The sequence below is a fragment of the Rutidosis leptorrhynchoides genome, chromosome 11, assembly GCF_046630445.1.
Source record: "Rutidosis leptorrhynchoides isolate AG116_Rl617_1_P2 chromosome 11, CSIRO_AGI_Rlap_v1, whole genome shotgun sequence".
In the NCBI taxonomy this organism is placed as follows: Eukaryota; Viridiplantae; Streptophyta; class Magnoliopsida; order Asterales; family Asteraceae; genus Rutidosis; species Rutidosis leptorrhynchoides.
Genome location: NC_092343.1, coordinates 308,358,503 through 308,430,591, shown reverse-complemented (window position 1 = coordinate 308,430,591; position 72,089 = coordinate 308,358,503). Strand labels below are relative to the sequence as shown.

The following is a 72,089-nucleotide window of genomic DNA, read 5'->3' as shown; positions in this document are numbered from 1 at the left end:
TTGTTATAGTTATAGAAATTGAATCAAAGTTTGAATATGATTATTACCTTGTATTAGAATGATAACCTACTGTAAGAAACAAAGATTTCTTGAGGTTGGATGATCACCTTACAAGATTGGAAGTGAGCTAGCAAACTTGAAAGTATTCTTGATTTTATGAAACTAGAACTTTTGGAATTTATGAAGAACACTTAGAACTTGAAGATAGAACTTGAGAGAGATCAATTAGATGAAGAAAATTGAAGAATGAAAGTGTTTGTAGGTGTTTTTGGTCGTTGGTGTATGGATTAGATATAAAGAATATGTAATTTTGTTTTCATGTAAATAAGTCATGAATGATTACTCATATTTTTGTAATTTTATGAGATATTTCATGCTAGTTGCCAAATGATGGTTCCCACATGTGTTAGGTGACTCACATGGGCTGCTAAGAGCTGATCATTGGAGTGTATATACAAATAGTACATACATCTAAAAGCTGTGTATTGTACGAGTACGAATACGGGTGCATACGAGTAGAATTGTTGATGAAACTGAACGAGGATGTAATTGTAAGCATTTTTGTTAAGTAGAAGTATTTTGATAAGTGTATTGAAGACTTTCAAAAGTGTATAAATACATATTAAAACACTACATGTATATACATTTTAACTGAGTCGTTAAGTCATCGTTAGTCGTTACATGTAAGTGTTGTTTTGAAACCTTTAGGTTAACGATCTTGTTAAATGTTGTTAACCCAATGTTTATAATATGAAATGAGATTTTAAATTATTATATTATCATGATATTATCATGTATGAATATCTCTTAATATGATATATATATATACATTAAATGTCTTTACAACGATAATCGTTACATATATGTCTCGTTTAAAAATCATTAAGTTAGTAGTCTTGTTTTTACATATGTAGTTCATTGTTAATATACTTAATGATATGTTTACTTATCATAGTATCATGTTAACTATATATATATCCATATATATGTCATCATATAGTTTTTACAAGTTTTAACGTTCGTGAATCACCGGTCAACTTGGGTGGTCAATTGTCTATATGAAACATATTTCAATTAATCAAGTCTTAACAAGTTTGATTGCTTAACATGTTGGAAACATTTAATCATGTAAATATCAATCTCAATTAATATATATAAACATGGAAAAGTTCGGGTCACTACAGTACCTACCCGTTAAATAAATTTCGTCCCGAAATTTTAAGCTGTTGAAGGTGTTGACGAATCTTCTGGAAATAGATGCGGGTATTTCTTCTTCATCTGATCTTCACGCTCCCAGGTGAACTCGGGTCCTCTACGAGCATTCCATCGAACCTTAACAATTGGTATCTTGTTTTGCTTAAGTCTTTTAACCTCACGATCCATTATTTCGACGGGTTCTTCGATGAATTGAAGTTTTTCGTTGATTTGGATTTCATCTAACGGAATAGTGAGATCTTCTTTAGCAAAACATTTCTTCAAATTCGAGACGTGGAAAGTGTTATGTACAGCCGCGAGTTGTTGAGGTAACTCTAGTCGGTAAGCTACTGGTCCGACACGATCAATAATCTTGAATGGTCCAATATACCTTGGATTTAATTTCCCTCGTTTACCAAATCGAACAACGCCTTTCCAAGGTGCAACTTTAAGCATGACCATCTCTCCAATTTCAAATTCTATATCTTTTCTTTTAATGTCAGCGTAGCTCTTTTGTCGACTTTGGGCGATTTTCAACCGTTGTTGAATTTGGATGATCTTCTCGGTAGTTTCTTGTATAATCTCCGGACCCATAATCTGTCTATCCCCCACTTCACTCCAACAAATTGGAGACCTGCACTTTCTACCATAAAGTGCTTCAAACGGCGCCATCTCAATGCTTGAATGGTAGCTGTTGTTGTAGGAAAATTCTGCTAACGGTAGATGTCGATCCCAACTGTTTCCGAAATCAATAACACATGCTCGTAGCATGTCTTCAAGCGTTTGTATCGTCCTTTCGCTCTGCCCATCAGTTTGTGGATGATAGGCAGTACTCATGTCTAGACGAGTTCCTAATGCTTGCTGTAATGTCTGCCAGAATCTTGAAATAAATCTGCCATCCCTATCAGAGATAATAGAGATTGGTATTCCATGTCTGGAGACGACTTCCTTCAAATACAGTCGTGCTAACTTCTCCATCTTGTCATCTTCTCTTATTGGCAGGAAGTGTGCTGATTTGGTGAGACGATCAACTATTACCCAAATAGTATCAAAACCACTTGCAGTCCTTGGCAATTTAGTGATGAAATCCATGGTAATGTTTTCCCATTTCCATTCCGGAATTTCGGGTTGTTGAAGTAGACCTGATGGTTTTTGATGCTCAGCTTTGACCTTAGAACACGTCAAACATTCTCCTACGTATTTAGCAACATCGGCTTTCATACCCGGCCACCAAAAATGTTTCTTGAGATCCTTGTACATCTTCCCCGTTCCAGGATGTATTGAGTATCTGGTTTTATGAGCTTCTCTAAGTACCATTTCTCTCATATCTCCAAATTTTGGTACCCAAATCCTTTCAGCCCTATACCGGGTTCCGTCTTCCCGAATATTAAGATGCTTCTCCGATCCTTTGGGTATTTCATCCTTTAAATTTCCCTCTTTTAAAACTCCTTGTTGCGCCTCCTTTATTTGAGTAGTAATGTTATTATGAATCATTATATTCATAGATTTTACTCGAATGGGTTCTCTGTCCTTCCTGCTCAAGGCATCGGCTACCACATTTGCCTTCCCCGGGTGGTAACGAATCTCAAAGTCGCAATCATTCAATAATTCAATCCACCTACCCTGCCTCATATTCAGTTGTTTCTGATTAAATATGTGTTGAAGACTTTTGTGGTCGGTATATATAATACTTTTGACCCCATATAAGTAGTGCCTCCAAGTCTTTAATGCAAAAACAACCGCGCCTAATTCCAAATCATGCGTCGTATAATTTTGTTCGTGAATCTTCAATTGTCTAGACGCATAAGCAATCACCTTCGTTCGTTGCATTAATACACAACCGAGACCTTGCTTTGATGCATCACAATAAATCACAAAATCATCATTCCCTTCAGGCAATGACAATATAGGTGCCGTAGTTAGCTTTTTCTTCAATAACTGAAACGCTTTCTCTTGTTCATCATTCCATTCAAATTTCTTCCCTTTATGCGTTAATGCAGTCAAGGGTTTTGCTATTCTGGAAAAGTCTTGGATGAACCTTCTGTAGTAACCAGCTAGTCCTAAAAACTGGCGTATGTGTTTCGGAGTTTTCGGGGTTTCCCACTTTTCAACAGTTTCTATCTTTGCCGGATCCACCTTAATACCTTCTTTGTTCACTATGTGACCGAGGAATTGAACTTCTTCCAACCAAAATGCACACTTTGAAAACTTAGCGTACAATTCTTCCTTCCTCAATACTTCTAACACCTTTCTCAAATGTTCACCGTGTTCTTGGTCATTCTTTGAGTAAATAAGTATGTCATCAATGAAAACAATGACAAACTTATCAAGGTATGGTCCACACACTCGGTTCATAAGGTCCATGAACACAGCTGGTGCATTAGTTAAACCAAACGGCATGACCATAAACTCGTAATGACCGTAACGTGTTCTGAAAGCAGTCTTTGGAATATCATCTTCTTTCACCCGCATTTGATGATACCCGGAACGTAAGTCAATCTTTGAATAAACAGACGAGCCTTGTAGTTGATCAAATAAGTCATCGATTCTCGGTAGTGGGTAGCGGTTCTTGATGGTAAGTTTGTTCAACTCTCGGTAGTCGATACACAACCTGAATGTACCATCTTTCTTCTTGACAAACAAAACAGGAGCTCCCCACGGTGATGTGCTTGGTCGAATGAAACCACGCTCTAAAAGTTCTTGTAATTGCCTTTGTAGTTCTTTCATCTCGCTGGGTGCGAGTCTGTAAGGAGCACGAGCTATTGGTGCAGCTCCTGGTACAAGATCTATTTGAAATTCAACGGATCGATGTGGGGGTAATCCCGGTAATTCTTTCGGAAATACATCAGGAAATTCTTTTGCGACGGGAACATCATTGATGCTCTTTTCTTCAGTTTGTACTTTCTCGACGTGTGCTAGAATAGCATAGCAACCTTTTCTTATTAGTTTTTGTGCCTTCAAATTACTAATAAGATGTAGCTTCGTGTTGCCCTTTTCTCCGTACACCATTAAGGGTTTTCCTTTTTCTCGTATAATGCGAATTGCATTTTTGTAACAAACGATCTCCACTTTCACTTCTTTCAACCAGTCCATACCGATTATCACATCAAAACTCCCTAACTCTACTGGTATCAAATCAATCTTAAATGTTTCGCTAACCAGTTTAATTTCTCGATTCCGACATATATTATCTGCTGAAATTAATTTACCATTTGCTAATTCGAGTAAAAATTTACTATCCAAAGGCGTCAATGGACAACTTAATTTAGCACAAAAATCTCTACTCATATAGCTTCTATCCGCACCCGAATCAAATAAAACATAAGCAGATTTATTGTCAATAAGAAACGTACCCTTAACAAGCTCCGGGTCTTCCTGTGCCTCTGCCGCATTAATATTGAAAACTCTTCCACGGCCTTGTCCATTCGTGTTCTCCTGGTTCGGGCAATTTCTAATAATGTGGCCCGATTTTCCACATTTATAACAAACTACATTGGCATAACTTGCTCCGACACTACTTGCTCCGCCATTACTCGTTCCGACACCATTTGTTCCTTTCGTTCTATTAACCCCTGGTCCGTAGACCTCACACTTCGCCGCGCTATGACCATTTCTTTTACACTTGTTGCAAAATTTGGTGCAGAACCCCGAGTGATTCTTTTCACACCTTTGGCATAGCTGCTTCTGATTGTTGTTGTTGTTGCAGTTATTATTGTTGTTGGGATGATTGTTGTAGTAGTTGTTGTTGTTGTTGTTGGGCCGTTTGTTGTAGTTGCGATTGATGTTGCGATTGTTGGGATAATTGTTGCGATTATTGTTGTAATTGCTGTTGTTGTTGTATTGGTGATTCTTATCACCGTTTTCCTCCCACTTTCTTTTGACTTGCTTCACATTGGCCTCTTCAGCAGTCTGTTCTTTAATTCTTTCTTCAATTTGGTTCACGAGTTTGTGAGCCATTCTACATGCCTGTTGTATGGAGGCGGGCTCGTGTGAACTTATATCTTCTTGGATTCTTTCCGGTAATCCTTTCACAAACGCGTCGATCTTCTCTTCCTCATCTTCGAATGCTCCCGGACACAATAGGCATAATTCTGTGAATCGTCTTTCGTACGTGGTAATATCAAATCCTTGGGTTCGTAACCCTCTAAGTTCTGTCTTGAGCTTATTGACCTCGGTTCTGGGACGGTACTTCTCGTTCATCAAGTGCTTGAATGCTGACCACGGTAGTGCGTACGCATCGTCTTGTCCCACTTGCTCTAGATAGGTATTCCACCATGTTAACGCAGAACCTGTGAAGGTATGCGTAGCGTACTTTACTTTGTCCTCTTCAGTACACTTACTTATGGCAAACACCGATTCGACCTTCTCGGTCCACCGTTTCAATCCGATCGGTCCTTCGGTTCCATCAAATTCCAAAGGTTTGCAGGCAGTGAATTCTTTGTAGGTGCATCCTACACGATTTCCTGTACTGCTAGATCCAAGGTTATTGTTGGTATGTAGCGCAGCCTGTACTGCGGCTATGTTTGAAGCTAGAAAAGTACGGAATTCCTCTTCATTCATATTCACGGTGTGTCGAGTAGTCAGTGCCATTTCCTTCAAAATAGTTAAATGGAACAAGTTAATCATACAGAATATTAAGAGTAGTTAATAGTATTTCGTAGCATAATATGAACTCATTTATAAAAGCTTTTTCTTCATATTAGCGTTTTATAAGTTTAAATTCGGGTAGTACCTACCCGTTAAGTTCATACTTAGTAGCTAATATACAATTCAACTACTACAATTCTATATGAAAAACTGATTATAATAATATTTCGCGTTCAAACTTTTATACAATATTTTACAAACTTACAATACCGCTTATTTTACATAAAGCATGAAATATAGCACACAATAACTTTGATACAAGATAGTTGTGAAGATAATTCTAGCTAGTACACAAGTCGTTCAGCAAAGGCAATAAAGACACGTAATTCATACGTCCAGAAACAAGTCATGCATTCTGGTTTTACTAGGACTACTTCCCATCCTTGGTCTTGTGCAACATAACCGTTATGGCCGTTGATAAGACAGCGTGTTGTAACGTCGTCAAAGGGACGAGGGTTACGTAATGTCCAACAGTCCCGTAATAATCTAAAAACCTCATTTCTTACCCCAATTACCGACTCCGTCACTTGTGGAAACGTTTTGTTTAATAGTTGTAGCCCGATGTTCTTGTTCTCACTTTGGTGAGAAGCGAACATTACTAATCCGTAAGCATAACATGCTTCTTTATGTTGCATGTTAGCCGCTTTTTCTAAATCACGAAGTCCAATATTCGGATATATTGAGTCAAAATAATTTCTTAACCCGTTGCGTAAAATAGCATTTGGGTTCCCCGCAATATATGCGTCAAAGTAAACACATCGTAACTTATGGGTTTCCCAATGTGATATCCCCCATCTTTCAAATGAAAGTCTCTTATAAACCAAGACATTCTTGGAACGTTCTTCGAATGTCTTACAAACTGATCTCGCCTTAAATAGTTGTGCAGAGGAATTCTGGCCGACTCTAGACAAGATTTCATCAATCATGTCTCCGGGTAGGTCTCTTAAAATATTGGGTTGTCTATCCATTTTGTGTTTTTAAACTGTAAAATAGACAAGAGTTAGATTCATAAAAAAATACTTATTAATACAAGCAATTTTTACATATATCATAAAGCATAAGAACACTATATTACATATATTACACCACACGAATACAACTATCTTATTCCGACTCGCTCGTTTCTTCTTCTTCGGTTTTGGTTCGTTTTGCCAAGTTTCTAGGGATATATGATGTTCCCCTAATACGAGCCGTCGTTGTCCACATTGGTTTAGAAAAACCTGGTGGTTTAGAGGTTCCCGGGTCATTGTTACAACTTAAGGACTTCGGGCGTTGACGATACATATAAAGTTCATCGGGGTTGGAATTAGATTTCTCTATTTTTATGCCCTTTCCCTTATTATTTTCTTTTGCCTTTTTAAATTCAGTTGGGGTAATTTCTATAACATCATCGGAATTCTCGTCGGAATCCGATTCATCGGAGAATTGGTAATCCTCCCAATATTTTGCTTCCTTGGCGGAAACACCATTGACCATAATTAACCTTGGTCGGTTGGTTGAGGATTTTCTTTTACTTAACCGTTTTATTATTTCCCCCACCGGTTCTATTTCTTCATCCGGTTCCGATTCTTCTTCCGGTTCCGATTCTTCTTCCGGTTCCGACTCTTCTTCCGGTTCCTCTTCGGGAACTTGTGAATCAGTCCACGAATCATTCCAATTTACATTTGACTCTTCATTATTATTAGGTGAGTCAATGGGACTTGTTCTAGAGGTAGACATCTATCACATAATATCAAACGCGTTAAGAGATTAATATATCACATAATATTCACATGTTAAAAATATATAGTTTCCAACAAAATTTGTTAAGCAATCATTTTTCAAGTAAACACGGTCGAAGTCCAGACTCACTAATGCATCCTAACAAACTCGATAAGACACACTAATGAAAAATTCTGGTTCTCTAAGACCAACGCTCGGATACCAACTGAAATGTCCCGTTCTTATTGATTAAAAACGTTCCATATTAATTGATTTCGTTGCGAGGTTTTGACCTCTATATGAGACGTTTTTCAAAGACTGCATTCATTTTTAAAACAAACCATAACCTTTATTTCATAAATAAAGGTTTAAAAAGCTTTACGTAGATTATCAAATAATGATAATCTAAAATATCCTGTTTACACACGACCATTACATAATGGTTTACAATACAAATATGTTACATCGAAATCAGTTTCTTGAATGCAGTTTTTACACAATATCATACAAACATGGACTCCAAATCTTGTCCTTATTTTAGTATGCAACAGCGGAAGCTCTTAATATTCACCTGAGAATAAACATGCTTTAAACGTCAACAAAAATGTTGGTGAGTTATAGGTTTAACCTATATATATATATCAAATCGTAACAATAGACCACAAGATTTCATATTTCAATACACATCCCATACATAGAGATAAAAATCATTCATATGGTGAACACCTGGTAACCGACATTAACAAGATGCATATATAAGAATATCCCCAACATTCCGGGACACCCTTCGGATATGATATAAATTTTGAAGTACTAAAGCATCCGGTACTTTGGATGGGGTTTGTTAGGCCCAATAGATCTATCTTTAGGATTCGCGTCAATTAGGGTGTCTGTTCCCTAATTCTTAGATTACCAGACTTAATAAAAAGGGGCATATTCGATTTCGATAATTCAACCATAGAATGTAGTTTCACGTACTTGTGTCTATTTTGTAAATCATTTATAAAACCTGCATGTATTCTCATCCCAAAAATATTAGATTTTAAAAGTGGGACTATAACTCACTTTCACAGATTTCTACTTCGTCGGGAAGTAAGACTTGGCCACTGGTTGATTCACGAACCTATAACAATATATACATATATATCAAAGTATGTTCAAAATATATTTACAACACTTTTAATATATTTTGATGTTTTAAGTTTATTAAGTCAGCTGTCCTTGTTAGTAACCTACAACTAGTTGTCCACAGTTAGATGTACAGAAATAAATCGATAAATATTATCTTGAATCAATCCACGACCCAGTGTATACGTATCTCAGTATTGATCACAACTCAAACTATATATATTTTGGAATCAACCTCAACCCTGTATAGCTAACTCCAACATTCACATATAGAGTGTCTATGGTTGTTCCGAAATATATATAGATGTGTCGACATGATAGGTCGAAACATTGTATACGTGTCTATGGTATCTCAAGATTACATAATATACAATACAAGTTGATTAAGTTATGGTTGGAATAGATTTGTTACCAATTTTCACGTAGCTAAAATGAGAAAAATTATCCAATCTTGTTTTACCCATAACTTCTTCATTTTAAATCCGTTTTGAGTGAATCAAATTGCTATGGTTTCATATTGAACTCTATTTTATGAATCTACACAGAAAAAGTATAGGTTTATAGTCGGAAAAATAAGTTACAAGTCATTTTTTGTAAAGGTAGTCATTTCAGTCGAAAGAACGACGTCTAGATGACCATTTTAGAAAACATACTTCCACTTTGAGTTTAACCATAATTTTTGGATATAGTTTCATGTTCATAATAAAAATCATTTTCTCAGAATAACAACTTTTAAATCAAAGTTTATCATAGTTTTTAATTAACTAACCCAAAACAGCCCGCGGTGTTACTACGACGGCGTAAATCCGGTTTTACGGTGTTTTTCGTGTTTCCAGGTTTTAAATCATTAAGTTAGCATATCATATAGATATAGAACATGTGTTTAGTTGATTTTAAAAGTCAAGTTAGAAGGATTAACTTTTGTTTGCGAACAAGTTTAGAATTAACTAAACTATGTTCTAGTGATTACAAGTTTAAACCTTCGAATAAGATAGCTTTATATGTATGAATCGAATGATGTTATGAACATCATTACTACCTTAAGTTCCTTGGATAAACCTACTGGAAAAGAGAAAAATGGATCTAGCTTCAATGGATCCTTGGATGGCTCGAAGTTCTTGAAGCAGAATCATGACACGAAAACAAGTTCAAGTAAGATCATCACTTGAAATAAGATTGTTATAGTTATAGAAATTGAACCAAAGTTTGAATATGATTATTACCTTGTATTAGAATGATAACCTACTGTAAGAAACAAAGATTTCTTGAGGTTGGATGATCACCTTACAAGATTGGAAGTGAGCTAGCAAACTTGAAAGTATTCTTGATTTTATGAAACTAGAACTTTTGGAATTTATGAAGAACACTTAGAACTTGAAGATAGAACTTGAGAGAGATCAATTAGATGAAGAAAATTGAAGAATGAAAGTGTTTGTAGGTGTTTTTGGTCGTTGGTGTATGGATTAGATATAAAGAATATGTAATTTTGTTTTCATGTAAATAAGTCATGAATGATTACTCATATTTTTGTAATTTTATGAGATATTTCATGCTAGTTGCCAAATGATGGTTCCCACATGTGTTAGGTGACTCACATGGGCTGCTAAGAGCTGATCATTGGAGTGTATATACAAATAGTACATACATTTAAAAGCTGTGTATTGTACGAGTACGAATACGGGTGCATACGAGTAGAATTGTTGATGAAACTGAACGAGGATGTAATTGTAAGCATTTTTGTTAAGTAGAAGTATTTTGATAAGTGTATTGAAGTCTTTCAAAAGTGTATAAATACATATTAAAACACTACATGTATATACATTTTAACTGAGTCGTTAAGTCATCGTTAGTCGTTACATGTAAGTGTTGTTTTGAAACCTTTAGGTTAACGATCTTGTTAAATGTTGTTAACCCAATGTTTATAATATCAAATGAGATTTTAAATTATTATATTATCATGATATTATCATGTATGAATATCTCTTAATATGATATATATATATACATTAAATGTCTTTACAACGATAATCGTTACATATATGTCTCGTTTAAAAATCATTAAGTTAGTAGTCTTGTTTTTACATATGTAGTTCATTGTTAATATACTTAATGATATGTTTAATTATCATAGTATCATGTTAACTATATATATATTTCCATATATATGTCATCATATAGTTTTTACAAGTTTTAACGTTCGTGAATCACCGGTCAACTTGGGTGGTCAATTGTCTATATGAAACATATTTCAATTAATCAAGTCTTAACAAGTTTGATTGCTTAACATGTTGGAAACATTTAATCATGTAAATATCAATCTCAATTAATATATATAAACATGGAAAAGTTCGGGTCACTACACCACTCACCTTAACGCCTCGATGAAGTGCAATCCAAATTCCGCAACTCGCCAATGGAACGTACCTATTCCATTTATCACATAATCATCAATACAGCCTCATTTGGACTCACGACCCGCCCAAATGAACATCAAGTACAAAATACACTCATTTGCACTTTTAACGCTACCCGAAGGTCCAAAACTAACGAGACTAGTTCCCGTGTTCCCGAAATACCCAAATACATCAACTTTAACCTTTAAATGCATAATAGCTCATATTTTACACAAAAACCATTCCACGGTTGACCAAGTTTGACTTTAGTGCTAAAACACTAATTTTAACCCGAAATCATTTTCAACGATCAAATTTCATCCAAACACGCCCTTTAACACGTATCACTAGTGTTTAAACCATCATTTGACTCAACTTGCGTCATTGTCAATTTTGACCTAAATCAATACATTCATTTTGACATAAGTTCCAAAAACATCTTTAATCACTATTGCCTCGTGACTAACTAACCAAAACACCATTTAGCACTTTAATCAAACCTTTAAACACTTAGTTTATCAAAATGCGATCCCAAAACATCATTTGACAAAAAACAAAGTGAATACTCGTTTTGACTAGCAAGGAAGTTCTCATAAATTCAAAATTACCAATACTCTTCAAATCTAGACTCAAATCACCTCTATATTCTTAAAAGACTTCCATTATTTGCACCAACTAACAAAATCGACTTTAAATGTGTTCTTGCACTTTTTAACACAACCCCACTAAACCCATTCTTGAAAAATCACTACATACAAGCTTGCAAGATCAAATAATAACTAAGAACACAAATTAACAAGTAAACTAGGTTGCGAAATTACCACAACTAGTACAATTCAAAGAGAAAGCAAGAACAAGCGATTACCAACCTGATCTAGTGATTCACCTTTAAAAACCCACTAATCTCATCACTTTCGCACTCTAAACTCTCTACTCTCTTACTAGGGTTTGAGGGTGAAGAGAGAAAGAAGAAATGAAAGGGAAATGAGAAATGGATAGGGTTTGCACCAGTTTTGTGGCTCACAACTCGTCCCTATGTGAAATGACGAACTTGCCCCTCATTAAACCCCTTAAAATGAGCTGAAAATGTCCCTGAAACTGTTCGAACTCGCGCCACGACTCCGGCCATCGCGCCACGACCATGCACATGGTCTGGTGATCTGTTTAGCCCGTCTCTTGATCTTGGTTCATGTGGTTACCCACGCCACAGTTGCCGTTGTTCGCGTCGCGACCTTGGGCGTGTTTCGCCCACTTTCATGCATTTCGAACAATAAGACTCGTACCCGCTTCGAGCTCTTCAGTCGTGCAACGTACATACACTTTATGACATGTATAACAACCCTCGATCAACTCTTGCACTCTTATACATGCATACATACCTTTCATCCAACACTAAGGAGATGATTGGAAACACCAAGTCTTACATCCTTCCACGCCTCGATAAAACCACTACTACAAGGGATATTCCATTTGGAATGTTACCCCATAATCCACAATTTACTAACACAATCATTAGACTTGTCGCATTTCTTCATTATGGAATTCAAGTCTTCGTCGCACACACACTCACTAATCGGCCATCCTAGTTACGATGAGCAACTACAACCAATGACAATCTCAATAGTGCACCCACTACTTAGGGTGACTACGCACGCTCCGAACTCGTGAGTTCGCTCACTCACCTTAGCTAACCGAAACCACCGTAACAATTTCTGACTCATAACGAATCAGATGTGACAACAAGCACAACACCCGAGACCACTATAACCTAGGAATCAATAAAGATTCCTAACTCGTCCCGATTCTACCCCAACCATGCCACGTTTCCTCCGCTCAGTACTCGTCATGTCATGCTTAGTGCCAAGATACACGGTTGTAATAATGGTGATCAGTCACTATTACAATTGCGTACCTTACCATTTTCGCATGGTCACGCAAAGTACTTTACCCGAACTGATGCGACATTCACACAAAATAACACGCGATAACTCCTAGTACCCGAATGACCAAAGTCCTTACCGTGAGCTTGATCACTCAAACCGCCAAACATGTGGATCTCTCCAATAGATACCTGTATATATACACCAATATACAATGAAATTATAAACGTACACAAGTACACCACAACAACAAGTCAACCTACAACCTAGGTGACTATCACTAAAACAACGTCCAAGTTCGCCTACTTACATTAGACACTAGCTATCTAAGGCACTAATTTACATGCAAAATAAGGCCCCACATAATCCTACATTGGACAAACACAAGTCCTAGTTAGTCACCTACTCTAAGGTACTAACAATTCTCAATCTGACCCGTATTCCTACAAGTCCTGCAAATAATGCATAACCGCCAATAAGTCTAAGACTAGGCACCTATCCCAAGGCCACCTAATTCCCTTAGACTATGCTCTGATACCACTTCTAACAAACCCAAATCAGTTTACCATTAAACGAAGCACATTTTTTTTATTTATTTAAGTCTCAATATCCCGTTAATAATACATAACATTTTCATCTCTGTTTTAACCAAAAACATAATATCATAACGTTACGTTTAACAACTTGATATAACCCTTGGTACACAATTGACACATTACAAAATCATTTGTACATTGACCCAATTACACAGAACACGGGTTAATACTCAATAACCCAACCCATTACCAAGAGCATAATCTCGGGGACTACCAAATCCCCAATCCGTGTCCAAATCTCCGAAAGCTACCCCATCGATCCTAAACGCTCCTACGCATCTAGTCTAACGACTAGCTAGCCTTACAATCACAATAACTGTAAAAAGGTAAACAACGAGAGGGGTAAGCTAACACTTAGTGAGTGCAATAAGTATACACATGCATATATAATATACCTACTTGCAACCACCTACTCACATACCGCAAACATGCTAGCAATATAATATTAGCATACGAACTCCAAGTATAAAGCCAATAACCTCCATTACCGCAACTAGCATAAACAATAGCATATACTCTAAAATATAATATGCTACACTTCGGTGTTACCGGTTTCGTGGTTCACACCTCATTTTATAGTGCTACCGGCTCCATGGTTCACACTTCGATGTCACCGACTTCGTGGTTCACATCACAACTCGAGTAATACTCTTGTCGAAGTGATACCGGCTCCGTGTTTCACACCTCAACACTCGTGATATAGTGCCACCGGCCCCATGGTTCACACTACAACACACGTACCATGATGCCACCGGCTTTGTGGTTCTCATCATAGCACACTCCTACACACTATGGCACTTCCGGCTACGTGGATCATGCCATAGCATACAAATAAATATACCATATACATACATGCATAAATATCCCACTCACCTTAACGCCTTGATGAAGTGTAATCCAAATTCTGCAACTCGCCAATGGAACGTACCTATTCCGTTTATCACATAATCATCAATACAACCTCATTTGGACTCTCGACCCGCCCAAATGAACAACAAGGGCAAAATACACTCTTTTGCACTTTTAACGCTACCCGATGGTCCAAAACTAACGATACTAGTTCCCGCGTTCCCGAAATACCCAAGTACATCAACTTTAACCTTTAAACGCATAATAGCTCGTATTTTACACAAAACCCATTCCACGGTTGACCAAGTTTGACTTTAGTGCTAAAACACTAATTTTAACCCGAAATCATTTTCAACGATCAAATTTCATCCAAACATGCCCTTTAACACTTATCACTAGTGTTTAAACCATCGTTTGACTCAACTCGCGTCATTGTCAATTTTAACCTAAATCAATACATTCATTTCAACATAAGTTCCAAAAACATCTTTAATCACTATTGCCTAGTGACTAACTAACCAAAACACCATTTAGCACTTTAATCAAACCTTTAAACACTTAGTTTATCAAAATGCGATCCCAAAACATCATTTGACAATAAACAAAGTCAATACTCGTTTTGACTAGCAAGGAAGTTCTCATAAATTCAAAATTACCAATACTCTTCAAATCTAGACTCAAATCACCTCTATGTTCATAAAAGACTTCCATTATTTGCACCAACTAACAAAATCGACTTTAAATGTGTTCTTGCACTTTTTAACACAACCCCACTAAACCCATTCTTGCAAAATCACTACATACAAGCTTGCAAGATCAAATAATAACTAAGAACACAAATTAACAAGTAAACTAGGTTAGGAACTTACCACAACTAGCACAATTCAAAGAGAAAGCAAAAACAAGCGATTACCAACCTGATCTAGTGTTTCACCTTCAAAAACCCACTAATCTCATCACTTTCTCACTCTAAACACTCTACTCTCTTGCTAGGGTTTGAGGGTGAAGAGAGAAAGAAGAAATGTAAGGGAAATGAGAAATGGATAGGGTTTGCACCAGTTTTGTGGCTCACAACTCGTCCCTATGAGAAATGTCTAACTTGCCCCTCATTAAACCCCTTAAAATGAGCTGAAAATGTCCCTGAAACTGTTCGAACTCGTGCCGCAGCTCCGACCATTGCGCCGCACCATGCACATGGTCTGGTGATCTATTTAGCCCGTCTCCTGATCTTGGTTCATGTGGTTACCCATGCCATGGTTGCCCTTGGTCGCACCTCGACCTTGGGCGTGTTTCACCCACTTTCATGCATTTCGAACAATAAGACTCGTACCCGCTTCGAGCTCTTCATTCGTGCAACGTACATACACTTTATGACATGTATAACAACCCTCGATCAACTCTCGCACTCTTATACATGCATACATATATATATATACATATATACATATATATATATATATACATATATATATATATGTATATATATATATGTATATATATATGTATATATATATACATTCCCATGCACTCATCTATTATCATGCATGCGTGCATATATACACTTCATATCTTCGATACACACCACGTACATACACGTTTTGTCTATCTATCGTACGCTATATATATATATATATATATATATATATATATATATATATATATATATATATATATATATATATATATATATATATATATATATATATATATATATATTATATATAAGTGGTGTTCATGCGACGTATAAATAATACAAGTAAATGTATATATATAACTGGTGTTCATGCGACGTATAAATAATACAAGTAAATGTATATATATATATATATATATATATATATATATATATATATATATATATATATATATATATATATTTATAATACGACGAATCTATAATATAAATTTACGTATGTATATGTATACATATATAAGTCGTACGAATAAACGGGTCTTACATACTATCCTGGTCAATGTGTTGAGTCGTGTCTGCGAAGTATCCATGAAATCCAAAGGGATCATCATCATCATCCTCTAGTCTCGGCAAATACTCAAGCGGTTGCCCTACATCCAACTCAGGGCCTAGTAGTGAATCCAAGCAAAGATTTGATGGCAATTCCAGGTGTGATAGGCTCGGGAAAAGATCCTCATCGGGGATGTTCCCAGTAATCTCAAAGGCCTGGGCCGCGGGTGGCTCAACTGATATGGGAATCGTGACTAGGTGACAACCCTCAGGTAGCTCAGTGATTGGGACTGCCTCGGTGACTGGAGCAGGTGAAACGGCTAAGACAGGCAGCGTGATGGGAGCGGGAGTAGCATGTGCTGGGATGGCAGCTAAAGCGACTGAGTGAACTGAGACCGATGTGGAACGCCTATGGGTAGCTTTTCGTGTCGGCTTAACACGGCGCGCTAGCCTGAATGACGATGGGCCCAGAGTACTGCGTGGCATCCCCTCGCACTGAAGGTATGCTCTAAGAGCTCGATAAAGTCTCTACTAGTCTCTGAGTAATGCCCATGTAACATCTGGGTCATTAAATGTGGCTCCATAGTGTATCACCGTCTGTGGCTTATGTGTCTCTAGTGGCTATGTATGCTCAGCATGTCTCCTAGCTAAACGTCTAGATCATCGAACAGGAGGAGCTGGTGGTGTTGTACCAATATCCTCCTCAACACTCTCCAATATCAATCGCCTTGGGCCTAGTTGCCCTGTTGATGGCCTGTTCTGATCATCGCTGCTTTCTGATAAGTAAACTCTAGGAGTCCTCCTCATACGAACTGGGATGTAAACTGAAGCTCCTTGTAGTGACCCGAACTTTTCCATGTTTATATATATTAATTGAGATTGATATTTACATGATTAAATGTTTCCAACATGTTAAGCAATCAAACTTGTTAAGACTTGATTAATTGAAATATGTTTCATATAGACAATTGACCACCCAAGTTGACCGGTGATTCACGAACGTTAAAACTTGTAAAAACTATATGATGACATATATATGGATATATATATATAGTCAACATGATACTATGATAAGTAAACATATCATTAAGTATATTAACAATGAACTACATATGTAAAAACAAGACTACTAACTTAATAATTTTTAAAAGAGACATATATGTAACGATTATCGTTGTAAAGACATTTAATGTATATATATCATATTAAGAGATATTCATACATGATAATATCATGATAATATAATAATTTAAAATCTCATTTGATATTATAAACATTGGGTTAACAACATTTAACAAGATCGTTAACCTAAAGGTTTCAAAACAACACTTACATGTAACGACTAACGATGACTTAACGACTCAGTTAAAATGTATATACATGTAGTGTTTTAATATGTATTTATACACTTTTGAAAGACTTCAAGACACTTATCAAAATACTTCTACTTAACAAAAATGCTTACAATTATATCCTCGTTCAGTTTTATCAACAATTCTACTCGTATGCACCCGTATTCGTACTCGTACAATACACAGCTTTTAGATGTATGTACTATTGGTATATACACTCCAATGATCAGCTCTTAGCAGCCCATGTGAGTCACCTAACACATATGGGAACCATCATTTGGCAACTAGCATGAAATATCTCATAAAATTACAAAAATATGAGTAATCATTCATGACTTATTTACATGAAAACAAAATTACATATCCTTTATATCTAATCCATACACCAACGACCAAAAACACCTACAAACACTTTCATTCTTCAATTTTCTTCATCTAATTGATCTCTCTCAAGTTCTATCTTCAAGTTCTAAGTGTTCTTCATAAATTCCAAGAGTTCTAGTTTCATAAAATCAAGAATACTTCCAAGATTACAAGTTTACTTCCAAGTTTTCTAAATCCATTCCAAGTAATCATCCAAGATCAAGAAACCTTTGTCACTTACAGTAGGTTATCTTTCTAATACAATGTAATAATCATATTCAAACTTTAATTCAATTTCTATAACTATAACAATCTTATTTCGAGTGGAAATCTTACTTGAAATTGTTTTCGTGTCATGATTCTGCTTCAAGAACTTTCATTCCATCCAAGGATCCTTTGAAGCTAGATCTATTTTTCTCATTTCCAGTAGGTTTATCCAAGGAACTTGAGGTAGTAATGATGTTCATAACATCATTCGATTCATACATATAAAGCTCTCTTATTCGAAGGTTTAAACTTGTAATCACTAGAACATTGTTTAGCTAATTCTAAACTTGTTCGCAAATAAAAGTTAATCCTTCTAACTTGACTTTTAAAATCAAATAAACACATGTTCTATATCTATATGATATGCTAACTTAATGATTTAAAACCTGGAAACACGAAAAATACCGTAAAACCGGATTTACGCCGTCGTAGTAACACCGCGGGCTGTTTTGGGTTAGTTAATTAAAAACTATGATAAACTTTGATTTAAAAGTTGTTATTATGAGAAAATGATTTTTATTATGAATATGAAACTATATCCAAAAATTATGGTTAAACTCAAAGTGGAAGTATGTTTTCTAAAATGGTCATCTAGACGTCGTTCTTTCGACTTAAATGACTACCTTTACAAAAACGAATTGTAACTTATTTTTCCGACTATAAACCTATACCTTTTCTGTTTAGATTCATAAAATAGAGTTCACTATGAAACCATAGCAATTCGATTCACTCAAAACGGATTTAAAATGAAGAAGTTATGGATAAAACAAGATTGGATAATTTTTCTCATTTTAGCTACGTGAAAATTGGTAACAAATCTATTTCAACCATAACTTAATCAACTTGTATTGTATATTATGTAATCTTGAGATACCATAGACACGTATACAATGTTTCGACCTATCATGTCGACACATCTATATATATTTCGGAACAACCATAGACACTCTATATGTGAATGTTGGAGTTAGCTATACAGGGTTGAGGTTGATTCTAAAATATATATAGTTTGAGTTGTGATCAATACTGAGATACGTATACACTGGGTCGTGGATTGATTCAAGATAATATTTATCGATTTATTTCTGTACATCTAACTGTGGACAACTAGTTGTAGGTTACTAACGAGGACAGCTGACTTAATAAACTTAAAACATCAAAATATATTAAAAGTGTTGTAAATATAATTTGAACATACTTTGATATATATGTATATATTGTTATAGGTTCGTGAATCAACCAGTGGCCAAGTCTTACTTCCCGACGAAGTAAAAATCTGTGAAAGTGAGTTATAGTCCCACTTTTAAAATCTAATATTTTGGGATGAGAATACATGCATGTTTTATAAATGATTTACAAAATAGACACAAGTACGTGAAACTACATTCTATGGTTGAATTATCGAAATCGAATATGCCCCTTTTTTTTAAGTCTGGTAATCTAAGAATTAGGGAACAGACACCATAATTGACGCGAATCCTAAAGATAGATCTATTGGGCCTAACAAACCCCATCCAAAGTACCGGATGCTTTAGTACTTCGAAATTTATATCATATCCGAAGGGTGTCCCGGAATGATGGGGATATTCTTATATATGCATCTTGTTAATGTCGGTTACCAGGTGTTCACCATATGAATGATTTTTATTTCTATGTATGGGATGTGTATTGAAATATGAAATCTTGTGGTCTATTATTATGATTTGATATATATAGGTTAAACCTATAACTCACCAACATTTTTGTTGACGTTTTAAGCATGTTTATTCTCAGGTGATTATTAAGAGCTTCCGCTGTCGCATACTTAAATAAGGACGAGATTTGGAGTCCATGCTTGTATGATATTGTGTAAAAACTGCATTCAAGAAACTTATTTTGTTGTAACATATTTGTATTGTAAACCATTATGTAATGGTCGTGTGTAAACAGGATATTTTAGATTATCATTATTTGATAATCTACGTAAAGCTTTTTAAACCTTTATTGATAAAATAAAGGTTATGGTTTGTTTTAAAATGAATGCAGTCTTTGAAAAACGTCTCATATAGAGGTCAAAACCTCGCAATGAAATTAATTAATATGGAACGTTTTTAATCAATAAGAACGGGACATTTCACTCCTGAACTTGGCATTTCGCCTGAACACATTCAACAAACTTGTAAGTACTAAGTGCAAGTATGTCGCTTAGTTGTTAGTACACAGAGATAATATTTTTGTAGAATGAAAATAATTGAAATAAAAATAAATAAAATAAAATAAAAAGGATAAGCAAGGGGTGACTCCCAAGAGCGCTTTGTTTATCAAGTCGTTACAGCTCGACTTTTCTTTGCCAGATCTTTAGAGTGGATCAAAGGAGAAGAGGTGCTCCTCCTTATCGTGGTCTTCTATATAAGCTTTTAGCCGGTGGCCGTTGACTTTGAAGTTGCCAGTAGGTCCTTCTAGTTCCACGGCTCTGTGTGGAAAAGCATGTATAACTTTGTATGGCCCACACCAGCTTGATCTAAATTTTCCAGCGAATTTCCTGAATAGAGAATTAAAGAGCAGAACTTTATCGCCAGGAGTGAACTTTGTAGGAATCAATTTTGCATCATGTGTCAGCTTTGTTCATTCCTTGTAGATGTATGACGTTTTGTACGCTTGATCTCTTAATTCAGCGAGTTCATTCATCTGCATCTTCCGATACTTAGCGGTAACCGAGGGATCGAGGTTGCAGGTCTTCAGTGCCCAGAGAGCTTTATATTCTAGTTCCAGTGGAATGTGACAGGATTTTCCATATATTCTAGTTCCCACAGAGCATCGTCTAGTTTCTCGGCCCATTTATTTCCATGATGGCCGACGGTGCATTCTAGGATTCTCTTTAATGCTCTTTTGGTGACCTCTGCTGGTGCATTAGTCTGCGGATGATAGGCAGTGGACATTTTGTGGGTAACTCCGTATTGTTGCATCACCTCCATAAATTGGGTATTGCAGAAGTGTGTGCCTCTATCACTTATTATAGCGCGGGGAGCTCCAAATCAGCAGAAGAGTCTCTTCAGGAAGTTGGTGACAACCTTGGCATCATTGGTTGGAAATGCTTGGGCTTCGACCCATCTGGAGATGTAATCTACTGCTACGAGGACATATTCTTTTCCATTAGACTTTGGGAATGGTCCCAGGAAGTCTAATCCCCATATATCGAAGATCTCGCAAGCTTGGATATTAGACCGAGGCATCTCATTCTTCATATAGATAATACCTTGCCTTTGACATGCGTCGCAACACTTTACAAGCTCTTGCACATCTCGGAATATAGACGGCCCATAAAAACCTGATTCGTAGACTTTTCTTGCGGTTAAGTTTGCTCCATGATGACCTCAAGTTGGTCCGTGGTGGCATTGGTGAAGAATCCCTGCTGCTTGTTTTTCATCTACGCACGTCCTAATTATCTGATCAGGGCAAATTCTAAACAAGTAAGGGTCTTCCCAGTAGTAGTACTTGGCATCCCTGAAGAACTTCCTTCTTCGGGATGTGCTCATTCCCTTTTGTACTACTCCAGCAACTAGGTAGTTGGCCATGTCGGCATACCAAGGAGTATCAGTGAATTGTGATCCTATGTGAGCTTGTCCTAAATTCATAAGCTATTCTTCCAGAAATTTATCTCTGATATGTTGTTCAGCAAGTTGTTGTATCGTCGGGTTCTCCAAACGACTAAGATGGTCTGCTGTGTTGTTCTCTGCTCCTTTCTTATCTTTAATTTCTATAACGAATTCCTGAAGGAGTAAGATCCATCGTAGGAGTATTTTTTTAGCATCTTGCTTAGTGAATAGATATTTAAGGGCTGAATGATCTGTATAAACCGCAGTTTTGGACTGGATGAGATATGAACGGAATTTGTCGAAGGTGAATACTACAGCTAACAGCTCCTTTTCCGTGGTTGTGTAATTCTCTTGAGCTCTGGTTAAGGTTTTGCTGGCGTAATAGATTGGATGAAAGTGCTTATATGTCCGTTGTCCGAGTACGGATCCAACTGCGAAGTCACTCGCATCACACATGATTTCGAATGGTAAACTCCAATCAGGAGCTATCATGATGGGTGAATGTGTTAGCTGTTCCTTCAGATAGTTGAATGCTTTAATACGTTCTTCATTGAAGACAAACGGAACTTCCTTTCCGAGGAGATGAGTGAGAGGCCATGTGACCTTTGAGAAATCTTTGATGAAGCGTAGGTAAAAATCGGCATGTCCAAGGAAACTCCCTACCGCTTTTACTGTGGTAGGTTCTGGAAGTTTGGTTATGGTCTCAATCTTAGCCTTATCAACTTCTATTCCTGCTTTTGAAATCTTATGTCCTAAAACTATTCCTTCTTTACCCATGAAGTGACATTTTTCCCAATTCAGAACTAAATTTGAATCTTCACACTGGGTAAGCATCTTGTCAAGGTTAGAAAGGCACGAATCAAAGGTACTACCAAAGACTGAGAAGTCGTCCATGAAGACTTCCATACAACGTTCAATCATGTCGTGGAATATTGCTACCATGCATCGCTGAAATGTAGCTGGTGTATTGCATAACCCAAAGGGCATGCGTCGATAGGCAAATGTTCCATAAAGATAGGTGAAGGTTGTCTTTTCTTAGTCCTTTGGATCTAGGAGAATCTGCAAGTAGCCAGAAAAACCGTCAAGGAAACAATAGTATTCATTTCCTGATAGACGTTCCAACATTTGATCGATGAAAGGTAATGGAAAATGATCTTTTCGGGTTGCATCATTTAGTTTATGATAATCTATGCAAACCCTCCAACCGGTGACCTTCGGTGTTGGAATAAGCTCATTATTCTCATTTTGAATTACGGTTGTCTCTCCCTTTTTGGGTACCACTTGAACAGGACGAACCCATGGTGAATCGGAAATGGGATAGATCAGACCGGCGTCCAGAAGTTTGATTACTTCCTTTTTTGACAACTTCTTGAATCATAGGGTTGACCCTTACTTGCCTCTGAACTGATGGTTTGAAATCATCTTCCATGAAGATCTTGTGGGTGCAATAGTTGGGGCTGATTCCTTTTATGTCGGAAATCTTCCAGGCAATTGCCTTCTTATGTGATTTCAAAACTTAAATTAATTTCCCCTTCTCTTGTGGCGTGCGGTCTTTCGAGATGATTACGGGGAGTTGCGTTTCTCCTTCTAAGAATGCATACTCCAGATTGTCAGGTAACTTCTTTAATTCCAATTCCGGGGGTTCCTCGATAGATGGCTTCATTCAAGCTATCTCCTTTCGGTCTAACGAGTCATATCTCTCTTGAAATTATGATTCTTCAGTAGCGGTCACTGATGCTATCTGTTCTTTATTTTTGGAAATTGTCCTTCTTAATGTTTCTTCTTCAGAAACGTCTTCCTTAGTTTCGTAGGTTGGTTCAGGAATTTCAACTCAATCATCTATTGACTGGGATTCCTGATACACTGGAATGAAATCTGTTTCTTCATTCGGTCTTCTCCTTAATAGAGGTAGTGGAATGCCTTTTCCTAGCGATGCTATTCGGATAGTTTTGCTAAAAAAATTACTTTCAGAGAGGGGAGATTTATGTTGACTAAGGTTTATGGCTGAATGGGCGTCGAGATTTTCTTTAGGAGGTTTAAAGAATAGATCCTTGGAAATTTGATCTTGACTACATATAGCCATGGTTTCTTCCAGGTATTCGTTGACGAGTTCTTGAAAAGAATCGGAGAGATTCACATCTTCTTCGCGAGGATGGTTCATGAGATGGTCAACATTGAATGTGATTTCTTCTCCTCCAACCCTTAATTTCAATGATTTCTTGTGCACATCAATTACGGCCTTGGCAGTATTCAGGAATGGTCTGCCAAGAATGAGTGGGACCTTCGTGTCTTCCTCAATATCCATAATGACGAAATAAACGGGAAATGCGAACTTATCCACTCTAACTAGGACATGTTCAGCTATTCCTCGAGGAATCTTAACTGATGTTTTCGCGAGTTGGATAGTCATTCGGGTAGGCCTTAATTCATTTCATCCTAGCCATTTGAATAACGAATAGGGCATTAGGTTTACACAGGCTCCTAAGTCTGCTAATGCATTGCTAATTTGGATGTCTTGCAGGTAGCAAGGTACCGTTGATCAATGAGGGGGTACAATGGATGTCGATTATGGTTTTGGGACCTTATTGTCATATTTCGTTAAGTGCTAAACGATCAACAACCATTTCCCGGTCTTCGTAAATTACCTTAACCAACAAAGATCAAGTCTCGGACAAAGTCACGAGAGAGATCAATATGGCTAGAGCAATTCTTCTAGAATCAACAACCTCAAATGAGAGGCCAAGCTCCCTATTTATAGGTTTGAGACTTACGCGAAAGTAAGATGTGCGAGCACTTAGGCATTCCGCATAAGTACTGCGAGAAACCTACGCACTCTTTAATATTCCGCGTAACCCTACCGCATTCATTAAGATTTACTGCGGTTTAATTGTCTTATATCTTTGCATTTATATGGCTTTTCGCACTAAAAATATACATATACATATGTATGTATACGATCAAGTCCCCCTCCAGTTTATTGTGTTACATTTTTGTAGAAAATGTAATACTATAAACTCTAAAAAATAAAAATTGTAGTTTGCATGAGGTTTAAAAACCATTAGCATATGTATGCAAATTCGTATAGCATCTAAATGAACCGCCCGCGTTGCGTGTTTTATTCTAACAGCTATATTTTAACCGTTGTAATCCTTTCGCATTTTAATAGCCGTTGATTTGTCATGATTACTTGTAAATGGCCCTTTTTCAATCTTATGAGTATAAATAGAGGATATAGCCGCATATTTCCAAGTTTACTTTCTCTTACTAGTTTCTCTCTCTAAAAAAGTGCTTTCCTAATCTTCATCGCATTCATCAACCGCTCTGCGTATTCTTTAAACCTACTTAATCTCTACAAAAAGTTCTACTTTATCATTCGTTATGTCAACATCACGTTCTCCAGCCACTTCTAGTCCGTCTGTGAATGACTTCGATTCACTGATTACAGATGAGACGCTTGCACAAATCAAGCTCAAATATCCGATGCTTGAATTATTCGAGCCCATTGCACCTGCATCAGGTGTTACGGCTAATAATCCACCACAGGATTATACTGCTATACATGAAACCTCTCTATACTTAGGCAATCTCAGATTCCCATTTACTGACTTTTTCCGAAGTGCGTGCCAATTTTACACAGTGAGCCCTGGCCAATTCCACCCTAATACGATTGCGAAACTCATTTTATTTGAGATGTACTGCAACGCAATCAATAGGCCAGCCTCACTAGATGTCTTCTGCAAATTTTCTACTATTCTGACACACGATGCCAGCTGGTTTACGCTGAAATACTGCAATGGTGTAATGGATACACCAAAATAAAATGTTGGCAATTGGCAACAATCTTTTTTCTTTGTGAAAACCACTTCCCTACACGGATATCATAATGTTGACACCTGGGTAACTACATTCTTAGAGAACAGCAAAGATCGTGTTAACCTTGACGAATATCAAACAGAAACGTTTCAACAAATCACCAATGCGCGTCTTCAGATTCATCCCTATGGGATCGTGCCTCTACATGTAGGCAGAGTTTCTACGCATTGGTAATGGTCTAACCAAATTGGAATCTTTAAGGATGCAGATGGTAACGGTATGCATTCATCATTTTAGAATTGTTCATATTATGAACGCGTCGCATATTCATAACTGTTAACCCTTGCATTATTTTCGCAGAGATTTCTCTCGCACAACTTATGAACGAGAAAGATATCAAAGGATTTACTTCATATCGTCGCTCTTTGGAGGGTGACGAAGTTATTGACGTTGAAGAGCCTTTGATTAATGAGAATATCATTGCTGATATTCATGAAAAAGTTAAACGCAAGGGCACCACAACCAACCCAGCCACTACAGGAAAGAAACGCGCTAAACACGTTGTTCAAGAAGAGTCCGAGGAAGGTATACGAAATACTTATTGCAAGTACTCTATTAAATATACTGCGTTCATACTATGATTATTGTGCATTTATACTGCGTTTATTGTACATTCATACTGCGATTATTGTGCATTCATACTGCATTTATTGTACATTCATACTGTGATTTTTGTGCATTCATACTGCGATTTCTTAATAACATTCCTTTTAAACTTTCTTATGCAGAACCCATCGACATTACTAAAAGCTCCCAAGAGGGTCCTCAATTCAACATTTCACAAGAAATTCTGCATAACGTTTTTGACAAAGACTTTACCCCAGCAAGCCCAATTATGTCTGTCAGATTTGATCATCTCCACGAACATGTGGACATTGAACAAGAGACAGCCGCAGACCAACTGAAACAACTTGGATATGCGGTTCCTGAAGATGTTCGCGCAGAGTTTGAGAAGATTGATGATGAAACAATGGAGAGTGTCAGAGTGCAGAATTTATATTCTACAGTATGCTTTCTAGTTGACGACATTCCTCGCAGAGATACATTAATCATAGGGGTTTTAAATCAAACCAAAGAGGTAAAGCAAGCTGACAAGAAAATCACTCGTCTGGAGAAGGAGAATGCGAAGCTAAAAAAAGAGCTTGAGACTGCGCAAACCGCACTCCAATCAGCCGAAGCTCAAGTTACTATGCTTACTACGGTGCTAGATTCTCAATAGCAATTCGCAACCACTGATGATCATATCAAGCAACTCATCACATACCTGCTTGACCTTGGCCATAAGATTATGGACTCCAAGCAAGTTTCCCAAAAATTCCAAGCATATCTTAACGCGGTTAAACTCTACGAATTTTTATCATTAATCTCAACCGCTTATGGTATTGGCGCGCCATATCCGGAGGTTATTGAGAAGGAGGTATGCGACATGGAGATTGCTAATGACGTTTATACAGAAACCAGCAAAGGCATAGAACATATTGACATTCCAGATCTTATCGCACTTAGTCAACAAGAAAATGTCACTTTGAAGGACGTTGTAGATCTTGAATTGTAAATTTGCAATTATTCCGCAATTAGAATTGCGTTCTATTTTGTAACACATGACCGAACTTTAACGCGGTTTTATTAATAGTAAAATGTTAATATCAGTTGCAACTGTTTACTTTTATAGCGCTTAAGTACTTTGTCAATATTCATAATCACTAGCATTGTCCTTTATATTTTCACTATTTATTATTGTGTACATAACAAACAGATACTCATATGAAAAAACCTGTATGCACGTGTTTATACACATTATGAATCTTCTAAGTCCGCCGAAATGATCCTTAGGCAAATATGTGTTTTATGCGAAGCATCCAAGTATTGCTATATCAAATACTTTGAGAAAATCACAAGTATCCATCTTTTCGCATACACTTTTCATATATTTATTTATGTTAAACAACAAGTGGGCTTTACCATCACTTATACAATTGCAAATTTGGTACTTTCATAATGTTTCTAGTTAACAATTTTAGCACAAAACTATATTTGTTTTTATTATTTTGTTTCGCACAAGACAACAAATGCGATTTTGCAATGGCTATCAGCTTAGACATCATTATTTTCATAAGATCAATTTCATGCTGAATCTTAATATAATTATGCATTAAGTGGGCTTTTCCATCACTTTATGCTATGCTTTGTTAGAAATTTTCCTTGTTTCATGAGACTTGTACTCAAAATTTACCAAATTATATATGCGTTACTATCATTGTTTGCGCAACATAATTATTCTCGTGTATAACAATATCGTAACAGAAACCAAAACACTCTATTTATTCACATTGTTTTGTGTTAAAAAACAACATACAGTGGCTAAATGCATTTGCCATATTCACTTTTAAACAATAATATGTGCGGCAACATCCACACTACCAACATTCGCATTACAACCTCTCATCGAAATTTCAAATTGTTACTTTCAATTGTCAATCTATCACCATAACTTCCGCGTTTTTAACCACCACATGGCCCTCTATTCCAATATTATCACTCGCCATTATAGATGCACATAATGGCTGTTGAACCGCGGATGTAACGGTCGTAATACCATTAGAAGTTGCAAACTTCACCATCCCATGAATTGGTGAAGAAACAATACCCAGCTTACAAATAGCTGTGCGTCCCAGAAGAACATTATAGCGCGAAACAGTATTCATCACATACAGGTTCAATAAAGCTTTACGTATAAGCATTGCATTTTGCTCATCAACAATTTCAATTTCTAACGCCAGTTTCCCTATAGGTCACGCAGATTCACCTGAAAATCCTGATAAAGACATTGCGGTTGATCTGAGCTTGGATTGAATATCCTTTGGCAACTTGCGGAAACACTGATTATACATAACATCAACACTACTGCCAGTTTCTACATGTACTTTCTCACTCGAATACCAAGTCCCGCAATCCTGCATGATATCACAATTGGCTCTTCCAAAAATCCGCAATCTTTTTCTGATGTGAAAGTTATAGGCTCAAGCTGCCATTTTTCATAACTTTCACACGATTTCTGCTTCTGTACATCACCATTAACATTCACCATGTTTATGACTTGAATTTGTTGCAAGCTATCCTTTTTGCCAACTACCTTTGCACCTATGTTTTTAACTGCGGGTGCTTTGCGTTCTTGTTGTACCACCATATTGACATTTGGCGTTTTGGAGTAGCTGCCAATGCGGGTACCACCATTGCATCTGTAGTGCTTGTTTCCTTGTTAATCAAAAGATGATTTAACTTTCCCTGCTCAACCGCGTCTGCAATTAACTTAACAAGGTCGCGACATCTATTTGTATCATGCCCATAATCGTCATGAATGATACAAAATTTAGATTTGTCACTCCTATTGTTATCACTTAACTGCGGAGGGTCTGGAAATGCTTTAGTAATACGCTCTTGCAAAAGTATTTCTTTTGGCGATTTTGACAATGTTTGGATTATAGCAAATGAATCGTTATTCCACTTTAGCGTATAATTCCTGTCGCGATTATTATAGCCTTGATTACTACCATCTCCATTATTACGCTATCGATCATTGCGCCAATTCCCACCATTGTTATTCCTTCTTTGTTGACCAGATCCGTGATTATAATCGCGATATCCATCCCCGTTACCATCACGGTATGTATCATTATCATCGCACCAACTCCTGTCTTTGCCCCACCCACAATTTTGCACTATATTACTGTCCTCACCACAGTGAATATAGTCATATGTTTCTTGCATGACTTTGGAAAAATTATGTGGCACATCTCTACGAAGGCGTCGCACAAGTGTTGGGTGCCTTTGCGGATTTATCGCATGTACAAAGCCAAAAATTTTCTGATCTTCATTGAGATTTGGGATTTTCTGACATTCATAAATGTACCTTGTCAATAAACTTCCCAACGTTTCTTTGAAGCCCTGTTTAATATCATGGCACTCGATGTGCGTCTTTTTCTGCGGTAACAAGTTTTGAAACTGCAAAAGAAATTTTTCTCTTAAATCAACAAACTCCACAATGCTTCTTGCGCTTAGACTATGAAACCATTCACGCACTAAACCTTGTAACACCATTGGGAAAACGCGTCACACAACCAGCTCATCCCAGTTGTACGTGCTTACAACCCCTTCAAATCTTTGCAAAAAGTCAAGTGGATCTGTTAACCCTGAATATACACCCAAAGTTGTAGGCACAATGGGTGGTGTAATGATTGGGAAATCAGATATGTGCTCCACAAACTTGTCAATCGTGAAAGTAATTTCAGTTGCCTTTTTTTGGCCGCGCTTCTTTATTTTATGCGCAATATTTTTCAATCATTTGTCGAATAACATCTGGGCGCTCATATCTTTTGGTGCCAACTTTTTGAACATATCCGCCAAAAACGTTTGTGCATTCTCCATTTTCGCAGCCTGGGATGTTTCTCCTTCTTCATAATATCACGAAATAGGCGTAGAAGGCCTTTTGTACTTTAACTTTGCAATTTCAACCACTTCGGGATCACTTTCAGAGTTTTCAGAATTATCAGAGTTTGGCAATAAAGCTTTAGCACTTCTTGCTTTCTTTAAAATTAGCACTGGTGAACCAAAAGCACTTTGGTCTTGAACCTCATCTCGCATACTTTCATCATGTTGTATGATTAACCTTTGCGCATTCGGTGATGTTTTATTGAGTGTCCATTCGTAATTATTTGGAATGCAGAGGTTAAAACCACTTTCCTTTAACAATTGTTTTGCCTCTATAGGTGTGAGCCCTTTTTTCGCAGTCTTTTTTGACACTCCATTTTCCGCGGTTTCAGCGCCATTATGCGCATTACCTTCATTAGCCGAGACTTTATTTATTTTTGACTGCGCACTTGCAGAGGCTAACTTCAACCTCATTTCTTCCGTTTTTTGCTCTTCACGCGTTTGCGTAACATTTCGCCTTGCCACGTTCACTTTTTCAGCCAAAACATTTGATTGTGCTTCTTCAATTGCTTTAGCATTTGCAGATGCTTTCACAAGCAATTCTTTAGTTTGCTGTCTAACTTCAGGACTTGACTGAAAATCAAAATTCGAAGCATTTTTTGGATCTGATGCACCTATAGTGCTTGTATTCTTCTTTTTGTTGCACATAGTCATGTTTATTCAAGAATAACTTGGAGTTTTCACTTCTTTTGGATTAAGAACATCTTCCTGCAATGTAACAATGAAAATAACACGATTAGAATTTAGAAATGAGTTTAATAGCTCGATTAAAATGAACGATTCGTGTCCCACGGATGGCGCCAATTGATCAATCTTAGGTTATCCAATTAAGGCTAATCAAGGATTGAGTGCAATGAGGGGGTACAATGGATGTCGATTATGGTTTTGGGACCTTATTGTCATATTTCGTTAAGTGCTAAACGATCAACAACCATGTCCCGGTCTTCATAAATTACCTTAACCAACAAAGATCAAGTCTCGGGCAAAGTCACGAGAGAGATCAATATGGCTAGAGCAATTCTTCCAGAATCAATAACCTCAAATGAGAGGCCAAGCTCCCTATTTATAGGTTTGAGACTTACACGAAAGTAAGATGTGCTGGCACTTAGGCATTCTGCATAAGTACTGCGAGAATCCTACGCACTCTTTAATATTCCGCGTAACCCTATCGCATGCATTAAGATTTACCGCGGTTTAATTGTCTTATATCTTTGCCTTTAAGTGGCTTTTCGCACTAAAAATATACATATACATATGTATGTATATGATCAACCGTAAATCTTCCTGTGTCTCCTAACTCAGGGGGAATACCGTGTTGTAACACTAATGAGCATTCTTCACTTAAGGGCAAGCTAAATATCTCTCTTAATATCTCTTTGTTTGAAAGCAGTTCTTTGAAAAATTTAGCGCAGTTTGGCATTTCTACTAAAACATCTACTAGTCATACATTCAAATGTAGATTCTTGATAATATCCTAATACTTAGCGAATTGCACTTCTTGTTTTTCCTTCATAAGCCTACCTGGGAGAGATAGGATCCGGTGGATTAACAACTAGGTCAATTGACACATGTTCCTTATCGAAAAAAATCTTTTATGGGTATATTAACAGTTGTTTCTTTCCCTCCTCTAGTGATTACTAGGGCATCAAACTCACTACATTCTATATCAACTTTAGTGGTTAAACATTTGTGCGTAAGCTAAAATTTGGTTATTAATTCTTTAAAAGTCTTTATCATGGCAACATACAGATTAATTAAGCTATCATGGTAATATCGAAATGCATTATTAAACATAAAAAGTAAGAACACGTGTTTAATACAAAAGATAAGCGTTTCGGATAAAAACCTGAAAAGGCTGAAGAAATCTGCCCGAGATCGCAGGGACTCGCCGGGATATCCTCCGGAAAATAAAAGCTAAGCTAACTAATTCTAAAAACTAACTAAAAACTTGAAAATATAAAGTGAATTACAAATTGAGTGTGTGTTGAAATGGATGGAGAGAGCCCTTTAAATAGACTTGGAATTTGCTTGCAAATGGATGGCAGGCCGTTTGGCAAGCGTTTGGCAGGCCGTTTGTGAGCCAGGTAGGCTGTTTGGCAGGCCGTTTAGCTGCGTGGTGAGCTGAAATTTACTGGATCGTAACTTGATTTCTTGTCTTTCACCATTTTTGCTCTAGAATCTTCGTTTTAGCTCCATTTTACTTGATTCTTTTTGCATCGCCTTCGTAATTACTTAATCTACAAAATCAACTGAAAAAGCGATAATTTTTCTGACAAAGTTTGAATCTTTATTGTTCTAGGGCTTAATATTGGAGGTTAAAATGTGACGTTTTGGCCGATATCACATGGGTCGCCCTCTCTAACTAATCTCCTATTTTACACGTGCAGGTCGTCTACAATCCACGCTGCAGTACATGGATTGTTGATAGTGGGGCATCCAGACACATGACAGGGAACTTGTCCTTACTCTCTAATGTCAAGACAATAGATGGTGGACCAGTTTCTTTTGCATGAAGTAAAGGAGGTTATATTATTGCGCAGGGGGTGATTGCTAATTAGAATGTCAGCTTTGATAAAGTTAATTTTGTGGAACAGATGTTGAACAATCTACTTTCAGTTTCACAGGTTGCTGAAAAAAAGTATATGGTTGCATTCGATGACAAGTATTGTTATATCTTGAGGAAAGACTTTGTGATACCGGAAGACAAAATTTTGATGACCGCTCCAAGGTGCAAGGATCTTTATATTCGTGGTATGCGAAAGGCTCATGTGAAAGCAGCTAAAGGCCATCAGGCCTTCGTTTCTAAAGCTACTGAACAAGAGTCTATCTTATGGCACAAGTGTATGGGTCATCTGAGTCTAAGGAAGATGAATAATCTAGTGCACAATGGATTAGTTGATGGTGTCAATGTTAAAAGTTTTCATATTCCTTAAGGATGTCTTCCGTGTAAGAAAGGTAAATAGACCAAGAAATCTCATGCTGCCAAGAAGCATCACTCTGTTAATGTTCCTCTGGTCCAGTTAATTGCAAGACTATCACTGGAGAATCTTACTTTTTGGTAGTTACTGATGAATTTTCACGTTTCTCTTGGGTTGTTATGTTGAAGAATAAATCAGACACTTTTGAGCACATTAAAGTTTTGATTTTAAAGCTTGAAAGTTTATATAAGTTAAAAGTGAGAAAGATTCGTACAGATAATGGTACAGAATTTAAGAATCATCAGATGCTACAATTTTTTAATGAAAAGGGGATACAACAACAGTTCAGTCCCGCTTACACACCGCAGTTAAATGGTGTCGTTGAGAGAAAGAATAGGACATTGATTGAGACTGTCAGAACTATGTTAGCATACTCCTGTTTACCCATTACTTTCTGGGGTGAAGATGAACAGAGAGTTAGTGGTTAAGAGGCATGGTAAAACTTGTTATTAATTGTTGCGCAGGAGAAAGCCAAATATTAAACATCTTGAACCTTTTGGTGCTCCTTGTACTATCATGGTACGGGCGACTGGAGGGAAATTTAATCCGTTGGTTGTCTCTGGTATCTTCTTAGGCTATAAGAATCCAAATAAAAGAGTGTACAATACATAAACTAAATGTGTTGAAGAACGCTTTGAGGTTGATATTCAGCGTAACACTCCTGCTCCAGTTAGTAAAGGATTCACATGGCATTTGAATATGATAAGTTGTTTGATTCGTTTAATCTACCGAAAGAAATTACCGATGATGATGTGATTACTCAGATGTTGTATGATACTCAGAACTCCGCAGAGAATGGTATCCTTATTCCGAGTCAGATTCAGAGTCAGATTCAAAGTTCCCATCCAAGTTCATAGTACTCAAAGTAATACTGCTCCTAATGTGGAAATTGTGTATGAAACTGATGAGGACAGTGAGAGATGAAGAAGAGGAGGTTAACCGAACCCAGTTGACTGAGGAACATATTAATCCTCTTTTCAATCAACCACTAACTGTAACAGTATCTGAACAGACTACTGAAGTAGGAGGTGTACGTAGATCAAACCGTGTTATCATTCGTCTGAAACATCTGGACGATTATCTTGTTGATCCAAAGGGTATTCCTCATATCGATATTCCTCATGCAGCTACTAATGAAGCATCTTCGTCTGGAGTTCAACCTACGTCAGAGGTTCCAGTTGTGAGTGAAAGTCATAAGGCAACTGAAGATGAAGAAACATAAAGTGCAAATATGGTGACAACTTTTTATTGCTCCATGAACAAGACGGGGAGAGTATTTGTGCATGCACACTCATGTTATGTTTGTCAGGTTGAACCAAAATATGCCTTTGAGGCATTGAAATATGATGAGTGGGTAAGTGCTATGCGGGAGGAGCTGTTACAGTTTAAGCATCTGAAATTTTGGAGGTTAGTTAATCCACCACATGGTTGTCAACCCTATGGTCTTCTGTAACATCCTTGAATCGGGCCTAGTTGAAATGGTCTATTTTGCCGTTGTGTGGTTTTATATGTTTTTATTTTAATTAACATTTATTGTTATTTGATGACGTGGTTAGGACCAGTTTGTGACAAGGGTCACAGAACAGGTTTGTTTATTTAATTTGGACTTCGTTTGGGTTGCCAAATGATGTACGAAAGATATCAGATAACTGATAAATACCCGTGTGTTGTGATGTATGAGTTTTAAGACTCATAAGTGTTTGGTGGGAGGGTTATTCTTCCATTTTCTAGAAAATTCCCCAAACCCACCCGTTCACTCACCTCTCCATCCTATCAAACCCTAATCATCAAAACTTGTTCTTGAGCTCAAATTGATCTTGGAATCTTGTTCCTTGTTGTCTACTGATTCTAACAAGGTAAGAAACATGTGTTTTGTGTTCAATTCATGGTTAAATTCATAGTTTTGTGTAAGTTTTGTAAAAAGCTTGATTTTGTGTCAAAATCCATGGATTTGATGTTCTTATGGTCAAAACTTTGTGGGTTTATAGTCTATAACATGTAGTAATTGAGTTGTGGCAAGTTTTGGTGTCGAAAACGAGCTCTAGATCAAGATTTGGTGAATTTAGCTTGAAGTCCGTAGCCTATGTTCAGTTTCTGAAGAAGATGAACACAGTCAGCCGACTGTCAGTCGACAGTCGACCGACCGACGTAGTGAATCGACCGATTGACAGACAACCGACCGACTGAGTATTGACTTTCGGCCGATTGTGGATATACCAAATGAATCGGCCGACTGGGAATGTCAGTCGACCAGTTGTGTTGACAGTCGACCGACTGTAAGAGTCAGTCGACCGACTGAGTGTCCAGGGCAGAATATTTTACCAAAGTGTTGAGTTTTAGCCGTTATGCTGCCCGTTTTGATTTTGATGTAAATTTTGAAAGTGCATAAGTGTTAAGGAGAAAAATTTTAGCGGACAGTTTTTCTGACAAAAATTTTTATATTGTGTTATTTGGTGTTAACGGACAGAAACTAACTTGTGTATATGTTTTCTCAGGAGAAAAGGAGAAAGAGAAGGTTCATTGATTAGATAGCTGAATACCTTCTCGTTTGCTGGTATTTGGTGAGTGGGACTAACTGGAGTATATAGTATATAGTAGCATGTTATATTATGACTGCCATGCTTGTTAGATATACTTATTGTTGTGGATAGTTGGTACATTGTGATGACTGCATGTTGGTTGATGCTTGTCTGCTGGAGCCCAGTGCGTTCCTATTGTGTGGTGGCCTCGGTAGGAGAGATCAACCTGCGGGTTGGGTTCCTCATGTGGTGGCCTAGACAGCCGTGGTGTATATATATGTGAATGACGCGTCCGTCGCGTGTGGATTATGTATATACATACGGTGGTGGAGGAACTTCTGGTAAGCCCCAGTCCGATCAGCTGGTGGTTAATGGTTTGACCGAGCCGCCAGAGTCTCTGTAGACGGCACTTGGGTGATGTTTTTGTGTTAGACAATGTGACATGATTAGTATAACACTTATGTATGCTATGGCCTGTAGTTAGTCGTACTCACTTAGCTTCGTGCTAATTCCCCTCCCTCTCCTCCCTGCAGGTTATTAGCTTTTGTAGTTTACGCTTTTGGGGAGAAGACGGGCATGAAGATGTTATGTTTGACAGGAGTCAACTCTGATGTTGTCTTGCTTTATGAAAACAATAATCTTTTTGTAAATATGTCTTCTCTGTATAAACAAGTATTTTGTAATGACACGTGACACAGGTTGTATTAACAATAGTTAATGTGGATATCGTATTAAATTAATATTATGCTTCCGCCACGTATTAAAAAAAAAATCAGCGGTGTCACAAGTTGGTATCAGAGGTTAGTTTGGCTGCATGTACATTGTGGTCTAAATGTCATGTTCCCAAACTTAGTAGAGTCATGTCAAAAATAACATGCTGGGGATGGGTTAAGTGAGTATGAGGACCGGTTGTGTGTTAGTTGTTAGTACTAACCGAGTTTATACTAAGCTTTGGTGTAAGATGATGTGCAGTACAGGTATGATTGATAGTGACGGTAACGCTGTGACCCCAACGCCCCTAGAACAGTTAGAGCTGCAGAGTACAGATTTATATCAGGTGAAGAACCTCGAAGACAGATGTCAAGGTTGTAAGGACAGTTATTGAAGATTCAGGGCAGGTAATATACGTTAGAGCAGTAAGTACAAGTGGACTTAGATATTATACTTCAGATCAGACGGTCTAGTCAGTGTCAGGTGGATGTTCAGTTTCTGCTTAGATGTAACCGCGATGGATAATATTTTAGTCACCGATGATACAACCTCGACAACAGTTCGACAACCGTACTATTATCTGATACAGAAGCATTCGTCGCCAGTAGTAAAAGTAATAAAATAATGATAATAATAAAGAAAAAAATTCTGTTGGACGGAGTTGGTGTACTCGACCTATTAGGTATTCCAGGTTAAATTGATCAGTGAATTAGGAAGTTAATTGGATTTAATCAAGTAGAAGGATAAAGATGAAACGATATGGGTTCTTTGTAAAAGATGAGGAGTGACAGGTACATGTTGTTCTACTTCGGGGTATGATTCCTTCTTGCGATGTTAAATGTGGGATGTGGTATGATAAATCAAGAGGCGAAGTTGGATTCTTGCAGAGATAATATATATATATATAGAGGATTTATCAACTTATGGGATACAAAGCGTTACAGTGTTCGGCAAATTAGAGATTGAGTTCTGGGGTGGGGTCCGGGGCACAGACTTTATCAGCCGGGTGATCTTCTGCTCTTGTTGTTGGACAGGAGAGGAGAAACCCCACAGATGATATAGTTGGAGCATGTTAGATGTTGACGGAGGCTTGTGATTCATAAGATGACTTAAATGCCGGTACGTGTTTTATTACATTTTGTAATTTGTTAGTGCATATTGTAAGTCGTCATTTGTGGATATGTATACTTCATAAATGTTGTTTGATGTGGTAGTGGAAACGGTTAAATGGCCTTAGAAAATTTTCCTTTTTAGCTAGTACATAGTGGCTTAGTTACTGTAGCGTGTTTACATGCTAGTTTGGATTTGTTACTTTTATTGTATGCAACATGTTAGATTTGTTAAGTACCATGCTTTAGGTATTAGTTAGTATGACTGATTTTGATTGGCCTGTTAGTCCGGAGTTGATCTGATATTGTTATGCGTACTTTGGTTGTATTAAATTAAGACTTGTAAGAAGTCTTTCTCTTTACCATAGACCGTTGACTGGTTGGACACACGTAGTGACCAGTGGGGACTGTTTAGGTAGTAGTTCCCTTATTTCTTGACCCGAGACTTGTACCTTAGTTTGTGGCCGTATGATATGTAGTCTGTAGGTTTACAGGCTGTGACTGAAACAGTAGGTGACTGGCCTAGTAGTGATATTATATGCTTGGACTTGTTGTGTGGAACCTGTAGGGTTGTCAAGTAGAACTATCTTCCTACTTTGGTTTAACATCACCTTGTTTATGGTCCTTAGAAATTTATTGGGGGAGGCTTTCCTTATTTGGTCTCTTGAGGAGATAGAGACAGACTTTTACTTGACCTTAGATTAGATAATAATTGTACTACTGACTTCAAGATCAGTGGAAGTGTCGGACGATGTTTTGGGAATATCGTGGCTAGTATTTTCTTAGAGTAAATTGGTATGGTTTGACCATGATTATTTCCAACGGTAGTGAGATCTCGTTAGTTGACAGTTGTGACTATATACGGCGGGAATGTGGGCGGTGAACCGTGTGAACTCTTTAGAGAATATGTGACTTTTGACTTAGAATTGTGATTGGAACATCGTTGGAATTGCATGGTATGATTTAATATATTCCTATACTTTGAGAGTTGTGTGACATTTGTACTTGACGATTGTAATCTCCAGGGATATGAATGGTAATGATGGGGTTAGTTATTGGTTGATGATATCATGTTCTGAGGGAACTATAACTTCTTCATTTAACAGTTGTAACTGTAGAGGATTTGGGTAGAAATGTCAGGATTTACCAGTGTGTTTGCAAAAGTGGATCAGTTGGGTAAATTCGAACAGTGTGATTGTGACAGGTGCGTTAGTATACCGAGATAGTTGCAATCAGGTGATCCAGTTAGAAACTATACGTTAGAATAAATTTGTATTAGTGGATTGTAACTATCAGTGACCAGAGGAACATACTGTGATAGATTGACAGACTTGATTAGGGACTTGCTCCGAAATACTCGAAATGAAAATATGATTTAGGATGATGTATTACGTCTGGCCAACAAAAATACATCATGGTAAATCATGCAGTAGTTTCGGGAGTCGGAGGAGACGTAGCAAGTGACGAATAAGATGATAATTGATGTTTGGTATATATATGGTTTCGATGGATTGTAAACTATAGTTTGATTATGTATATATGAAATCTTCTTAAAGAAAGAAACTTGATGGATAATGATTAATATTTATTAGTGGAATTTCCTTTAATGTCGGTTTATTGCGATTTTTCAGAGGATTTTGATCAGAAGTTGACTTTCAGATTTGGTATTGATCGTTGGACTGGAATTAGATATTGGTTTATTATTGGTTAAACATTGTTAAATTGCGAATCTTAATGGAGTTTTAACCAAGTGATAACCTTACTGAGGTAGTGTGTGGTGTCCGATTTGTATGCTGAGATTATTTGATGGATATAACTTGTTAATAACCGTGTCATAACAGTATACGTGGATATCCGTTAGTATAAATCATTGATGGTATGATTGAAAGTGGTTTGAGAATCGTGTTTGTAATAAGTCTTATTGTTGAAGAGATGATCAGAGATATATTCTAGTCGACGGATTATTGAGTATATATAATAATATTCTTGCGAGAATTGTGGTTAAATTCTTAAATACCGGGTTAGTAATGGGTATGTAACTACAAATTTGGGTAAGTTTAGTGAACCAGTGTTGACATTGTGGTTCAGAAATTGCGGGAATTGATTGAACAAGTGTTTTCAAGTAATGTGATGACGACGAATTTATGGTTTAGATGAATTGAATTGGAAAATTCGATGGAGTTATCTAATGGGTAATCTCGTAACCTGATGATATGGTTTACATAAGATGAATTAAAAGTGGATTTCCATTCGTCTTTATGATGTGTGATGTGCAATTGTCGTTCTAATGTAGAACTTTTTATGGAGAATTGACGGAAACCAAAATGTTAGTGATAATTGATGGGTTAAATGGTGAACAATTACCTATGACTGGGGAAAAAGTGTGAAAATTTATTAGAATCGATGACGGATCGATGTATTGTCTATGTGTTGTTTCCTGTTTAAAAGGAGTTTAACGGTAGATGGTATTGAACTGATAAGTTGTTATCCTTTTATCTTAGAACTCGGATAGAAAATGACTTGGGCAGTTTTTGAAATATGATTGAACGATGGTACTTACTTATGTGTGCAAGAGAAGAGTGTGATACTATGGTCAATTGTGTAGTAAATTGTCTGACTATTGTGCTGTATGATTGGAATTTAGTGAATTAGAGGAATATCTGTTGCATGTACTTAGAAATTTTTAAGAAAGATAACTGCATAAAAGAGATAGATGCTATGACAAAATGAGTAATTTGTTGATAACAGATGACATAGTGATTTGATATGGACCTTGATCTATGAAAGGACCGTGGAAATTGAGAATGCTGATTGTTAGAACTACGAACTTTGTGGTAACCATAATTATTATTGACGGTGTTTGTCATGAAAGTTAGTTATCCTTTACCTCTCGTTAGAAACGGTGGTTGGTTTTAAATGATAAGAGTTTTGATTTGGTTATTGATTTTGGTAAGTAAATTTGTTAATTTTGTTGATGAGAAAGACCCTGGTGGTGATTTAACCGACTATGTGTGTTGGAGTACTTGTGTATCGTACGTTTGACTAGCACTTAGATTAGAGAACAGTGGATGTGATTAGAACCTGTGACTTTATTTGTTTTGGTAGACCAGATTCCGAGGACGGAATCTCTTTAAGGGGGGTAGATTTGTAACATCCTTGAATCGGGCATAGTTGAAATGGTCTATTTTGCCGTTGTGTGGTTTTATATGTTTTTATTTTAATTAAAATTTATTGTTATTTGATGACGTGGTTAGGACCAGTTTGTGACAAGGGTCACAGAACAGGTTTGTTTATTTAATTTGGACTTCGTTTGGGTTGCCAAATGATGTACGAAAGATATCAGATAACTGATAAATACCCGTGTGTTGTGATGTATGAGTTTTAAGACTCATAAGTGTTTGGTGGGAGGGTTATTCTTCCATTTTCTAGAAAATTCCCCAAACCCACCCGTTCACTCACCTCTCCATCCTATCAAACCCTAATCATCAAAACTTGTTCTTGAGCTCAAATTGATCTTGGAATCTTGTTCCTTGTTGTCTACTGATTCTAACAAGGTAAGAAACATGTGTTTTTTGTGTTCAATTCATGGTTAAATTCATAGTTTTGTGTAAGTTTTGTAAAAAGCTTGATTTTGTGTCAAAATCCATGGATTTGATGTTGTTATGGTCAAAACTTTGTGGGTTTATAGTCTATAACATGTACTAATTGAGTTGTGGCAAGTTTTGGTGTCGAAAACGAGCTCTAGATCAAGATTTGGTGAATTTAGCTTGAAGTCCGTAGCCTATGTTCAGTTTCTGAAGAAGATGAACACAGTCGGCCGACTGTCAGTCGACAGTCGACCGACCGACGTAGTGAACCGACCGATTGACAGACAACCGACCGACTGAGTATTGACTTTCGGCCGATTGTGGATATACCAAATGAATCGGCCGACTGGGAATGTCAGTCGACCGGTTGTGTCGACAGTCGACCGACTGTAAGAGTCAGTCGACCGACTGAGTGTCCAGGGCAGAATATTTTACCAAAGTGTTGAGTTTTAGCCGTTATGCTGCCCATTTGTATTTTGATGATTTTGATGTAAATTTTGAAAGTGCATAAGTGTTAAGGAGAAAAATTTTAGCGGACAGTTTTTCTGACAAAAATTTTTATATTGTGTTATTTGGTGTTAACAGACAGAAACTAACTTGTGTATATGTTTTCTCAGGAGAAAAGGAGAAAGAGAAGGTTCAGTGATTAGATAGCTGAATACCTTCTCGTTTGCTGGTATTTGGTGAGTGGGACTAACTGGAGTATATAGTATATAGTAGCATGTTATATTATGACTGCCATGCTTGTTAGATATACTTATTGTTGTGGACAGTTGGTACATTGTGATGACTGCATGTTGGTTGATGCTTGTCTGCTGGAGCCCAGTGCGTCCCTATTGTGTGGTGGCCTCGGTAGGAGAGATCAACCTGCGGGTTGGGTTCCTCATGTGGTGGCCTAGACAGCCGTGGTGTATATATATGTGAATGACGCGTTCGTCGCGTGTGGATTATGTATATACATACGGTGGTGGAGTAACTTCTGGTAAGCCCCAGTCCGATCAGCTGGTGGTTAATGGTTTGGCCGAGCCGCCAGAGTCTCTGTAGACGGCACTTGGGTGATGTTTGTGTGTTAGACAATGTGACATGATTAGTATAACACTTATGTATGCTATGGCCTGTAGTTAGTCGTACTCACTTAGCTTCGTGCTAATTCCCCTCCATCTCCTCCCTGCAGGTTATTAGCTTTTGTAGTTTACGCTTTTGGGGAGAAGACGGGCATGAAGATGTTATGTTTGACAGGAGTCAACTCTGATGTTGTCTTGCTTTATGAAAACAATAATCTTTTTGTAAATATGTCTTCTCTGTATAAACAAGTATTTTGTAATGACACGTGACACAGGTTGTATTAACAATAGTTAATGTGGATATCGTATTAAATTAATATTATGCTTCCGCCACGTATTAAAAAAAAAAAAATCAGCGGTGTCACATCTTCGTTGGGTTCCTAAGAACAAGAAGGATGAATAGGGTATTGTTATTATAAACAAGGCTAGATTAGTGGTGAAGGGTTATCAGCAAATTGATATGGCCAAAACGGACGGTTTTATTTGTGCGGTGTCGTTAGGTCGCAACATGTCAGAATTAGCTACCAAAAGAGAGTAATGGTTTTATCATTTATATTTAGCTGGGGTTTCCTAGCTATAACTCACCTACTTGTCTTCCTTTTAACGAGTAAGTGGTAAATATAACTTAGGTTCGTATTTTTGTATGTTTGCTAAGTAACGTGGGACAAAAGTGCCTATATAGTCAACCCTAGTGACAAGAGGTGATAGATTAAGATTAACTAAATAAAACAGTAATTGAACTTATAAAGATAGAGATAGATAGGTATGGAGAATAGAATTCTGAAGGGGAATTATCACAAGAGTTTAACTTCCTAGGATAAATACAAAACCTCAATCAACTGGGCTATGAACCTAACTGATTTTTCACTAAGAATTTAGGCCTTGAAGATTCTGGATAAGACGGATATCCCTACTCCCAACGTTAACCTAAAGGGTTTAAATGACCTTATGGATAGAATCCTAGGCACATGAACAAAGTGGTATACCCATAAAGGAAAGTCTCGACTTTTCTTAATCCTAGTTGGTCTGGTTAAAGCAATATTCCACCACTTAACACTATGCTATGCCTTAACATTAACATATGTGCAATCTTAGATATTCTAAGGTACTGCTAATTGGATTAGAGGTCTCTCCTTTGCGATCACTTATTGAACCCCGGGTCATCTTACAACATCTCAAGAACGTTGCTTCTGACGCGAATCATGCTTTTGAGCAAGCTAGTGTTCACTGAACTCTATGTTGCCAACTCTAATCACAACCTAAATGGGCAGCTCTTCTATGACGAATAAATGGTTATTCGTACGTAGGAACTATATCCCTATTGTGACGTTAAGCACAAATAACTACTTACCTTGTATCCTAGGGTTGATCAGGTCCTAATACTAGGTTATAGCCACGTGAATAAACGGAAAGGGTGAACCGTAAATTAAACTTCTAAACTGTCAGGGTTTCAGCATAACAGTATGATAAGTTTCAGATAAAGTATTCAACATGTAATAAACATTCGTAACAGATAGATAAGCATGCAAGATGAAAGCAACTTAAGATAACAAGATAACTTCATTAAATTAAGGAAAGCGTTCACCGTTTACAGACGAGACCTGGACCATTATAAGTGCTGACATCCTCTAGACAGATCCTATTACAATCTTCGGCGTTCACCTCCGGGTACTTAATTTCCCACTCGGAGGTGAGAAGGCCTTGAAAGCTCTAGTGGGAGAAAGTGTATTGTAGTGAGAGAGTGAAGAGAGGTGTGTTGAAATTGGATGACAAAAAGCCTTTAAATAGAATTGGATTTTTCCTACAAACGACTGGCAGGCCGTTTGGCAGGTCGTTTGCAGGGCCCGTTTGCTAAGGCAAGCCGTTTAACGAGGTCGTTTGATCTGGGCGTATGGCAGACTGTTTGCCATACTGGCAGGCCGTTTGGCAAGCCGTTTGGCTTGCTGATTCCTTGGATCGTAACTTGATTTTTTGTCTTTCACCGTTTTCGCTCTAGAATCTTCGTTTTAGCTCTGTTTCTTTCGATTCTTTTTGCATCGTCTTCGTAATTTCTTTATCTAAAAATTTAACCAAAAACGCGATAATTTTTCCGACAAAGTTTTGAACTTTATACTTTTGGGACTCAATATCGGGGGTAAAAACATGACTTTTTAGCAGATATCACAAATCCTTGAGATTAACTACGATGAGGTATTTGCTCCAGTAACTAGACTGGAGGCAATCAGAATTTTCTTGGCGTTCGCATCATTCATGGGTTTTAAAGTATACCAGATGGATGTAAAGAGCGCGTTTCTGTATGGTGAGATAAATGAGAAAGTGTATGTTGAACAACCGCCTGGTTTTGAAGATCCTCATTTTCCTGAGAAAGGTTATCGACTTGAAAAGGCACTTTATGGGCTTCATCAAGCCCCTAGGGCATGATATGCTACGTTGTCCAACTACATGTTTGAAAATGGTTTCAGCAGAGGTGTCATTGATCAGACACTTTTCATAAAGAAGAAGGGACAACATCTCTTGCTAGTGCCGGTTTATGTTGATGACATCATATTTGGGTCGACGGATCAGGCTATGGTTGATGAATTTGAGAAGGTTATGAAATAGAAGTTTAAAATGAGTTCAATGGGTACTATTAAGTTTTTCTTAGGTTTGCAGGTAGCTCAGACGGATAAAGGCATCTTCTTGCATCAAACCAAGTATGTTGCTGATATTCTAAAGCATTTTCAAGCAGACACAAAGAGACCAGCTAAGGCTCCGTTGTCAGTGAATCATGGGATCTCACCTGATTATGAGGGTGCTAAAGTAGATCCTACGTTATACAGGGCTATCATTGGGTCTCTAATGTATCTTACAGCTTCTCGACCAGATATCATGTTTGTGGTTTGTCTGTGTGCTATTTATAAGGCGAATCCTAATGTTCATTACATGTTCGTGGTTAGAAAGATCTTGCGATATTTGAAAGATACACCAAGTTTGGGGTTATGGTATCCGTGTGAGGATGGTTTTGAACTCACAACTTATAGTGATTCTGACTATGGCGGGTGTAAGAAGGATTTTAAGTCAACTTCTGGGGGTTGTCAATTTCTTGGAAGCAAGCTGGTTACTTGGCAGTGTAAGAAGCAGACAACAGTGGCTCAGTCCACATGTGAAGCTGAATATGATTGAACGTGATCACGATAGTGATTAATTTTCAAAATTGAGTCAAGATTTGTTTGATTAATTGTTAGTCTAAATTTATGTAATTATCTTTAGTTTTTTAATGTAATTTTATTTAATTTATTTTATGTAATTTTAATTTGTTTTTTAAAAAAATAAATTTATTGAAATTATTTATTTAACTAAAAATATGACGAAGTATGCAATGTTTAATCCTAGTATATTACGGTTGGGATTAGTCTCACTGAAGTGAGGTTTCTTTTTTCTTTTTTTCAATTATGTTAACTCGTCAATTATTGATACATTAGAAAATTAAAAAAGAAAAAAGGCATCATCATACTCCAAGATTAAAAACAAAATAACACGACTTGGGTGATGTCCAGCGTTTATATTCCGAGCGTGGTGTTTACGCTTGGAAAAACAGCATACATCAGAAGTCCACCACCACGACTAAATCATTATGTTTTCACATATGAATAAACTCTTTGTATTTGCATATGTTATGCACGTGGTCCGACATTGGTATATAACAAGTGGGATTAAGCTTGCGCGTTATTGTCGAAAGTATTTGTGATATATTTGTAGGATCATTTGTAGTGGTATGTGGTGTTGATTGTTCGTGTTGGTTACTTTTTGCACTTTTTTGATAATTATGATGTGTTGGATTTCTGTGTAGAGTATTGACAGTGTTAGTTTTTGGTGTGGGTTAGAAATATTGTAATAATGTGTTAAAATATAATTGAATAAATATTAAAAAAGATAAAAATATTATTTTTAAAATAATATAAAATATTAAATACCAAGCAACTTGGTGTGGCTTCTTCCATGACATTTCAACACACGCCTCAAATTTTGGAAAACTAACACCTGGATACGGTTGAAAATACATATTGCTTGGATGGTGACTAGGATCGCACGGTGTTGCTTGGAAGTCGATACAACTGGTCTAATGTTATGACGTGTTAAATAAGATATAAAAAAACATGATCTTTAAGATTACTATTACAATTTTTTCTTTGTTCTATATAGAGTATCTCATACAGCATAGTTATAGATCAAACTCAAAACTTTCATATACTTTGTTAATATCATACATTTTATTATATTCATTTTAAAATTAAGAAATACATATTTCACTACTACAAAAACTAGAAGGGAACCCTAGGGGCGGTTTTATGTGAGGATCGGGCGGCGCCCGCCCTTAATAGATTTGCAATTTTCAGTGTTAAAATTTTGGATTTTTTTTACTTTGCCCTCGGTGGATATTTTTTTTGCCCCAAAACCTACATATTTTACTCAAAACCTTCAAATTTTGCTCAAAATTCTTCGAATTTTGCACCAAAACCCTCAAAATTTGCCCACAAACCTTCAACTAATATTTTACCTAAAACCTCAAATTTTTGCACCAAAAACTCCGTATTTTATCCAAAAAAGTTGTTAGGAGTTTAAAAAAAAGGGGTTAAGGCTACTCAAGGGCCATTGTAACATCCCGTTTTTCATCATACATGTCCGAGGTACGTAATTGATCTTTATAATGTTCATACTTGGTTGTATAATTGTATAAAGATGCTTGTACGATGCGTGTATGAAGGGTACCAAGCATGCACGTGTTGCTTGTTCGAATGTCGAAGAAAACTGGACGTTGGTTGAGTTACAAGGTGTGTACGTACCTTTTTGACCCCAAATAAAGTTTGAGTTTGAAATGTCCCGTTCTTATTGATTAAAAACGTTCCATATTAATTGATTTCGTTGCGAGGTTTTGACCTCTATATGAGACGTTTTTCAAAGACTGCATTCATTTTTAAAACAAACCATAACCTTTATTTCATAAATAAAGGTTTAAAAAGCTTTACGTAGATTATCAAATAATGATAATCTAAAATATCTTGTTTACACACGACCATTACATAATGGTTTACAATACAAATATGTTACATCGAAATCAGTTTCTTGAATGCAGTTTTTACACAATATCATACAAACATGGACTCCAAATCTTGTCCTTATTTTAGTATGCAATAGCGGAAGCTCTTAATATTCACCTGAGAATAAACATGCTTTAAACGTCAACAAAAATGTTGGTGAGTTATAGGTTTAACCTATATATATCAAATCGTAACAATAGACCACAAGATTTCATATTTCAATACACATCCCATACATAGAGATAAAAATCATTCATATGGTAAACACCTGGTAACCGACAATAACAAGATGCATATATAAGAATATCCCCATCATTCCGGGACACCCTTCGGATATGATATAAATTTCGAAGTACTAAAGCATCCGGTACTTTGGATGGGGTTTGTTAGGCCCAATAGATCTATCTTTAGGATTCGCGTCAATTAGGGTGTCTGTTCCCTAATTCTTAGATTACCAGACTTAGTAAAAAGGGGCATATTCGATTTCGATAATTCAACCATAGAATGTAGTTTCACGTACTTGTGTCTATTTTGTAAATCATTTATAAAACCTGCATGTATTCTCATCCCAAAAATATTAGATTTTAAAAGTGGGACTATAACTCACTTTCACAGATTTTTACTTCGTCGGGAAGTAAGACTTGGCCACTGTTGATTCACGAACCTATAACAATATATACATATATATTAAAGTATGTTCAAAATATATTTACAACACTTTTAATATATTTTGATGTTTTAAGTTTATTAAGTCAGCTGTCCTCGTTAGTAACCTATAACTAGTTGTCCACAGTTAGATGTACAGAAATAAATCGATAAATATTATCTTGAATCAATCCACGACCCAGTGTATACGTATCTCAGTATTGATCACAACTCAAACTATATATATTTTGGAATCAACCTCAACCCTGTATAGCTAACTCCAACATTCACATATAGAGTGTCTATGGTTGTTCCGAAATATATATAGATGTGTCGACATGATAGGTCGAAACATTGTATACGTGTCTATGGTATCTCAAGATTACATAATATACAATACAAGTTGATTAAGTTATGGTTGGAATAGATTTGTTACCAATTTTCACGTAGCTAAAATGAGAAAAATTATCCAATCTTGTTTTACCCATAACTTCTTCATTTTAAATCCGTTTTGAGTGAATCAAATTGCTATGGTTTCATATTGAACTCTATTTTATGAATCTAAACAGAAAAAGTATAGGTTTATAGTCGGAAAAATAAGTTACAAGTCGTTTTTGTAAAGGTAGTCATTTCAGTCGAAAGAACGACGTCTAGATGACCATTTTAGAAAACATACTTCCACTTTGAGTTTAACCATAATTTTTGGATATAGTTTCATGTTCATAATAAAAATCATTTTCTCATAATAACAACTTTTAAATCAAAGTTTATCATAGTTTTTAATTAACTAACCCAAAACAGCCCGCGGTGTTACTACGACGGCGTAAATCCGGTTTTACGGTGTTTTTCGTGTTTCCAGGTTTTAAATCATTAAGTTAGCATATCATATAGATATAGAACATGTGTTTAGTTAATTTTAAAAGTCAAGTTAGAAGGATTAACTTTTGTTTGCGAACAAGTTTAGAATTAACTAAACTATGTTCTAGTGATTACAAGTTTAAACCTTCGAATAAGATAGCTTTATATGTATGAATCGAATGATGTTATGAACATCATTACTACCTTAATTTCCTTGGATAAACCTACTGGAAAAGAGAAAAATGGATCTAGCTTCAATGGATCCTTGGATGGCTCAAAGTTCTTGAAGCAAAATCATGACACGAAAACAAGTTCAAGTAAGATCATCACTTGAAATAAGATTGTTATAGTTATAGAAATTGAACCAAAGTTTGAATATGATTTTTACCTTGTATTAGAATGATAACCTACTGTAAGAAACAAAGATTTCTTGAGGTTGGATGATCACCTTACAAGATTGGAAGTGAGCTAGCAAACTTGAAAGTATTCTTGATTTTATGAAACTAGAACTTTTGGAATTTATGAAGAACACTTAGAACTTGAAGATAGAACTTGAGAGAGTTCAATTAGATGAAGAAAATTGAAGAATGAAAGTGTTTGTAGGTGTTTTTGGTCGTTGGTGTATGGATTAGATATAAAGGATATGTAATTTTGTTTTCATGTAAATAAGTCATGAATGATTACTCATATTTTTGTAATCTTATGAGATATTTCATGCTAGTTGCCAAATGATGGTTCCCACATGTGTTAGGTGACTCACATGGGCTGCTAAGAGCTGATCATTGGAGTGTATATACCAATAGTACATACATCTAAAAGCTGTGTATTGTACGAGTACGAATACGGGTGCATACGAGTAGAATTGTTGATGAAACTGAACGAGAATGTAATTGTAAGCATTTTTGTTAAGTAGAAGTATTTTGATAAGTGTATTGAAGTCTTTCAAAAGTGTATAAATACATATTAAAACACTACATGTATATACATTTTAACTGAGTCGTTAAGTCATCGTTAGTCGTTACATGTAAGTGTTGTTTTGAAACCTTTAGGTTAACGATCTTGTTAAATGTTGTTAACCCAATGTTTATAATATCAAAAGAGATTTTAAATTATTATATTATCATGATATTATGATGTACGAATATCTCTTAATATGATATATATACATTAAATGTCGTTACAACGATAAACGTTACATATATGTCTCGTTTCAAAATCATTAAGTTAGTAGTCTTGTTTTTACATATGTAGTTCATTGTTAATATAATTAATGATATGTTTACTTATCATAATATCATGTTAACTATATATATAACCATATATATGTCATCATATAGTTTTTTTACAAGTTTTAACGTTCGTGAATCACCGGTCAACTTGGGTGGTCAATTGTCTATATGAAACCTATTTCAATTAATCAAGTCTTAAAAAGTTTGATTGCTTAACATGTTGGAAACATTTAATCATGTAAACATCAATCTCAATTAATGTATATAAACATGGAAAAGTTCGGGTCACTACAGTACCTACCCGTTAAATAAATTTCGTCCCGAAATTTTAAGCTGTTGAAGGTGTTGACGAATCTTCTGGAAATAGATGCGGGTATTTCTTCTTCATCTGATCTTCACGCTCCCAGGTGAACTCGGGTCCTCTACGAGCATTCCATCGAACCTTAACAATTGGTATCTTGTTTTGCTTAAGTCTTTTAACCTCACGATCCATTATTTCGACGGGTTCTTCGATGAATTGGAGTTTTTCGTTGATTTGGATTTCATCTAACGGAATAGTGAGATCTTCTTTAGCAAAACATTTCTTCAAATTCGAGACGTGGAAAGTGTTATGTACAGCCGCGAGTTGTTGAGGTAACTCAAGTCGGTAAGCTACTGGTCCGACACGATCAATAATCTTGAATGGTCCAATATACCTTGGATTTAATTTCCCTCGTTTACCAAATCGAACAACGCCTTTCCAAGGTGAAACTTTAAGCATGACCATCTCTCCAATTTCAAATTCTATATCTTTTCTTTTAATGTCAGCGTAGCACTTTTGTCGACTTTGGGCGGTTTTCAACCGTTGTTGAATTTGGATGATCTTCTCGGTAGTTTCTTGTATAATCTCCGGACCCGTAATCTGTCTATCCCCCACCTCACTCCAACAAATCGGAGACCTGCACTTTCTACCATAAAGTGCTTCAAACGGCGCCATCTCAATGCTTGAATGGTAGCTGTTGTTGTAGGAAAATTCTGCTAACGGTAGATGTCGATCCCAACTGTTTCCAAAATCAATAACACATGCTCGTAGCATGTCTTCAAGCGTTTGTATCGTCCTTTCGCTCTGCCCATCAGTTTGTGGATGATAGGCAGTACTCATGTCTAGACGAGTTCCTAATGCTTGCTGTAATGTCTGCCAGAATCTTGAAATAAATCTGCCATCCCTATCAGAGATAATAGAGATTGGTATTCCATGTCTGGAGATGACTTCCTTCAAATACAGTCGTGCTAACTTCTCCATCTTGTCATCTTCTCTTATTGGTAGGAAGTGTGCTGATTTGGTGAGACGATCAACTATTACCCAAATAGTATCAAAACCACTTGCAGTCCTTGGCAATTTAGTGATGAAATCCATGGTAATGTTTTCCCATTTCCATTCCGGGATTTCGGGTTGTTGAAGTAGACCTGATGGTTTCTGATGCTCAGCTTTGACCTTAGAACACGTCAAACATTCTCCTACGTATTTAGCAACATCGGCTTTCATACCCGGCCACCAAAAATGTTTCTTGAGATCCTTGTACATCTTTCCCGTTCCAGGATGTATTGAGTATCTGGTTTTATGAGCTTCTCTAAGTACCATTTCTCTCATATCTCCAAATTTTGGTACCCAAATCCTTTCAGCCCTATACCGGGTTCCGTCTTCCCGAATATTAAGATGCTTCTCCGATCCTTTGGGTATTTCATCCTTTAAATTTCTCTCTTTTAAAACTCCTTGTTGCGCCTCCTTTATTTGAGTAGTAATGTTATTATGAATCATTATATTCATAGATTTTACTCAAATGGGTTCTCTATCCTTCCTGCTCAAGGCATCGGCTACCACATTTGCCTTCCCCGGGTGGTAACGAATCTCAAAATCGTAATCATTCAATAATTCAATCCACCTACGCTGCCTCATATTCAGTTGTTTCTGATTAAATATGTGTTGAAGACTTTTGTGGTCGGTATATATAATACTTTTGACCCCATATAAGTAGTGCCTCCAAGTCTTTAATGCAAAAACAACCGCGCCTAATTCCAAATCATGCGTCGTATAATTTTGTTCGTGAATCTTCAATTGTCTAGACGCATAAGCAATCACCTTCGTTCGTTGCATTAATACACAACCGAGACCTTGCTTTGATGCATCACAATAAATCACAAAATCATCATTCCCTTCAGGCAATGACAATATAGGTGCCGTAGTTAGCTTTTTCTTCAATAACTGAAACGCTTTCTCTTGTTCATCATTCCATTCAAATTTCTTCCCTTTATGCGTTAATGCAGCCAAGGGTTTTGCTATTCTGGAAAAGTCTTGGATGAACCTTCTGTAGTAACCAGCTAGTCCTAAAAACTGGCGTATGTGTTTAGGAGTTTTCGGGGTTTCCCACTTTTCAACAGTTTCTATCTTTGCCGGATCCACCTTAATACCTTCTTTGTTCACTATGTGACCGAGGAATTGAACTTCTTCCAACCAAAATGCACACTTTGAAAACTTAGCGTACAATTCTTCCTTCCTCAATACTTCTAACACCTTTCTCAAATGTTCACCGTGTTCTTGGTCATTCTTTGAGTAAATAAGTATGTCATCAATGAAAACAATGACAAACTTGTCAAGGTATGGTCCACACACTCGGTTCATAAGGTCCATGAACACAGCTGGTGCATTAGTTAAACCAAACGGCATGACCATAAACTCGTAATGACCGTAACGTGTTCTGAAAGCAGTCTTTGGAATATCATCTTCTTTCATCCGCATTTGATGATACCCGGAACGTAAGTCAATCTTTGAATAAACAGACGAGCCTTGTAGTTGATCAAATAAGTCGTCGATTCTCGGTAGTGGGTAGCGGTTCTTGATGGTAAGTTTGTTCAACTCTCGGTAGTCGATACACAACCTGAATGTACCATCTTTCTTCTTGACAAACAAAACAGGAGCTCCCCACGGTGATGTGCTTGGTCGAATGAAACCACGCTCTAAAAGTTCTTGTAATTGGCTTTGCAGTTCTTTCATCTCGCTGGGTGCGAGTCTGTAAGGAGCACGAGCTATTGGTGCAGCTCCTGGTACAAGATCTATTTGAAATTCAACGGATCGATGTGGGGGTAATCCCGGTAATTCTTTCGGAAATACATCGGGAAATTCTTTTGCAATGGGAACATCATTGATGCTCTTTTCTTCAGTTTGTACTCTCTCGACGTGTGCTAGAACAGCATAGCAACCTTTTCTTATTAGTTTTTGTGCCTTCAAATTACTAATAAGATGTAGCTTCGTGTTGCCCTTTTCTCCGTACACCATTAAGGGTTTTCCTTTTTCTCGTATAATGCGAATTGCATTTTTGTAACAAACGATCTCCGCTTTCATTTCTTTCAACCAGTCCATACCGATTATCACATCAAAACTCCCTAACTCTACTGGTATCAAATCAATCTTAAATGTTTCGCTAACCAGTTTAATTTCTCGATTCCGACATATATTATCTGCTGAAATTAATTTACCATTTGCTAATTCGAGTAAAAATTTACTATCCAAAGGCGTCAATGGACAACTTAATTTAGCACAAAAATCTCTACTCATATAGCTTCTATCCGCACCCGAATCAAATAAAACGTAAGCAGATTTATTGTCAATAAGAAACGTACCCGTAACAAGCTCCGGGTCTTCCTGTGCCTCTACCGCATTAATATTGAAAACTCTTCCACGGCCTTGTCCATTAGTGTTCTCCTGGTTCGGGCAATTTCTAATAATGTGGCCTGGTTTTCCACATTTATAACAAACTACATTGGCATAACTTGCTCCGACACTACTTGCTCCGCCATTACTTGTTCCGACACCATTTGTTCCTTTCGTTCTATTAACCCCTGGTCCGTAGACCTCACACTTCGCCGCGCTATGACCATTTCTTTTACACTTGTTGCAAAATTTGGTGCAGAACCCCGAGTGATTCTTTTCACACCTTTGGCATAGTTGCTTCTGATTGTTGTTGTTGTTGCGGTTATTATTGTTGTTGGGATGATTGTTGTAGTTGCTGTTGTTGTTGTTGTTGTTGTTGTTGTTGTTGGGCCGTTTGTTGTAGTTGCGATTGATGTTGCGATTGTTGGGATAATTGTTGCGATTTTTGTTGTAATTGCTGTTGTTGTTGTATTGGTGATTCTTATCACCGTTTTCCTCCCACTTTCTTTTGACTTGCTTCACATTGGCCTCTTCAGCAGTCTGTTCTTTAATTCTTTCTTCAATCTGGTTCACTAGTTTGTGAGCCATTCTACATGCCTGTTGTATGGAGGCGGGCTCGTGTGAACTTATATCTTCTTGGATTCTTTCCGGTAATCCTTTCACAAATGCGTCGATCTTCTCTTCCTCATCTTCGAATGCTCCCGGACACAATAGGCACAATTCTGTGAATCGTCTTTCGTACGTGGTAATATCAAATCCTTGGGTTCGTAACCCTCTAAGTTCTGTCTTGAGCTTATTGACCTCGGTTCTGGGACGGTACTTCTCGTTCATCAAGTGCTTGAATGCTGACCACGGTAGTGCGTACGCATCATCTTGTCCCACTTGCTCTAGATAGGTATTCCACCATGTTAATGCAGAACCTGTAAAGGTATGCGTAGCGTACTTCACTTTGTCCTCTTCAGTACACTTACTTATGGCAAACACCGATTCAACCTTCTCGGTCCACCGTTTCAATCCGATCGGTCCTTCGGTTCCATCAAATTCCAAAGGTTTGCAGGCAGTGAATTCTTTGTAGGTGCATCCTACACGATTTCCTGTACTGCTAGATCCAAGGTTATTGTTGGTATGTAGCGCAGCCTGTACTGCGGCTATGTTTGAAGCTAGAAAAGTACGGAATTCCTCTTCATTCATATTCACGGTGTGTCGAGTAGTCGGTGCCATTTCCTTCAAAATAGTTAAATGGAACAAGTTAATCATACAGAATATTAAGAGTAGTTAATAGTATTTCGTAGCATAATATGAACTCATTTATAAAAGCTTTTTCTTCATATTAGCGTTTTATAAGTTTAAATTCGGGTAGTACCTACCCGTTAAGTTCATACTTAGTAGCTAATATACAATTCAACTACTACAATTCTATATGAAAAACTGATTGTAATAATATTTCGCGTTCAAACTTTTATACAATATTTTACAAACTTACAATACCGCTTATTTTACATAAAGCATGAAATATAGCACACAATAACTTTGATACAAGATAGTTGTGAAGACAATTCTAGCTAGTACACAAGTCGTTCGGCAAAGGCAATAAAGACACGTAATTCATACGTCCAGAAACAAGTCATGCATTCTGGTTTTACTAGGACTACTTCCCATCCTTGGTATTGTGCAACATAACCGTTATGGCCGTTGATAAGACAGCGTGTTGTAACGTCATCAAAGGGACGAGGGTTACGTAATGTCCAACAGTCCCGTAATAATCTAAAAACCTCATTTCTTACCCCAATTACCGACTCCGTCACTTGTGGAAACGTTTTGTTTAATAGTTGTAGCCCGATGTTCTTGTTCTCACTTTGGTGAGAAGCGAACATTACTAATCCGTAAGCATAACATGCTTCTTTATGTTGCATGTTAGCCGCTTTTTCTAAATCACGAAGTCCAATATTCGGATATATTGAGTCAAAATAATTTCTTAACCCGTTGCGTAAAATAGCATTTGGGTTCCCCGCAATATATGCGTCAAAGTAAACACATCGTAACTTATGGGTTTCCCAATGTGATATCCCCCATCTTTCAAATGAAAGTCTCTTATAAACCAAGACATTCTTGGAACGTTCTTCGAATGTCTTACAAACTGATCTCGCCTTAAATAGTTGTGCCGAAGAATTCTGGCCGACTCTAGACAAGATTTCATCAATCATGTCTCCGGGTAGGTCTCTTAAAATATTGGGTTGTCTATCCATTTTGTGTTTTTAAACTGTAAAATAGACAAGAGTTAGATTCATAAAAAAAATACTTATTAATACAAGCAATTTTTACATATATCATAAAGCATAAGAACACTATATTACATATATTACACCACACGAATACAACTATCTTATTCCGACTCGCTCGTTTCTTCTTCTTCGGTTTTGGTTCGTTTTGCCAAGTTTCTAGGGATATATGATGTTCCCCTAATTCGAGCCGTCGTTGTCCACATTGGTTTAGAAAAACCTGGTGGTTTAGAGGTTCCCGGGTCATTGTTACAACTTAAGGACTTCGGGGGTTGACGATACATATAAAGTTCATCGGGGTTGGAATTAGATTTCTCTATTTTTATGCCCTTTCCCTTATTATTTTCTTTAGCCTTTTTAAATTCAGTTGGGGTAATTTCTATAACATCATCGGAATTCTCGTCGGAATCCGATTCATCGGAGAATTGGTAATCCTCCCAATATTTTGCTTCCTTGGCGGAAACACCATTGACCATAATTAACTTTGGTCGGTTGGTTGAGGATTTTCTTTTACTTAACCGTTTTATTATTTCCTCCACCGGTTCTATTTCTTCATCCGGTTCCGATTCTTCTTCCGGTTCCGATTCTTCTTCCGGTTCCGACTCTTCTTCCGGTTCCTCTTCGGGAACTTGTGAATCAGTCCACAAATCCTTCCAATTTACATTTGACTCTTCATTATTATTAGGTGAGTCAATGGGACTTGTTCTAGAGGTAGACATCTATCACATAATATCAAACACGTTAAGAGATTAATATATCACATAATATTCATATGTTAAAAATATATAGTTTCCAACAAAAATGTTAAGCAATCATTTTTAAAGAAAACACGGTCGAAGTCCAGACTCACTAATGCATCCTAACAAACTCGATAAGACACACTAATGCAAATTTTCTGGTTCTCTAAGACCAACGCTCGGATACCAACTGAAATGTCCCGTTCTTATTGATTAAAAACGTTCCATATTAATTGATTTCGTTGCGAGGTTTTGACCTCTATATGAGACGTTTTTCAAAGACTGCATTCATTTTTAAAACAAACCATAACCTTTATTTCATAAATAAAGGTTTAAAAAGCTTTACGTAGATTATCAAATAATGATAATCTAAAATATCTTGTTTACACACGACCATTACATAATGGTTTACAATACAAATATGTTACATCGAAATCAGTTTCTTGAATGCAGTTTTTACACAATATCATACAAACATGGACTCCAAATCTTGTCCTTATTTTAGTATGCAATAGCGGAAGCTCTTAATATTCACCTGAGAATAAACATGCTTTAAACGTCAACAAAAATGTTGGTGAGTTATAGGTTTAACCTATATATATCAAATCGTAACAATAGACCACAAGATTTCATATTTCAATACACATCCCATACATAGAGATAAAAATCATTCATATGGTGAACACCTGGTAACCGACAATAACAAGATGCATATATAAGAATATCCCCATCATTCCGGGACACCCTTCGGATATGATATAAATTTCGAAGTACTAAATCATCCGGTACTTTGGATGGGGTTTGTTAGGCCCAATAGATCTATCTTTAGGATTCGCGTCAATTAGGGTGTCTGTTCCCTAATTCTTAGATTACCAGACTTAGTAAAAAGGGGCATATTCGATTTCGATAATTCAACCATAGAATGTAGTTTCACGTACTTGTGTCTATTTTGTAAATCATTTATAAAACCTGCATGTATTCTCATCCCAAAAATATTAGATTTTAAAAGTGGGACTATAACTCACTTTCACAGATTTTTACTTCGTCGGGAAGTAAGACTTGGCCACTGTTGATTCACGAACCTATAACAATATATACATATATATTAAAGTATGTTCAAAATATATTTACAACACTTTTAATATATTTTGATGTTTTAAGTTTATTAAGTCAGCTGTCCTCGTTAGTAACCTATAACTAGTTGTCCACAGTTAGATGTACAGAAATAAATCGATAAATATTATCTTGAATCAATCCACGACCCAGTGTATACGTATCTCAGTATTGATCACAACTCAAACTATATATATTTTGGAATCAACCTCAACCCTGTATAGCTAACTCCAACATTCACATATAGAGTGTCTATGGTTGTTCCGAAATATATATAGATGTGTCGACATGATAGGTCGAAACATTGTATACGTGTCTATGGTATCTCAAGATTACATAATATACAATACAAGTTGATTAAGTTATGGTTGGAATAGATTTGTTACCAATTTTCACGTAGCTAAAATGAGAAAAATTATCCAATCTTGTTTTACCCATAACTTCTTCATTTTAAATCCGTTTTGAGTGAATCAAATTGCTATGGTTTCATATTGAACTCTATTTTATGAATCTAAACAGAAAAAGTATAGGTTTATAGTCGGAAAAATAAGTTACAAGTCGTTTTTGTAAAGGTAGTCATTTCAGTCGAAAGAACGACGTCTAGATGACCATTTTAGAAAACATACTTCCACTTTGAGTTTAACCATAATTTTTGGATATAGTTTCATGTTCATAATAAAAATCATTTTCTCAGAATAACAACTTTTAAATCAAAGTTTATCATAGTTTTTAATTAACTAACCCAAAACAGCCCGCGGTGTTACTACGACGGCGTAAATCCGGTTTTACGGTGTTTTTCGTGTTTCCAGGTTTTAAATCATTAAGTTAGCATATCATATAGATATAGAACATGTGTTTAGTTGATTTTAAAAGTCAAGTTAGAAGGATTAACTTTTGTTTGCGAACAAGTTTAGAATTAACTAAACTATGTTCTAGTGATTACAAGTTTAAACCTTCGAATAAGATAGCTTTATATGTATGAATCGAATGATGTTATGAACATCATTACTACCTTAATTTCCTTGGATAAACCTACTGGAAAAGAGAAAAATGGATCTAGCTTCAATGGATCCTTGGATGGCTCAAAGTTCTTGAAGCAAAATCATGACACGAAAACAAGTTCAAGTAAGATCATCACTTGAAATAAGATTGTTATAGTTATAGAAATTGAACCAAAGTTTGAATATGATTTTTACCTTGTATTAGAATGATAACCTACTGTAAGAAACAAAGATTTCTTGAGGTTGGATGATCACCTTACAAGATTGGAAGTGAGCTAGCAAACTTGAAAGTATTCTTGATTTTATGAAACTAGAACTTTTGGAATTTATGAAGAACACTTAGAACTTGAAGATTGAACTTGAGAGAGTTCAATTAGATGAAGAAAATTGAAGAATGAAAGTGTTTGTAGGTGTTTTTGGTCGTTGGTGTATGGATTAGATATAAAGGATATGTAATTTTGTTTTCATGTAAATAAGTCATGAATGATTACTCATATTTTTGTAATCTTATGAGATATTTCATGCTAGTTGCCAAATGATGGTTCCCACATGTGTTAGGTGACTCACATGGGCTGCTAAGAGCTGATCATTAGAGTGTATATACCAATAGTACATACATCTAAAAGCTGTGTATTGTACGAGTACGAATACGGGTGCATACGAGTAGAATTGTTGATGAAACTGAACGAGAATGTAATTGTAAGCATTTTTGTTAAGTAGAAGTATTTTGATAAGTGTATTGAAGTCTTTCAAAAGTGTATAAATACATATTAAAACACTACATGTATATACATTTTAACTGAGTCGTTAAGTCATCGTTAGTCGTTACATGTAAGTGTTGTTTTGAAACCTTTAGGTTAACGATCTTGTTAAATGTTGTTAACCCAATGTTTATAATATCAAAAGAGATTTTAAATTATTATATTATCATGATATTATGATGTACGAATATCTCTTAATATGATATATATACATTAAATGTCGTTACAACGATAAACGTTACATATATGTCTCGTTTCAAAATCATTAAGTTAGTAGTCTTGTTTTTACATATGTAGTTCATTGTTAATATAATTAATGATATGTTTACTTATCATAATATCATGTTAACTATATATATAACCATATATATGTCATCATATAGTTTTTTTACAAGTTTTAACGTTCGTGAATCACCGGTCAACTTGGGTGGTCAATTGTCTATATGAAACCTATTTCAATTAATCAAGTCTTAACAAGTTTGATTGCTTAACATGTTGGAAACATTTAATCATGTAAACATCAATCTCAATTAATGTATATAAATATGGAAAAGTTCGGGTCACTACAGAGTTGATGTTTTAAAACCTTACCATTAGAAAGGAAATCTTATTACGTTTCCAACGATATTTGGTTCATCGAAAACGGAGTTACGGTCAAAAAGTTACGACCAAAACAAGTTCAAAAACCGGGAAAAAATGTGCCAGGCGCAAATTGCGGCTGTCAGGCGCAATTTGCGGCTGGCTGGGGGTCAAAAATTCGTTCAGGACCCAAATGGGCGCATTTGGGCGGCCGTTTTTGCGGCCTGGGCGTAAATTGCGGCCAGCAGGCGCAATTTGCGGCTGGGGACGGGATTTTGATGATTTTCTTGATATTTTGAGTTTTAAATCAAGGGTAATTCCGTCTTTTCACGTATAGATCTGATGAGAGCATTAAATCTCCACCACTTATCCATTTTAATCATTTCTTTTTCATTTTCTTTCTTCATTTTACTCTCAAACATAAAAACCCAATGGATTCCAAGTGAGTTTTGAGAGTGAAGGATTAAGGATTGATCTTTGGAGCGAGAATTAAAGTTGTTCCTTGCATCTCTAGCTACATGTTGATAGTCTCGGTAAGTTCTAACTCTAAGTTTTGAGTTTTTATTGGTTAATGACTAGGGTTTTGGGTATTAGAGATTTGTAAGACCCATTTGGTGGTAAAATGGGCGAGTTTGGGTTATGTGTTGTAATGAAACCCTAATAGCCACAATCTAGGGTTTTGGCCTTGTGATTTGAGGTTGTAAGTGTCAATTGGTGTTGTTAGCCACTAATGCACTTTAAGAATTATGAAAGAGGTGTTAATGGGTAAGTTTGACTTGATTGTGAGTTAAGTGTTATAAAATGGGTCAAAATGTACTAGTTGACCTAATTAGTTGAAATGGGTATGGATTACCTTAAGTTTTGTGTTAATTGAAGTTAATAGACTTTAATTTCACTAGTCTTAGTGATCAAAGTCGAGTCTTGGCCATTTATGGGCGGTTGTGAGTGTTTGAGTCATTTAATGCGAGTTGGGTCATTAAATGCTCAAGTAGGTGTAATGTGGTAAATTCCACTAGTTGTGAAATTGAATGTGCACTTAATGATTTTGGTACATTGCGTTGAAGCTCGGAAGTACTAAATCGTCATCCTTGTGACAAGGTGAGTGGAATAGTTATATATGCATGTATATAATGTATTTACTTGTGGGGTGTGGGTTTAAAGTTCGTTGTTGACGATACCATACACTAGAGTATATTGTGTTGTGATGAGGGTTTAAAGTTCATTGTTGACGATACCTCACGTATGGAATTAAAGTTCGATGTTGACGATGCCATACGACTATTGTAGTGAGTTGATGAGGGTTTAAAGTTCGATGTTGACGATACCTCATATGTGGGTTTAAAGTTCGGTGTTGACGATACCACATTAATGTAGGCGAATGGGGTTTAAATTCGATGTTGACGATACCATTCGTTGGGCTAGCCTTGGGATCTTGAGTACTATGGATGTTGTGAATATCATTGTTATACTTGTGTTTTAGCATATTGTATTGTTGTGTTATATGCTATTGTTATACTAGCCTTGTAATCGCGGTACTTAGCGTTATACATGTAAAAAGGTATGCTAATTATGTAACTAGTATGTATGCGGATTTTGGTGAGTGTTTGCAAGTAAGTAGGTTATATATGTGTATGTATAATTGTTGCACTCACTAAGCATTGCTTACCCTCTCGTTGTTTACCATTTTATAGGTTCCAGCTTGGACAAGGGTAAGGGCATACGGTTGGATTAGTTGTCTCCCGTTTATGTTGACAGGGGGTGCTTTTGGTGTTAGCTTTTGGAAGTTGGCCTAACGTTTTGGGTAGTTTAGCCCCAAACCATACTCGGGTGTCGTTTGGATTATAAACTATCGTTGTAGTGGGTTCAACTTGTATTGAACTTAATTAATGGCCTTCGTGCCTTTTGTAAACATTTAAATTATTGAACGTTTAAATGGAACTCGTAGAAATGGTTTACATATTTAATTGGCGCGTAAATATGTATTGTATAAAAAAAAAATTATCGTATGGAATACGGGTTGGGATGTTTCAAGCGGTATCAGAGCATGGTCCAAGGGATTTAGGCGACTTGAGATAGGTGCCTAGACTTGGGCTTTATTGTGTGAGCGCTTTATGCGAGACTTGTAGGACTTTGGGTCTAATCGGGAATTGTTAGTGCTATGGTTTATGTGAACTAACCTTGTGCTAATTGTTTTGCATTGTGTTTAGAAATCATCAAGCAAGATGGACGTTGTACTAGCGAGTTAATGTGACGTGCTCGCGTAACAACGATTAGCTACCGTTGTTACGGGTGCAAATCGTGTCAAACGAGTAATGTACGACGATTGTTGAGCAAGATGGGGTAGTGTGGTACGCATGTATATACTTACGTGTTATGTCTTTTCGTTACATGGTTTAACCTATTCCGTTTTATAGAATGAAGACGAGAAACGGTCCCGATCATGATAACAGAAGTACGAGTGAGGATATTGAACTTACGGCCAAGGTTGAGGCCATCTTTAAAAGGCTAAAGAAGGATTTTCTTGACGATGTCCGAAAGGTCTTCCAAGAGTCGGTCGATGGACAAGTGACCGAATTGATCAACGATCGAATGAAAGCCGCAATAGAGGAGGCTTTAGAGGCTAGAAACATTTATCCTCGAGGCGAAGGGGGTGAAGGAAATGGTGGGGGTGGAAGGCGGGACTTCCACTACAAAAATTTCAAGGATACTCAACCTCCGATGTTTAATGGGGTGAGGGATCCATTGAAAAGCACTTGTTGGATTTCCGATATCGAGGGAGCTTTCCGTACCGCGGAATGTCCTCCCGAAAAGAAGACAAGATATGGTTCTAGTATGCTACGTGAGGAAGGCAAGTTGTGGTGGGACGATAAAATCAATTTATATGGTGAAGAGCAATGCATGAGCTTAACATGGGAGGAGTTTAAGAAGGAATTCTTCCAAGAATACCGAACTTCTTCCGACCTTGATAGAATCCGGGACGAGTTGCATCATTTGCAACAAGGTTCAATGACTTGGTTACTCTCAAGTCTACCTTTTTGGCAAAGACTCGCTTTTGCCCGGAATATGTTGGTGACGATCACAAGCTAATGAAAGATTTCTACCGTACTTTGAACGACGAGTTCAAGGGTAAGATTAGTCGGGGAATGGCTAAGACTTTTGAAGAGCTATACGAGTTGGCTCGGGGTTTTGAACCGGAGGTTCCAAGAAAAAGCGATTTCACTTTTTCAAAAAGAAAGTTTGAAGGTTCAAACCATCCCAAGGTAGCCCAAGTGGTTGGGGCCCTGAGATCCTTGCAAGAGGTCTCAGGTTCAATTCTTGGGGTGGCTAGGGAAGGGTTGGAAACAGCCAGGGAGTATTCCTGATGGGCTGCGTACACTAGAGTATGGGGTCGGATTACTCGCCCTTCCCGGGTAACCCGAATAGGGAAAACCTTACAACTTTTAAAGTTTGAAGGTTCGAGTCATTCGAATTTTTCAAATAAAAAGAACAAGAACAAAAAGGGTTCCGAAAGTGTCAATAGTGTGAAGAAGGGCGCTACCGGTGGTTTTGGAAACTTTGTCCCTACTTGCTACAATTGTGGGGTACGTGGACATATGGCTCGAGATTGTCCGAAGCCAAATGCAACAAACAAGCTCACTTGTTTTAATTGCAACAAGGAAGGACACCGAAAGTCAGAGTGTCCCGATTTGAACAACGATAATGTTAAAAGGCTAGAGAAGGCAGCGGGTATGGCTCGAGGGCGAAACTATTTGATGACGAACGACGAAGCCAAGCAATCCCACGATGTTGTCTCAGGTACTTTTATGGTTAACTCTAATCCGGCAAGGATTTTATTTGATAGCGGTGCAAATTTGTCGTTTGTATCTCCAAAATTTGTGCCTAAACTTGATAGACCGTTAGCTAAGTTAAGTCGTCCGGTAGAAGTCGAAATAGCGGACGGCAAGACGGTGCTAGTGGTTGATGTGTGTAAGAATTGTGACGTTTTTGGTGCCAAAAACTTTAAGATTGATCTTATCCCGATGACTTTGGGAGATTTTGACATCGTTGTTGGTATGGATTGGCTCGATCATAATAGAGCCGATATTGCATGCCATGAAAAATCTATTCGTGTGAAAACCCCAAGTGGGGGAGAGCTAATTATTCATGGCGATAAGCGAAGAAGACTTGTGCCGATATGTTCTTTTGCACGGGCACGTCGTTTTCTTGTTAGTGGTGGCATGGCTTTTCTTGCCCATGTTGTTGATACTTGCGATGAGCCACCACCCATTCGTGAAATTGCGGTGGTTAGTGAATTCGAAGATGTTTTTCCGGACGAGTTACCGGGTGTTCCGGCGGAAAGACAAGTTGAATTCCGCATTGAGTTGGTTCCGGGAGCTACTCCCATTGCTAAAACTCCTTATCGTTTAGCACTAACGGAAATGCAAGAGTTGTTAAATCAAACCCAAGAGTTGCTCGAGAAGGGTTTTATTCGACCGACTGCTTCGCCATGGGGCGCTCCGGTTTTATTCGTGAAAAAGAAGGATGGTAGTATGCGGATGTGCATCGATTACAGGGAGTTGAATAAAGTGACGATCAAGAATCGTTATCCATTGCCTAGGATTGACGATTTGTTTGATCAACTCCAAGGTGCGACATATTTCTCTAAGATCGACCTACGGTCTGGCTATCACCAAATGCGGGTCCGTGAGAAAGATATCGAGAAAACGGCTTTTCGAATGCGTTATGGGCATTTTGAGTTCGTAGTTATGCCTTTTGGTCTTACGAATGCACCGGCGGCATTCATGGATCTTATGAACCGGGTGTGCCAACCCATGTTGGACAAGTCGGTAATTGTGTTCATTGACGACATACTTGTTTATTCAAAGAGTATGAACGAACATGAACGTCATTTGCGTGAAGTATTGAAGACATTACGAAAGCAGAAGTTGTATGCTAAGTTCTCCAAATGTGAATTTTGGCTAAGGGAAGTTCAATTTCTTGGTCATATTGTGAACAAGGAGGGTATTCAAGTAGATCCGGGGAAGATAGAGACGGTGAAGAGTTGGAGACAACCGACTACGCCTACGGAGGTCCGAAGTTTTCTCGGATTGGCCGGTTATTATCGTCGGTTTATCCAAGACTTTTCTAAGATCGCTTCCTCATTGACGAAATTGATGAGGAAGAACGTGAGGTTTGTTTGGGAGAACGAGCAAGAAATTGCTTTTCAATTGTTAAAGGAGAAGTTATGTCAAGCTCCGGTGTTAGTTTTGCCGGAAGGGATGGAAGACATGACGGTTTATTGTGATGCCTCGTTAAATGGACTCGGGTGTGTTCTTATGCAAAGGGGTAAAGTCATCGCTTATGCCTCTCGACAGTTAAAGGAACACGAGACGAGATATCCGACTCATGATCTTGAGTTGGCGGCGGTTGTGCATGCGTGAAAATTTGACGCCATTACTTGTATGGTGTCAAGTGTACGATTTATTCGGATCATAAGAGTTTGAAACATCTCATTAATCAACGAGATTTGAATTATCGTCAACGTAGGTGGATGGATGTGGTAAAAGACTATGATTGTGAGATACTTTATCATCCGGGCAAGGCGAATGTGGTCGCGGATGCGTTAAGTCAAAAGAGTCATCACCCGGCGTTACGATTGGGATTGTTACGTATGATTATTGCTAACGATTTTCTTGAAAAACCCAGCGTGATTCAAATAGAGGCTTACGTTCACAACAAACATGCAGAGCGAATTGTGGGACAATCAGAGTTCATTACTATGGGCTCGCGGGGTTTGTTGTCATTTCAAGGAAGAGTGTGGGTGCCTAAGATGGGTGATTATCGACAAGTGCTACTTGATGAAGCACATAAGTCAAAGTATTCCATTCATCCGGGCGCAACGAAAATGTATCTTGATTTAAGGAAAGATTATTGGTGGTCGGGCATGAAACGTGATGTTGTGAAGTATGTTGAGCAATGCGTCACGTGTTTGCAAGTTAAGGCCGAGCACCAAAAGCCGTATGGTAAGTTACAACCGTTAGAAATCCCGAAATGAAAATGGGAGCACATTACCATGGATTTCATCACAAAGTTACCTAAAACGGCGAGAACCCAATTCGATTCGATTTGGGTTATAGTTGATCGATTGACGAAAAGTGCTTTGTTTCTTCCCATTAAGGAAGCGATATCGTCGGAGACCTTGGCTAAGTTGTTTATTAAGGAAGTCATCTCTCGACACGGTGTTCCTATATCTATTATTTCGGATCGAGATACTCGCTTTACATCTCGATTTTGGGAAAAGTTTCACGAAGATATAGGTACGCAATTGAAATTGAGCACGGCGTATCATCCTCAAACGGACGGTCAAACCGAACGTACGAATCAAACTTTGAAAGATATGTTACGTGCATGCATTATTGATTTCGGTGGTAGTTGGGATGAGCATTTACCTTTGGTGGAATTCTCGTACAATAATAGTTATCATACTAGTATCGGGATGCCGCCATATGAGATGCTTTATGGGCGTAGATGTCGAACCCCGATTTGTTGGGGTGAAGTGGGACAAAAGGAAATCGGGAGTACCGATTTGGTTTTAGAGACTAATAGCAAGATTGATGTGATTCGAGAGCATTTGAAAAAGGCTCAAGATAGGCAAAAGTCGTATGCCGACAAACGTAGATGAACGATCGAATTTCAAGAAGGTGACATGGTGATGCTTAAGGTTTCGCCATGGAAAGGTATTATTCGATTCCGGAAACGAGGAAAGTTAGCTCCTCGGTTTATTGGACCATTTAAGGTTTTAGCTCGTGTTGGTGAAGTCGCGTATCGTTTGGAATTACCCGAAGAGCTTGCGGGAATCCATAATACATTTCATGTTTCCTATCTCCGTAAGTGTCTTGTGGATGATTCATCTTGGATGCCATTAGACGAGATCGAGCTAAACAATAAGTTAGAATATATTGAGGAACCTATTGCCATACTTGATGAGAAAGTCAAGAGGTTGAGACATAAAGAGGTTAGGACTTTTAAAGTTCAATGGCGTCGTACTAAGGGTTCCGAGTTTACTTGGGAGCCCGAAGATTTTGTGTTGGTTTATCTTCCTTCTTGTCATGCGGCTTGGATCGCGAGGACGCGCTCCGATTCAAGTGGGGGAGAGTTGTAACATCCCGTTTTTCATCATACATGTCCGAGGTACGTAATTGATCTTTATAATGTTCATACTTGGTTGTATAATTGTATAAAGATGCTTGTACGATGCGTGTATGAAGGGTACCAAGCATGCACGTGTTGCTTGTTCGAATGTCGAAGAAAACCGAACGTTGGTTGAGTTACAAGGTGTGTACGTACCTTTTTGACCCCAAATAAAGTTTGAGTTGATGTTTTAAAACCTTACCATTAGAAAGGAAATCTTATTACGTTTCCAAAGATATTTAGTTCATCGAAAACGGAGTTACGGTCAAAAAGTTACGACCAAAACAAGTTCAAAAACCGGGAAAAAATGTGCCAGGCGCAAATTGCGGCTGTCAGGCGCAATTTGCGGCTGGCTGGGGGTCAAAAATTCGTTCAGGACCCAAATGGGCGCATTTGGGCGGCCGTTTTTGCGGCCTGGGCGTAAATTGCGGCCAGCAGGCGCAATTTGCGGCTGGGGACGGGATTTTGATGATTTTCTTGATATTTTGAGTTTTAAATCAAGGGTAATTCCGTCTTTTCACGTATAGATCTGATGAGAGCATTAAATCTCCACCACTTATCCATTTTAATCATTTCTTTTTCATTTTCTTTCTTCATTTTACTCTCAAACATAAAAACCCAATGGATTCCAAGTGAGTTTTGAGAGTGAAGGATTAAGGATTGATCTTTGGAGCGAGAATTAAAGTTGTTCCTTGCATCTCTAGCTACATGTTGATAGTCTCGGTAAGTTCTAACTCTAAGTTTTGAGTTTTTATTGGTTAATGACTAGGGTTTTGGGTATTAGAGATTTGTAAGACCCATTTGGTGGTAAAATGGGCGAGTTTGGGTTATGTGTTGTAATGAAACCCTAATAGCCACAATCTAGGGTTTTGGCCTTGTGATTTGAGGTTGTAAGTGTCAATTGGTGTTGTTAGCCACTAATGCACTTTAAGAATTATGAAAGAGGTGTTAATGGGTAAGTTTGACTTGATTGTGAGTTAAGTGTTATAAAATGGGTCAAAATGTACTAGTTGACCTAATTAGTTGAAATGGGTATGGATTACCTTAAGTTTTGTGTTAATTGAAGTTAATAGACTTTAATTTCACTAGTCTTAGTGATCAAAGTCGAGTCTTGGCCATTTATGGGCGGTTGTGAGTGTTTGAGTCATTTAATGCGAGTTGGGTCATTAAATGCTCAAGTAGGTGTAATGTGGTAAATTCCACTAGTTGTGAAATTGAATGTGCACTTAATGATTTAGGTACATTGCGTTGAAGCTCGGAAGTACTAAATCGTCATCCTTGTGACAAGGTGAGTGGAATAGTTATATATGCATGTATATAATGTATTTACTTGTGGGGTGTGGGTTTAAAGTTCGTTGTTGACGATACCTCACGTATGGAATTAAAGTTCGATGTTGACGATGCCATACGACTATTGTAGTGAGTTGATGAGGGTTTAAAGTTCGATGTTGACGATACCTCATATGTGGGTTTAAAGTTCGGTGTTGACGATACCACATTAATGTAGGCGAATGGGGTTTAAGTTCGATGTTGACGATACCATTCGTTGGGCTAGCCTTGGGATCTTGAGTACTATGGATGTTGTGAACATCATTGTTATACTTGTGTTTTAGCATATTGTATTGTTGTGTTATATGCTATTGTTATACTAGCCTTGCAATCGCGGTACTTAGCGTTATACATGTAAAAAGGTATGCTAATTATGTAACTAGTATGTATGCGGATTTTGGTGAGTGTTTGCAAGTAAGTAGGTTATATATGTGTATGTATAATTGTTGCACTCACTAAGCATTGCTTACCCTCTCGTTGTTTACCATTTTATAGGTTCCGGCTTGGATAAGGGTAAGGGCATACGGTTGGATTAGTTGTCTCCCGTTTATGTTGACAGGGGGTGCTTTTGGTGTTAGCTTTTGGAAGTTGGCCTAACGTTTTGGGTAGTTTAGCCCCAAACCATGCTCGGGTGTCGTTTGGATTATAAACTATCGTTGTAGTGGGTCCAACTTGTATTGAACTTAATTAATGGCCTTCGTGCCTTTTGTAAACATTTAAATTATTGAACGTTTAAATGGAACTCGTAGAAATGGTTTACATATTTAATTGGCGCGTAAATATGTATTGTATAAAAAAAAAAATTATCGTATGGAATACGGGTTGGGATGTTTCAGCCATATACTTTTTATTTTGTCCCGATGTAGTCCATATACCCAAACAAATACTATTATAGGCCATAAACTTTAAAAAAAAATGTGTTAATGTAAACCATTGACCTGATAAATAAGGTTGATCGATTTTGTAGGTTGATCTTCAAAAAAGTATAATTTTTTTTTGTTCCAATGTAAGCTTTATAAAAAAAAAAGTACTAATGTAGTTCACATACTTTCAAAAAGTGTATCGATGTAGGTCACATATTTTCAAAAAGCGTATCGATCTAAACAAAAGGTGACCTGTTTAGCCGGTAACAGGTTACCTTTTGTTTACATCGATACACTTTTTCAAAGTTTATGGCCTATAATAGTATTTTTTAGGTATATGCATTACATCGGGACAAAACAAAAAGTATATGGTCATTGAGTAGCCTTAACCCTTAAAAAAACTTCGCCCTCAGTAAAGAATAATCCTGCTTCCGCCACTGTATAAGAAATCGATTTTTTAAGGACAACAATAAAACAGATTCCTAAAACATATAGAGACCGACTTTTAAATTTGTAAAGAAAAACGGTTTCTATAATAAACAATAGATACTTGGTTTGTAAACTTAGAAACCTCTTTTTCAGAATACGTCTCTTAATTATTATTATTTTTTTTTTCTTGTTTCCTTTAGCCAGAAATGAAAAATCAAACCAATTTCATTTCATTTCTTAAATCAATATCAAAACCCTCACTTTGGCCTCACAATCTTCTATATCTATAGTATCTATTAAATTCCCAACTTGATGATGTCATAAATAAACAAATTTCAAGGTTAAAAATAATTCAAAACTTAAAAGAAAATTTCTAGGACATCCATGATGATATCATTAAAGTTACTTATTATATTTAATAAAATTTAAAACATGTTAAACAAATGAACAATATGGGAAACGTTATGTACAACTTTATGGTAAAACACCCCTCAAGACTTCATGGAGTGGGTGATTAATTATAATGTACAAATAAATTAAGCATGTCTTAATTTCTTAAAGACAACCCTTATGGTTGTCATTATAAATCTTCTTCTTCATCTTATTATTATTATTATTATTATTATTATTATTATAAACTTAAAAGTATTAAAACTTACAAAAAATTAGTGGGAAGCCTAGAGACAATCTGGGCCCCCACACCTCTAGCAATAGCAAAACCTATCCTAGTAAAAATATGAGCAGCAGTGTAACGACCCGACCAAATCGTCATTGACGGCGCCGCTACTTAGGTCCCGTTGCGTGGTCATAGTCTCTATATGAGACGCGTTTGACCAAAATTATGTCGCATTCATTTGAAACGTGCATGACTTGCAAAGTTTAGTTCACCAAACGGATCGACAACAAGTTTAAGTTTACAAAAGTAGTAAAGTACAAATGAAATATCTTGCGACATAATTAGTTTAAAATCACAGTTGCTATAAATAGCGTAAGTATGTAAACAATATGTTTGAACCCAAAGATGCTATCACTAGCGTATGCATGTATGTATGCTTGACTCCAAGCAAGAAATCAGAGTGTATGCATGTATGCTTGACCCCAAGCAAGTATGAATGTACGCGGAAGCATGTATCAAATAGCCATGTATGAACCTGAGAAACATATAGAAAACTGTCAACGAAAAACGTTGGTGAAATCATAGGTGTATTAGTAAATGTTATATTTTGAACCACAAGATTTAGTATTTCCATAAATTGATCATCTAAAAGTTGCATTCCAAAAGTTAGTTCGCGAGCACCCAATTATCAAGACTTAACGTTTCCTTCCATTGTATACCCCATCACTTAGTGCTAGAACAAACACTGATTCTCGAAAATATATTTCATCTGTAGACGGTAGCGAACCGTCCGAAATGAGGGTTTGTCAAACCCGTATGGCCACACAATATAAGTTCTCGCTTACACCCTGCAAGTGTAACTAATGATAATCGAATTGAGGATTTTTGTTCTAACTCGCTGTGGAATGTTTGTTTTCCTTGTACTTGTGTTCAAAGTATAAAAGCAAGTAGTACAAAATGTAACAAAGTATATGTTTCTCAGCCCACAATTTAAAAGTATAAAAAGTTGTTGAAAAGGTGGGACTATGATCTCACCTCGAGTGCACGAGTATAAAAGTACTTCAACAAGTAAACGTGTGCATGAAAGTTGCTTAGCCTTGACCTAAACAAGTAAGTTATATCAATTAACCGGTTACGACACAAGGTCGGGTGAAATGTGTTCAATTAGTCCTATGGCTCGTTACGACTCGATTAAGTATAGCATGTGAATCACGTTGTCAAGTTTCATGCAAGAATCAAGTATAAAAGCATGTTAGAACGATTGTATAAAAGTTTGGTTAAGTTTGACTAAAAGTCAAACTTGGTCAAAGTCAACGAAAAAGTCAACACGTTCGGGTCGGGTCCCGAACTATTTTTCTATGCTAGTTATTCATATATAAGCATGTTAAAACAAGTTGCATGTAGATTGGAGGTCTAGAACATGTCAAACATTTTTAGTAAAAAGGTCAAGGGAAACAGAATCTGGACGCGGCTTATG

The 72,089-nt window shown here is 37.0% G+C and overlaps 1 protein-coding gene across 1 annotated transcript; it reads left to right on the top strand.

Annotated features, from left to right (window-relative positions):
* The first annotated feature begins 44,679 nt into the window (after positions 1-44,679).
* On the top strand, positions 44,680-45,399 carry LOC139875638 (uncharacterized mitochondrial protein AtMg00810-like). Its single transcript, XM_071862959.1, has 3 exons — positions 44,680-44,826; positions 44,953-45,161; positions 45,258-45,399. Exons 1-3 carry the CDS (start codon positions 44,680-44,682, stop codon positions 45,397-45,399), a joined length of 498 nt encoding a protein of 165 aa, XP_071719060.1.
* Positions 45,400-72,089: the final 26,690 nt, after the last annotated feature.

Bases quoted from the DNA above. Each gene is read 5' to 3' on its own strand.
- LOC139875638 (XM_071862959.1), top strand. From the start codon at position 44,680: ATGTTTGAAAATGGTTTCAGCAGAGGTGTCATTGATCAGACACTTTTC. The intron at 44,827-44,952 runs GTTATGAAATAG...GATATTCTAAAG, and splicing joins TGGTTGATGAATTTGAGAAG to CATTTTCAAGCAGACACAAA. The intron at 45,162-45,257 runs GTTCGTGGTTAG...CACAACTTATAG, and splicing joins AATCCTAATGTTCATTACAT to TGATTCTGACTATGGCGGGT.